General features: G+C 37.7%; 3 protein-coding genes, 1 long non-coding RNA gene and 2 pseudogenes across 5 annotated transcripts; 1 reads left to right on the top strand and 5 right to left on the bottom strand.

The window, feature by feature from the left end:
- Nucleotides 1–10634: 10634 nt before the first annotated feature.
- On the bottom strand, nt 10635–13316 carry LOC137011354 (leucine-rich repeat-containing protein 15-like). 2 transcript variants are annotated; one of them, XM_067374132.1, is made up of 3 exons: nt 13201–13316; nt 12681–12720; nt 10635–12557 (listed from the first exon to the last, which is right to left on the bottom strand). In XM_067374132.1, exon 3 carries the CDS (start codon nt 12116–12118, stop codon nt 10871–10873), a length of 1248 nt encoding a protein of 415 aa, XP_067230233.1. In that variant the 5' UTR covers nt 12119–12557; nt 12681–12720; nt 13201–13316; the 3' UTR covers nt 10635–10870. The 2 variants fall into 2 exon arrangements, with proteins under 2 accessions (XP_067230233.1, XP_067230234.1); XM_067374133.1 differs by having other exon boundaries at nt 13205–13273.
- Nucleotides 13317–13407: 91 nt separating this feature from the next.
- Nucleotides 13408–19049, top strand: LOC137011365 (uncharacterized). Its single transcript, XR_010893472.1, has 3 exons — nt 13408–13486; nt 14116–14484; nt 17577–19049. It is a non-coding gene; the product is annotated as an uncharacterized lncRNA (long non-coding RNA).
- A 4871-nt stretch (nt 19050–23920) lies between these two features.
- On the bottom strand, nt 23921–29266 carry LOC137011135 (carboxypeptidase N subunit 2-like). Its single transcript, XM_067373768.1, has 2 exons — nt 29196–29266; nt 23921–28545 (listed from the first exon to the last, which is right to left on the bottom strand). Exons 1-2 carry the CDS (start codon nt 29201–29203, stop codon nt 26112–26114), a joined length of 2442 nt encoding a protein of 813 aa, XP_067229869.1. The 5' UTR covers nt 29204–29266; the 3' UTR covers nt 23921–26111.
- Nucleotides 29267–30079: 813 nt separating this feature from the next.
- Nucleotides 30080–32477, bottom strand: LOC137010543 (leucine-rich repeat-containing protein 15-like; annotated as a pseudogene).
- Nucleotides 32478–60668: 28191 nt separating this feature from the next.
- Nucleotides 60669–63538, bottom strand: LOC137010812 (leucine-rich repeat-containing protein 15-like; annotated as a pseudogene).
- A 151-nt stretch (nt 63539–63689) lies between these two features.
- On the bottom strand, nt 63690–67404 carry lrrc15 (leucine rich repeat containing 15). Its single transcript, XM_067373159.1, has 2 exons — nt 67223–67404; nt 63690–65696 (listed from the first exon to the last, which is right to left on the bottom strand). The coding sequence occupies exon 2, from the start codon at nt 65688–65690 to the stop codon at nt 64032–64034; it is 1659 nt and encodes a 552-aa protein (XP_067229260.1). The 5' UTR covers nt 65691–65696; nt 67223–67404; the 3' UTR covers nt 63690–64031.
- Between the last annotated feature and the right edge of the window lie 4685 nt (nt 67405–72089).

The following is a 72089-nucleotide window of genomic DNA, read 5'->3' as shown; positions in this document are numbered from 1 at the left end:
CTTTCTTCACTGACGTTCTTAGTTGTTCAAAGCATTTCTAAGGATACTGATTTTCAGAAGGCAGCTGTCTGACTCTGAGGTGGCGATCAGGAACATGGTTTGTGTAACATTAGTGTTATGATCACCGTCTGTTCCTGTCAGTTCCCGGACTACATTACCCATAATCCTCTCTGCCAATCACCTGCACTCACTCCATCAATCACTATCACTAATCACCACACCCAGCTGCAGTATATTAACAGGACTATAAAGGACTCACACTCACACCACCAGTTTGCGAAGTCTTGATTTCCCAGTGTGTCATTTCTGAGCGTTTCTTTGTTTCCTGTCTGCCCGTGTTTGATCTTGCCTGTTCCTGTTTATTGACCCGTTGCTGCCTGCCCTGATCTTTGCCTGTCCATTGACTACGACTCTGCCTGTTCCTCACTGTTCCTGTTTGTTGCTGTTTTGACCCTGCCTGTACGACCACTCTCACTTGTAAATAAATGCTGCACTTGGATCTCCTGCCTGAGTCCCCATTCGTTACAATTAGCAACATATTATTAGCAGCAGTTTGATAACGTAGTCAAGAAAGCTCTGAGCTCGTGCGAGCGAGTGGAGGCGGGGCTAGTTTGCATATTCACAGATCCATGTATACTCAATAAAGCAAGGGTGTAGAGTTACATTCAAGCTAATTTAAAGCATGAATATTTTTTTTTTTTTTTTTCACAGGAATTTTTTTAAAATATGTAATTTTGGTGATCAAAAGATGAGTTTAAAGGGATAAACTTATTGACTACAAGGGGACACTTATGAAATATTCTCTGAAAAATAGCCAGCTGAGATGAAATTAAGTTTTAGGAATGCATTTTTTAATCAATGTACAGCATAGATGTTATGAACGCAACAATGGTTGAAGTTGTATCTGACTTCAGTGACACAAATATACGACATGGATCATGAATGCTGACACCATTAAGATGCAAATTTTTAAAGCATTAGGCTAAATATTTTCTAAGTAAACGAGCGTAAACATTACAGTCATCGCTTCTTTCCTACTTTAAAAGATGCACACATGATGTGTTGTAAAATTCTGAAAGACAGCGTGTATGCAAAAGCCTTCTGTTTTAGTATAAAGCATCTGTCACAGAACACACATAACTCTATGCTTCCCTCTAAACTGTGTCTATGAATCCATTTAAAAGGCTTTAATTTGCAATTTAAAGTAAATGAAATCCAGTCGTACAGCGCGTATGCCACCAGATCAACACAAGCGTCTTTCTCTGTACATATCTGCCCACATCATTCCATATCCTGCCAGTTTCTTTCAAGCACAACAAAGCTAAAATAATGATAAGCACCTGGATCTCCACAGGCTCCCTGTTAAGACCAATTGGTGGTAACTGATAAATTAGGGTGGGATCTAAACTGGTCATGACACTCAATGATTCCTTTCACGTTGACGTCAGCGACATGAAGTGACTCTTTATGTGCAGCACGTCCTGTGGCTGGAATGTACCGCAATAAAGAGGCAGAGAAGCGTCTGAGTGAAGGAGAAAGAAAGAAGCAGTGACAGCCTCCCTCCCAAACACCCCGTGAGAATTCACTCCTACATGTCTGGGCTTTGCATGTGCCCTGTTTACAATCACACAAACCATGTGGTGCACTTCCAAGGCCACAGACGACTCAAAACCATCGAGAGCATTCTGAAAGACTTCAAATCACCTTGCTTGATAAATGTGGACATAAATCTCCCCCAACCAGCCTGTGAACTTTTGCCATTCTGTGCTCCGCTTTAAAACTACAATCTGCGGTGTACATCACAGTGTGATTTAACTGCTTTTGAAAAGCTACACTGGAAAGGCTTTTGAAAACTTTTTTTCTGAATGACAAAAAATAAGATAAAAAAAAAAACTGTATCCTTTTTCACAAAGGGAGCCATGGGAACAGGCTTTCTTCGCCATAGATTATATCCGTTGAGCAGGGCATAGAAGGAACCACAGATGTTGACACTGATGTGGTAGGTTAAGATGGACTCTAAAGCCCATTGTTTCCCTTCACTTTCTTTCGTTATTGTATTTTTTTCTCCCTCTCTTGCTTTCTGCCTTGCCCCCTCCACTGTGGTACTTGGCCCTGGCCAGCCGGACCGTGCTGAAAGGCCTTTAGATGGTGACTAGAGCTCCAGGGGGTCTTTCTGCCAACCATGGCCTGGGGAAAGGGCTGTATTGTTGGGATCAGCAGGCAGCTCCGGCTGCCCCACTGGCCTCCGTCCAACAAGAATAATGTGAGCGCCAGGGTTAAGGGTCACCCCACTTCTGCAGTCCCCCACTGGGCTTTCACCATACCTGCCCTATCCCTTTCAGTGCATCTGGTCAAGAGGAGACGAGAACTAGAGAAACATCATCAAGAAAAGAGGCTCTTAACACTAAGTGGAATTTGTCCAGAAAGACTAATTCCATTCAATTGTCCAATTTGGCCTTTTCAACATGTCCAAAACAAAACAACTCATGGGGTATCTGCATAGATTCATGAATGAGTCTAAAGAACAAGTGAAAAGTGGATTTAATGTTGCCAAAAATTACATTTGCCAGAACCGTCTTTGTAGAAACACAAACAAACAAAAAAATATTCATTAAAAAGGTTTAAACAAAGAAATGAATAGCACAAATGTTTAAAAACTGCCTAACATGAAGTGGGCACCTCAAATAAGGGTGACCATGTTGAGATCACACTGGATATCTTTATGATATGAAAGATTCGTAAATATTTAATGTTTTGTGGGTGTAAAAATGTAATAATGCTAACGTTACCAATACATCCGTATGTTTCAGCATCTATCCAACTGTAAAAAAAAGTATGTTTTGTGTCTTTGAAAGTTACATATTAAAACCTATGTATTAACAATGAGACCAGGCTGCGCATAAACAGCTGGCAATCGAGTCTTGCAAGAGCGAGTTAAAGAGTTAGTTCACCCCAAAATGAAAATTCTGTCATTAATTACTCACCCTCATGTCGTTCCAAACCTTTGTTCATCTTCAGAACACAAATGAAGGTCTTTCTGATGACAGAATTCTGTCAGATTTCCTTTCATTGACTGCCTTTGCAACTGAAACTTTTGACGCTTCATAAAGAGATCATAAAACTAATCCATGAATTAAAGGATTAGTTCACTTTCAAATAAACTTTTCCTGATAATTTACTCACCCCCATGTCATCCAAGATGTTCATGTCTGTCTTTCTTCAGTTGAAAAGAAATTAAGGTTTTTGATGAAAACATTCCAGGATTATTCTCCTTATAGTGGACTTCAATGGCCTCCAGACGGTTGAAGGTCAAAATTACAGTTTCAGTGCAGCTTCAAAGGGCTTTAAACAATACCAGACGAGGAATAAGGGTCTTATCTAGTCTTATCTAGAAAAGATCAGTCATTTTCGAAAAAAAAAAAAAACTGTATATGCTTTATAAACACAAATGATCGCTTTGCATGTGCTTCTGCTTTCCGTATTCTTCAAAAAGCTTACGCTGTGTGTCTTACGCCTTCCCTTTTCAACTTATGGAACGAACGCGTTGCCTGTTCTGTTTTTTTTTCCCGTAAGAAAGACATGAACATCTTGGATGACATGGGGTTGAGTAAATTATCAGGAAAAGTTTATTTGAAAGTGAACTAATCCTTTAAGCGGTTTAGTCCAAATTTTCTGAAGAGACTCGCTTTTTATAATGAACATTTAATTTAGGATTTTACTCGCATATAACATTGATCAGCGAACATAAAGCTCAACCTAACCTGAATGACGCACAAGAACAAACCTCTTCCGGATGCTCAAACGTGCTGTGTAAAACACAAGAATGAACCTCATTGGTTACGCAGCACTTAAGTACAAAAGCGATCAAGTCTCTTCAGAAAATGTTGACTAAACCGCTCGATTCATATGGATTCGTTTTACGATCTCTTTATGAACTTTTTGAAGTGTCAAAGTTTCAGTTGCGAAGGCAGTCCATGGAAGGAAATCTGACAGCATTCTGTCATCAAAAAGATCTTAATTTGTACTCCGAAGATGAAAAAAAGTCTTTTGGGTTTGGAACGACATGAGGGTGAGTAATTAATGACAGAATTTTCATTTTGGGGTGAACTAACCCTTTAATATTATCCATTCCTTTCTGTCCCAACAAATGTTTTGTGCCGTTTCACATGTTCTGTTTGTAGTAATACAAAAAAAAAAGAGAGAGAGATCACTGTGCATTAAGTTGACAGTGCATTTTTCTACTCACTATTCAAGTAATATTAGATGTATAAACCTTTAAAATAAAAATAAAATAAAAACTAGGGCTGCCAATGGAATAATCATGATTTTATGATGTTTGAACAGTCTTGAACAGCGTAAATGGATCTGTTAGTTAATTATAATAGCTTTTAAGTTAAAAGTATTTTATTAGTTGTTTGAAGTTATTAGCTAACAACTTTTTTAAGTACTTTACATTATGAATCGTTTATAGCTTGACAAGCTACAGTTTTAAAGTACCTTCCTCCACACTGCTGACAATGAACAGGACAATCCACTGTGACATTACTGCTATTTTTTCCCCCACTCCTGCAGTTTTGAATAATGTGTGAAAGGGCCGCCTGTGTGTGCACTGCACATGTATGCCGTTTCATCATGGGACTGGATGCCTGAAGACAGAGTATGTCAAACATTCAGTCATGCTTTAAGCCAGATCTCTCCTTCACCTTCTTATCTTGACATCTCGTTTTAGCACCGGGAGTTCCAAACTTCATGCCCACATGGCTCATCAGCCAGCAGAACATAAACATCTCAGTGAAAGCCAGGGAATGAACCACACAGCTTAACTTTGGCTGAATAATCAGTATCGCACATGTCTATAAGGGAGTATAAATTGTCAGCGCCAATTCTGCGAAGTAATCATAAAGCCACGTATTTACCCCTCATTTGACTCATGGCTAACCGATATTTTTATATCCTCTATAATATAAAATAAAAGAGACATATAATTACAAGTCTGCCAGTGTCATATTCCAAATGACCGTCTTCTTCTAGTCCACGAAATCATTCTGACCACAAATTTTATGATCTGACCCCAGGGTTACAATACAATAGACTTCAAAACAAGACTTCTTACCCCAGATCAGAGCCTTCAGCTTCAGTCATGGCTCTGAGGGGCTGTCATTGGTGATGTACTGCCGTGAAGCCTGCACCCTGACCCCACATAACAAGTACATTAACCTCTTCAGAGATGCACCACTCCAGCCCTAAAAACTCTGACCCTAAAGCCCCTCTCGTGGCCACAGGAGGTCCCTCAATTCCCTTCAACACTCCCTATGATCACTGCATTGTCTGCCCCTGTTCTTTGTGTACGTTGCCAAATAACGTTCCTCTATCTCTCTATGATGCTACTACCCCCCTTCCAGTCGAGACACAGGGAGAGAGCGCTCTGTTGTGCCCAGCGTGAGTGCTCTCCCAGCAGGATGGTGAGGGCAGCTCGACTGGGGTCTGCAGGTACTTTTCATCCCACATGGCAGGCGAGACCCAGCGCCCTGCTGCTGAAATTAGGCGTCGAATGGCCTCTCTTTCTGCTGGTGTCAGACATGGGGCCCTTATGAGAGATTTGTTGATATAATAACTTGATTAGGCCTCAGGCAAGGTGGCAGAGAACGAGAGAGACTCTATTCTCACTCCTTAACCTCTCCTCGGGAGACTGCAATTAGGCCTGGTAATTGGTTAATTGGGCAGTCTGTCCGAAATGCATTTCTTTTTTTCTTTTGGTCTTGGGACACATAAGCCATATTTAAATGTTAACTATTCTGTCCGTTCAATTATATATTCATGCAACGTGCTGAAATTGTGTTATGTTCTGAATACTGTTTGTTTTGTTTTTTTTTCAGTTGGTCAAGATTCTCTTAGTCAAGAGATAATATGAATTAAATTCTTAATTTTCCTAAATTAAAAAAAGAACACAAACATCTGCAAACAAATTAAAAATGTCCTTAAAATCCTAGTTATCACAAGGTTCCGTCCTGATTATTCAAAATTCCTTCTGAGAGCTTCATTCCTTTCCTTCAAATTTAAACCTCTGAAATAATTCAATTAATCAATTTATGTTTTGCATCTGAAATGCTTCTTTGTCAATGTGATTTGCATCATAAAAAAACTAAACTGTGATGCAGCTGAGACTCTAAAGCTTTTTTTTCCCTTTTCATTTTATTTCACCATGGCTAGATAAAATATATGCATTATATAGCCATCACCATGGCTGCAAAATACCACCATACATCACCATGGCAATTCTATATGGTCTCTCTGGGACTGGAACAGCATCACTGAATGTAACGTTGTTCCCTTCAATCTATGACAACTCATGACACCTTTAAGTGTCAAACGCCATCCCAGACTATTCATTTGCACAATATGAAACTATTATTTTGATTGTGTGCATCATGGAGAAGCCACAAAATTAATCTACCTATTTAAGGTTGGCCTACTTAAACCACCAAAAACAAGCCATGTATCACCATTTAAATAGTCCATTCAAGTATAGATAGAACAGTACAAAGATCATATTCATTATGAATATCCATGAATCACTGAAAACCCCATATTGAGCAACCACTATTCTTTAAAATATAGGCCTATATTTGAGGTTTCAAACAATATTTATTTCCATTTTTTTTTTATTTTACTTTAACATATTTGTTTCCATATTTTATTAACAAAGTTGTTATGAAATTAATGTCCAGTTGTTTTATCAGTGACCTTGCTGTTAATCTTAATATTTCTGACCCAAGGCAGTTTCACTGGCTGAACATATGACACATTCATAGTCATGCTGCATGTAATAATTGTATTGGAACAACTACTCACCCGTCTAAAGTCCAGAGAATCACTTTTCTATACTTCAAAAATTCAGTCATTTAGGTGTAGAAACAAAGTGTTGAGCTGTTTGTTTGTTTGTTTTGTAAAAAATGATGGCATATGTATTTCGTTTTCTTAGTTCTATTTACCTAAACATTGTCTATAATTTGAGTACATTTTAACTTAAAGTAAATGAATGAATGAAACGAATAAAAGAAGTAATATCATTCGTAGTGCTGAGCCTTTAGTTAATGGCCGAGCATTTATATCCACTGTTTACCTGCAAATGGACATTTGGTCACATCGCCATCTAGTGGTGCGTTTAAAAACGTATTATAGGAAAATGGCACATGTTTATATGCTTCTGTTTTCTTTACATAAAGTTTTAATTTCTCTCTTACTCAAGGATTACATAAAGATGATGATGATGATGATGATGATGATGATGAAAACGTTTTGTCCTTACACTGAGGATGTTTTTTTCTTCTTTTTTTACAAATAAGACAACATGAGACACTATATTTTTTTTTAAAGAGGCCACACATTATAGAGCAAAGCAGTATAAATGCGGAAACACTGATCCCTAGTGGTTGACAATGGGAAGCACTTATTCTGTTTTGAATAAAAGCATTTCACTTCTTGCCTGAAAACTCGTCCCAGAAAATACTTTAATACTAATTTGTAGAATTTAACGAGTTCGTTTGCCCATATAGTCTTTAAGATATTAGTTTAAACTTATTTGGCTTGCTGTCCACTGATGAGGAGCTCGATGAAGTAGCTTCAACGCGAGCTCTGAATGATATACCCCCACAGTGACTAAATAAAGGACATGATTACAAAGGGCAAGGTACCTAAGATAAAGGTGGAGTTTGGGGTGGAGGGATGCCGAAACAAAGACTGGAAAGAGGTAAGCAGCTGCTTAAAGGGTTAGTTCACCCAAAAATGAAAATAATGTCATTTATTACTCACCCTCATGTCATTCTACACCCGTGAGACTTTCGTTCATCTTTGGAACACGATTTAAGATATTGTTGATGAAATCCAATGGCTCAGTGAGGCTCTCAAGCAGTGATGTTCACGAGTCTTTTATCTGGAGTCCGAGTCAAGTCTGGAGTCTTGTCAGTTGTCACGAGTTCGAGTCGAGTTTCGACTCATTTACCAAAAAAAAAAAAAAAAAAAAAAAAACTCATACTCAAATCCTTTTTTTAAATCCTAGTTGTATTATATAGACAAAAATATGACCTTTCTATCATCTGTTTTGTTAGAAATTAAGGTCCTATGGTGTAAGCCAAGGGATAACATCCAGCTTGTTACCTTACAATCCATTACAATGTACAAAACAATCGTCCTGTCAACACGTAGCTAAGCGGACACAAGATGGCGCCAGTGAGTCACGGTTTGTTATACAGCAGTTTGTTATTGACGACAGTCATTATCAGAAAATATCAAACCTCGACATTTTTAAGTCAATAGAAAACTACTGATTGCGATACGTTAAAATATGAGCTTTAAGTAATAAATGGGTTAACATCTCTTTCTATCTCTCACACATTAAGAAAGAGAAAAGCTGCATATACTATGAAAAGATTGAAACGTAGTGGTAGGTTTAAAGGCTAGATTTTATATATATATATATATATATATATATATATATATATATATATATATATATATATATATATATATATATATATATATATATATATATATATATATATATATATATATATATATATATAAACAGGCTGGCTATCCAAATGAGCCAGGCAGCTAACCTTTGTGGATGAGATGTCTCATAAAATTTGATATTATCGTTCCGGTGTCTCTAATTGTTTTCCCACATTCCGTGCATGCATCTAGCCGATCTGACATGTTAATAAACCCAAACGAATAAACATGCATAGTGGCTCCCGTAATGTTTCATGGGACTCATATTCATAAGAGTCCGATATCCTCCTGAGACCCATTTTTTTCACGTCATTATATTGTTTAGAGCATAAGAAACAATACTTATGCTTAGGAAACAAAGGTTTGGCAAAACCAATACAAATTTCATGTTTACCCCTGTGCGTTGTTTGTTTATTTATTTATTTATTTATTTATTTATTATTTTTTTGCCTTCACATTGTGCACCAAAATCAAGTACACCTAGCTATGTATTATCTCTTATGGTATTCAGTTATATAGGTAAAGAAATGCAACACTGGACACATATAAGACATAATCTTGTACCATCAAAACACAATATAACTTACAATATATTACGTATAGTACATATAAAAACAGTAAATTTAATCTTAAAAAATACACACACATAAACGCTTTGCCTTAATGTACTGTGAAGTCCAAACATCTGAAACCAAAAAATAATCTGGCATATTTTTAACACTGACCATGTGACTCTCTTTTCTGAAAAGTCAGATGTTCCAAATATATAACATTCTCAAATCATGCTGGTATAACTTGATCATGTGGAATTCATTGTCAAATAAGAAGAATTTTGAAATGCAAACTCTTCACTTAAATTATGCTCATGGTAACACTTTATAATAACTTAGTTAAGCGTTAGTAAATAGTTTAAAAAGTCCTTTATAAAGCATTAATAGTCATTAGTAAGCAGTTTAAAAATACACCTATAAATGCTTTGTTCTTGATTTACAAGCATATCTATAATGTGTTTAATAATTGTATTTTCATACTTTATTAATTATCAATTTTTCATTTGTAAATTATGTATTACATGATTTACAAACCAGTTATTTAGAAGCTGTCAGTGGCTCATAATATAATTTATAAAGTGTAGTAAATGATTAATAAACAATTTAAATGTACATTTATGTATGTATAGACATAGCTACTAAAATCTTTGTTAACACATATTCCTACTGTATTATTCATGATTATTCCAGGTAGATATAAAACATTTAGTAGTTGTCAGTTAACTATTTGGTAACACATTATAATAACTGCACACTATGAAGCATTAGTTAAGCATTAGTAAATAGTCAATTCATCATTTATAAAGCATTAATAGACATGTATAAGCAGTTTATAAATACAGATATAAATGCTTTGTTCTTGATTTATAAGCATAAATTAAGCATACATTATTTTACAAACCAGTTATTTAGTAGTTGTCAGTGGTTCATATGATCATTTAAGAAGTAAATGATTAATAAGCTATTCAAACATCCATTTATACATCTTATTATTTAGACATAGTAATAGTTACTTTGTGTGTTAATAAATGCTTTATTAACACATATTCCTACTGTAATTCATAATGAATTCAGGTAGTTATAACATTTCGTACTGGTCAGTTAACTATTTTTGTGAGCTCAAGTGAGGACTATTTATGCCTTGTAAAGCTTTAAAAAGGAGATTTAAATGTAGAAAAGGCGAAAATTGTATTACACCGTCCATTTTTTCCCTGAACAATGATGTGAGCACCTGTTGCATTCTCAATTCAGCATAAATGACCTACATGGTGACATTTTTCACAATCATGACAGAAAATCAAATTACTGCCCTAACTTCATTAGCAGAAAGACAGTGCGATATAAACAAACTAGAACTGAACACGGCGTAATGAGCCCGATCACACGAAAATGCATAATAATACGAGTGTGCAATGTCGTGGAATGTATATGCCAAAATGAGTTTAATGCTTATAAATCAAGAACAAAGCATTTAAAGCTGTATTTATAAACTGCTTAGACATGTCTATTAATACTTTATAAATGATGAATTGACTGTTTACTAATGCGTAACTAATGCTTCATAGTGTGCAGTTATTATAAAGTGTTATGAAAGCAGTAAAAGAAATTAATCTTGTTTTCAGTCTCAATGATAGATGCTTTTTAGAAATTCATTGCTACTCAAAGATCAAGAGAAAGAAAAGAAAATCACAGAGCTACGGTCTCTTCAACTGGTCTGAGTATAATAGACTTAATATTGGAGAAGTGAGTCAGGTTGACCTGGGTGTGCAGTGTCTCCCTTTGCTCCAGAGAACAATATAGTGAATAAGTTAATTTGGCCAGCACAAGAGTACAGCAGATTTCCACCAGCAGCATTGTAGTATCATTGGTTCCTTGCATGATGACTTCTTGTGGGTAGGAAAAGGACTTGAGAGAATAGGCTGAGGAGAGCTGGTACAGATGAAACTACTATGTGTGCTGAGAAAAGGTTCTGTAGTCAGAGGGGCAGTTGTTGGTTGAAGCGTAGTTGTTGATGCTGTGGTGGGGACTGATGGTTCAGTTGTTGTTGTAGGCACTGCTGTTGTTGAGGTTGTTGTTGAGACAACTGTGGTGTGCAGTGTGGTCATGGGAACAGTACTTGTACAGACAGGGATGGTACTTGGTAAAGTTGTGAGGCATATTAATTGTTCTTCTGTTAAAGAGGATATTGGTTGATTTTCCAGGTTTTTTGGGGACTCACAAACTTCTGAAGGTTTTGATTTAATCTTGTCTTTATTGTTCGTTATCCATTCAAAGAATTCCAACAGGTTACAGTCACACTGCCACGGGTTCTTGTAAAGATATAGTTTATTGAGTTTTGGAAGAGCATCAAAAACATCTCCAGGAAGGCTTTGTAGTTTATTATTTCCCAGTCTAAGTGTTGTAAGAGACTGAAGTTTTTCAAAGTCCTCTTTTTTTAATGACTTTATATTGTTATTTTTAAGATTCAGATCAGACAATTTCTCAAGACCTTCAAAAAAGTCTTTAGATATCATTGAAAACTGGTTTGATGAAAGGTCTAACTTCTTGAGCTTCTTAAGTGGGCTGAAAACTCCAGTTGGTAAGTCAGTGAGATTGTTATGGCTTAGACTCAATTCAGTCATTTTAGGCATTTCTCCAAAAAGGACAGTGGGAAGACGGATGAGTTGATTGTTATGCAGAGTAAGAGTCTTTAATGAAGAGAAACCAACAAAAAGATCTTGCTGCAGTTCAGTTAAAAGATTGTGGTCCAAAAAGAGTTTGACTAAATTACTTTTGTGTGGAAACAAATCTGGTTTTATAAATGAGATTTTGTTGCTTTGCAAAGCTATCTCTGTCAGATCAGGGAGATGATCAAAAATCCCATCAGGCATAGAGGTCAGCTGGTTCTCATAAAGCCTGAAAATGCACAAGTTCTTAAGTTTGGAAAAAAGAGATGTCGATATAGAACTAATTTTGTTTTTTGCAAGATGAAGTAGTTTAAGATTCTCTAAACTATCAAATGTCCCCTCCTCAATAGAGCTAATCTCATTCATATGTAGACTTAGATCTTGAAGCATTTTTAAATCATCAAATAACCCATTTTCCAGGCTTCGGATTCTGTTACTTTGTAAAACAAGTTTTTTCAAGGTTGATGAGATCCTCAAAAACACCCACGGTTAATGATGTCACATTTGTGCCAGATATCTCAATGGTTGTGATATCAGGTAAACCCTCAAAGGCTCCGACCTCTATGGACGTAGTTGAAGTCCCGAGAAATTCGGTTTTCTTTATTTGAGGGTTTTTAGAAAAAGCTCCTTTTTGTATGACAGAAATCTTACTGTGTACAAAAATATTTCAGTGGCTCCATCTTTCAGTTTTTCAGGTATTGCTGTCACAGTTTTGTCATACACATCTTTATTTTTGCAGTCTTCACCTGAACATATATCTTCAGTGCAGCTCCAGTGCAAGTGCAAAAGTATGTAAAAGAATACTAGTGCACTTTTTAAATGTATTTGCCTGTTGAAGAATAACACATTAACAGCAAATTATGACACAATAAAGACAAATTATGTTCTCATGACTTACTAGTATTAAAAGTCAAAGTGGTAGTTCACCTTAAAATTTTCCTTATTTACTTACCCTCAAGTTGTACCAAACTTGTATTAGTTTCTTTCTTGTGCTGAACACAAAAGAAGATATTTGGAAGAATGAAAATAACCCTCAAATTGTTCTAAACACAAATGAAGTTTGTTCTTCTATTGAACACTAAGAAAGAAATTATGAATAATTAAGCAAACAGTTTATGGTCCCCACTGACTTCCATACTATAAAAAAAGAGAGAGAAAAAATACTATGGAAGTCAGTGGGGAGTCAGAAACTGTTTGCTTAATTCTTCATAATTTCTTTTTTGTGTTCAATGTTCAACAGAAGAAAAAACGTCATGTGTGTTTAGAACAACTTGAGGGTGAGTAAATAATAATCATTTTCATTTTTGGGTGAACTATACCTTTTCAATCAATCAATCAATCAATCAATCAATCAATCAATCAATCAATCAATCAATCAATCAATCAATCAATCAATCAATCAATCAGCAAGCAGTTTTTGTTATATTCCTGACCTGCATTTGTCTCATTAAATAGAAAATAATTACACTTACCCACTCATTTCTGTTGTAGCTGAATGACTTTTCAGAATGTGTTCCCAGAAGCAAATATAAACATATGTAGTGCTCTGCTCTTATCTACATTTCTCAAGTGTTTACTGCATGGCTATAAGGCAGCAGAAAGGGTGTGGACAGTTTGTTTTCTGTTTGAAGAGATAAGAGAGTGGAACCATCAAATTCACTTTCAAAACGAATCTCAAAGTACAATAATTTAGAGATACTTCTCAGTTTATTTAATTCTCTTCTGTCATCTTTTTTATCTTCATTTCATATCCATTTTGTGAGTACTTTTAGACTATTTGTTTTCTTATTGCCTTATATATTCAAGTGTGAATGTGTTTCTTCAAAGCTGAAATATAGATAAAGGTCCCCATTTTAAAGAGCTAAACTAATTATTGGTCTCATAATATATTGTTAATGTCTGCATCATATACATAGAATGGGAAAACAAATTTGGTAAAACAGATGTAGTCATGTGAAGAAAAGAGAAACATGGTGTTTGATTTCACTCAGAAAGTGAAATTTTGAAGTAGAAAGACAGAAAACGCATTTTCTTGTAAAAATGTGTTTCAATAATCTTTGTTTTATTTAAAACTTTGAAAAATCATTTTTTGCTATGAGAAAGAAAAAAAACATACAGAACTGCAGAAAGTGTGTATCCATGGACAGCGACAAGAAAGGAAATACAGTAGTTCATGACCACTCGTGAGGGTTATGATGAGTGAAGCTGAGAGTGAGGGAGAAGAGATAGCACCACTGAAACGAGTAAATCCAAAACTGTAGGCTAAGCACAAGGACGAAGCAGGTTTCATCAATGATAAACCATACACTGCGTTACAGAAAACAAAAACAAAACAAAAACGGTCTATGGAAAGACAACAATAATTTACATGGACACGTCTTCCTCAGGGCTACGTTGACTCGCCTGCTGTGTTCTCTGCGATCGTGCACCTCAGCAACATCAAGCTCCCACTGACTACATGTTTACCACAGTATGCAAATGACCTGCTCATCTCAGCCACAACAGCAGAGGACTGTGAACAGGCCTCCATCATTGTCTGCAATGTGCTGGCAGAGGCAGGGTTTAAAGCTTTAAGAAAGAAAGTGCAGTGGGTGAGACCACAAGTCTCTTATCTGGGACACATTATCTCAGAAGGACAAAAAAGGATCTCTCCTGACAGAGTGGAGCTGGTAAAGAGCAGTGCTGCTGCACTGATGGTACGAGATGCTGAAAAAACTGTCCTCTCACATCCACTGACGTTACACACCTCACACCAGGTAAATGCAATTTTACATAATCTTAACACGCAGCACATGACGGCACAGCGTCGTTCAGGTTATGAGGCAGCGTTGTTAGCGTCTACAAATTTAACGATTAAGCAAACATCTGTGCCACACAATGCTGTCATTGCTTTGAGAGAATTGCTCGGTATGCCGACCAAACCACTGACAGCAATGATGAGGTACATGATTGTTTGAAAACAATTGAAATTGAAACTGCTTGTAGGACCGATCTGTTAGATACGGCCCTACAAGAGTGGGATAGTCTATATGTTGATGGTTCATGTTCTAAACCAACAGATGGTGTATATTTATGTGGCTATGCAGTTGTTAGACTCCCTGATGAAGTGGTAGAAGCAGAATCATTACCATACACATCAGCACAGGCAGCGGAACTAGTGGCACTAACGAGAGCTTGTGAACTTAAAGGGTTACTTCAGGATTTAGCATTAAGCTTTGTATTAGTAGAATACCACTAGTATTTTCGAATTAGCGTGCTTTCCCCCTTCATATCAGCCCGAGATGAGAGATTTATGCATTTTTATTCTGTAAAAAAGCCTCCGATGATGCAAAAATCGTCATTTTGCGTCATCGGAGGCTTTTTTGGCCAGAGGCTTAAAACTACAGCCAGTAATAGCAGGTAGTTCCGCATTTTTTCACCACGCCCATACTAGGGCTGGCCGATATATCGAATGCTTTTGTCACGCGCATTTCGTCAGTAAAGCCGGTTCACTGATTACCGCTAAATCGCCATCACCTGCTTTCAAATGAAGCGGCATTTAATAGACAGAGCCGTAGTTCACTAATAAGCCAAGCAATATCGCGTTCAATATCGATATGCATCGCCATCGATATTGAACGCGATATTGCGTGGCTTATCAGGTACAAAGTCAACTTATATGCGCGTGACAAAAGCATTCGATATATTGCCCAGCCCTAGCCCATACATATGCGCGTTTGAGATTACTCACGGACATAGATCAAAGATTTGATCAAAAATGGGTGTCAATTATATTTTTAAGCTTACAGTAACTTTATTTTGTCTGCACTACATCAGTGGTTCATCCCGCAAATTCATCGGCCTCTGCAGTCATCTAATACAATACAGCAACAGGCTTTTGTGGTAACGTTAGCATAAATAGATAAATAGACTAACTCAGTTTTACCGAACATTGGCTTTACTTTGATAAGTCAACTTATATGTAATTGTCTATCTAACGTTACTTTGCAAAGTTTGCAGTTTTACTGCTACCTACAACACTACATATAGGCTACTGTGTTATCAGTCTAGTATCAGCGAGTCTTACCTCTAGGCGAATACGCTTAGTGCCAGATGCCCAGGCTGTTCGTCCTCTGGGAAAGTTAATATTGATGGTATCGCGGTGTCCTTCAGAATGGTTCTCTTCATTGCAAGGATATTTGGTTCGTAGTCCTCGTGCTTGAAGTGGAGGCTACATATTCTGTGTTTTTTTAGGTTTTCTATAACAGTGTCATCTCCAAACTTCAGGTGTTTGATGGCCCGCAGCCACTGTTTACATCTTTAACTTAATCGGAAAATGATGGAAACTTACTTGTCCTTTCCTGGTTTTGGGTGTACATCCAGGTACAAAGCAATTTAGCACCATTTCGCTGTAAATGTATGAACTAACTTTTGAACTAAATTTTCCTGAATGCCGCCTGTAACCGATAGCCGTGGCCTCGCAAGGGCAGCAAAACAAGTGCATTCTAGGAGTTGTTGTCTTTCATCCACATTAGTCAAAAATACATTTTCTGCCTTTTCTCAGTATAGAAAGCTCCAAATTCAAAAATAATTTCACTTTTTTTTTTTTTACTACATAAATGAACAATTTTAAATACACATTCTTCTTTCCAGGGGTGAAGTACCCCTTTAAAAAAAGATAAAATTGTCACAATTTATACTGATTCTAAGTATGCGTACAGTGCAGTCCATGACTTTGCATTTGCAACACATGGAAACAATGAAATTTTAAGACAGCAAATGGAAAACCAATAGTGCATTCTCGTTTGATAGGCGATTTAATTAATGCAGTGCAGTTGCCGAACAAAGTGGCCATAGTCAAGGTGAGGGGACATGCAGCAGGAGATTCAGAGGAAATAAGAGGCAATACAGCTGCTAAAGAGGCCGCTAAAATAAAACATGCAAAAAGGCAATTGAATTTGGGGAAGTTGCTATGATGGCACACGTAACTAATTTGCCTGATATTGATGTCAAAATATACAGAGCCAACCTACAGAGGCTGACTTACAATACTGGGCCTCAAAAGGCTGTCAGCCAGACAAATAGAGAATTATTAGATACTCTGAAAGGAAAGTGGCCTTGCCAAAGTCAACACTTGTGCTGCTTATACGTCACTATCATGGTCTCTCTCACACAAGTGCTGCAAAGACAGCTCAGGCAATTAATGCTTTGTATTGCATTGCAGATGTACACGAGACAACCAAATTGGTGTTAGATTTGTGCTTTATCTGTGAAAAAACTAACATCCATCGACCTGCAATAGCTTTTACACATGCCACCTGTTCAAAATTGTAAATATTTGCTTGTGATTGTTGACAGATTCACAAAGTGGCCAGAAGCTTTCAAATGTGCGAGGGAGAATGCAAAAACGGTGGTTAAGATTTTGTGTAAAGAAATTATACCCAGATTTGGGATACCAAGTGTAATCGAAAGTGATAATGGAACACCTTTTGCATCAAAGGTGACACAATTATTGGCTAAATCTTTAGCTATTGATTGGCATTTTAACATACTGTACAATCCAAGATTATCTGCAGTTGTTGAAAGATTTAACAGAACAATCAAAGATCGATTAACTAAAGCGTGTATAGAGACGGAAAAAAATTGGATGACTGTATTGCCAGCTGTTTTAGCTGAAATACGAATGACACCATCCTCCACTACTAAAATGTCTGTCTCCTTTTGAAATTCTGATGGGTAAGCCTTTCCCGACACCATGGGTCAAAGGCCGCGCTGGCGTTTCTTCTTTAGGTGAAATGGAGGTGATCCTGGGCGACTATGTTGAATTCTATTAATGGTGATGTTTCACTAACTCTTCCTCTCCCCTCAGAGAAACCAACACACAAGTTTGTGCCCAACCAGCAGGTGCTGATAAGGAGTCTGAAGCCAGTCAAGATCAGAGAGCCAAAATATCTGGGGCCGGCCACGGTGATTGCAGTGACGAGGACAGGAGTGTTGACTGACCTACAGCCGCAGTGGATACACGCGAGTAGACTGAAGGCTGCCCCGTGCCAAGGGGGACGTTCAGATTAATGTTGATTAGTTAATCTGGACCAACATAACAACAACGATTACTACAACAATATTTTTGACTTGATAAATCACATGAAAACCATAATTGTTGATCCACCTGAAGCATATGACTGGGGTTAAGGGATGAGACAATGGTTCTCTAACTGGGCGACATACTTTAATTTGTTGTTTCCGGTTCTATTGATGATTTTACTGCTTTTTTATATGTTTGGCTCCATGCATATTACAATCCTTACAGGGAATGATTAAGACAAGTCTTGGAATTGTCTATAAATCACAGTATTAGATTATGATTATGTGTTTAGATTTTGCTTGCTATTATTTGAAAAACAGATTGATCAATTTCCTTTAAAGGGAAGCAATAAATCATAAATAATTTAAAGTGGCCATTGTTAAATAATTTCTTATTTCTTGGGCTTCACTTTTTGACTTTCTCTGTGTCTTGGGATTTTTCCATTGTGCAGCTCATGTACCTAGTACCTAGACAAAACAAGAAATGAAAGCGCATGTGTAAGTTCTACCAGAAAGACTCTAATGCCACAACATTAATTTGTAATCTGGTGTAGTCAATCACAGCTCGACATCGAATATAAATAGACTGATCTTACCATACTACTTTGCTGCCTGTAGGTGTCGTAGTGAAGTTCGCTCGTCGAGGGTTTTTATTTAATTTTTATTTTGTTTTATTTATTTCATCTGATCTTGTACCAAATAAATCATAAATTTTTTGCTAATAAATTTTCCCTCGTCCCGAAGCTCCGTACTCGAAACACTAAAATTCCCTTTTTTTGAGTTAGGCGTGCCCCTTTCAAACGAGAAAACTATGGGTCCTTCAACCTCACTCAAATTCCTTGGTATCGCTCTCGATTTCATTCAGATGCAAGCTTCTCTTCCTAACGATAAACTTCTCAGAATAAGGTCGTTCTTAGATTCTTTTCTCGTAGCTCCTACAGTTTCTAAACGGGACATGCTCTCTCTACTCGGTCATCTCAATTTCGCTATGCGAATTATCCCTCAAGGTCGCTCCTTCATTTCTCATCTGCTTACACTGGCCCATTCCATCAATAGCCTGATTGACTCAATTCACTTAGATGACGGGTGTTGATCAGACCTTAGGTTCTGGTCGCTCCTGCTTAACAACTGGAATGGCATTTCTTTTTTTTACAACGCCGTTTTTGAATAATCAGCTGCACTCGAGTTATTTACTGATGCAGCCCCTTCCATTGGTTTTGGGGGTTTCTTTCAAGGGCAATGGTTCGCAGAGAAATAGTCGGACGAGTTTACTTCCTTTGCAAGTTCCTTCTCAACGGCTCTTTACGAGCCGTTTACGAGCCGTTATTTATTTCATCTGATCTTGTACCAAATAAATCATTCATATTTAAATTCTCCCTCTGAGTCTTTTTGGTAGAAGTAGTAGTCCTTGGACACACCGACACTCTCACACACAACCAGAAGTTGAAGACACACACACATTTACGCACATACATTTCTTATTTGTTATTTTATTTCTTGAAATGCCATACATGCACTGTACAAAAAAATCCCAGTAAAATTTACGGTAAAAAAACGGCAGCTGTGGTTGCCAGAACTTTACCATAAAAAATGCAGTAGCAACGTAAAAAAAATATGTTAAATTTACGGTAAAATAACGTATTTCATTAACTGATATAATGTTAATTTACCAACCTAATGAAGTACTAATATCTGTTTTGTACCTTTATAATACACTGACAGTCACCAAACACAGTGGTGATAAGAGTCACATGATGAATCAAAGTTCATCACAAGCAGATTTTCCACAAGCTGAGGACAACACTAACATATAGAAGGTGCACACAGTGTCATTCACACACACACACTAAACACCATCATGGTAACATGCATGAAATTTAAAAAATGCAATAAACATTAATTTAACAACATTAGATGTAACATAAAACCCTAATGTACATAACTGATTAGAAAAAAATGAGAAAAACTAAGAAGAAACAGAGTTATTTCAACGAAAATATATCAAATGTGAAGTGTCACGCAGGGAATTGTGGGAATGTCAATTTATGGTTTTTCACTGTGAATTTTACAATGAATTGTTATTTTTCACTTCCAAAAACTGTAATTAATTTAACGGTATTTTACCGTAAAATTACATTAAATGTACCGTTAGATCTATTACATTTATTCACCGTATATAGTAAGGAAACTTTCTGTAAACCGATCAACAGTTTTTCACCGCAGCATTTTTACAGTCTTTTACTGTTAAAATCACGGTCATTTTTTACAGTGTGGTAAGGTTTGATTCTTAAAGGTCCCGTTGTTCGTGTTTTTTTTGAAGCTTTGATTGTGTTTATAGTGTGCAATATAACATGTGTTCATGTTTCGCGTGTAAAAAAACACAGTATTTTTCACATAATATACTTATCTGTAACCGCTGTTTCCACTGTCATAAAAACGGGCTGATGACTTCCTTGTTCTATGAAGTCCCTCCTTCAGAAATACGTAACGAGTTCTGATTGTGCCAGCGGTTCCTGTGTTGTGATTCGACAGCATCTTAGCGCTCCTTGCCCGGAAAGGTCACGCCTCTTACCATAACGTGTGCTGCACATAGTTTTACATGTGGATTATTGTGGTGTTGTGCCGAATGAACACAAAAGACAATAATTCCCGAGAGACTGAACTCTTTAATCTCCACAAGCAGCGACAGAAAATGTACAACGTTAGCACTAAGAGTAAGAGTACCTCATACGGAAAACAGCCATATACATAAACATAGTCCCCTCTTGTGGCCATTATGTGCACTGCAGTCCAACATTAACTATTGCAGTAAGGATACCACAATTATAATTTTCGGGAACCGAGTTAAACATAAATTGTAACCATTGATCTCTAAGTACAGCGTCCCTGGGAAGGCCAAACAAAGGTGATTGGACTGCGGGATGAAAATAACACCATTTCGACGACATGCGACAAACACACTCTACAAACGCAACTCTTGTGTATTCCTGTGGGCTGAGGTTAGTCAAAAAACAGTTTTAGTGACGTCATTAAAGAAGGAAGTAGAGGGATGTAGTCCAAACTGGCCGTTCGATGTAGGCGACTTCTGTTAAATAAAATATCTTGCTTGGCTTGAACTTTGAGCTTTAAAATTTTACAGATTTTATTTATACTCTAACAGCAACATTACACACTAACTAAAGTTTGAAACATGGGATCACGAAGAACGGGACCTTTAAGTCGTATGATTGGATGCTCAAGCCATCCTGGAGATTGTTGTTTGACCTATGTCTATAAATATGACCCTTCTTCCCGAATAAATCGGAGAATGCTTTGTACCACACTTGATCTGTGTCTACTTGGTCATTCTCCCGAGGCCTCGCACTGCTGCTGCCACACATCACAGTTTCTTAACTGATGACTGGGATTACAAATATTCTACCTATTACTGAGATTTTGATCTAACAATTATTAAATCATATCTAATCTGCACTGAAAGTTAGTAAGCACATCCTTAGTTTTTTTTTTTTTTTTTTTTTTTTTAATCATTATATATCAAGAAAGAAAAAGAGAAAATAACAAAACATAACATAACAAATCTTTGTTAACATTTCTTTGCCTATTAAAAGAAAACATTTATCCTCCATTGACGAGTTTGTTTGCCCATATAATCTTTAGGGTATTAGTTTAGCTAATTTGGCTTGCTGTCCACTGAGGAGGGGCTCGATGAAGCATCTTCAACTCGAGCTCTGATACACCCCTCAGTGAATAAATATAGGATGTGATTACATAGGGCAAGGTACCTGAAATGAAGGTGGAGTTTGGGGAGGTGGAGGGATGCTGAAACAGCTGAGACTGAAGAGAGGTAAGCAGCTGCTTATATCCTCTGGCTGTTGATTGGTAGATTAGATGGTGTCACAATCACCGTCTGCCCCTGTCTAGTTCCAGACTCCATTTCCCATCATTCCCCTCGCCAGTCACATGCTCACTCTACACCAATCACCTGTCACCACATACAGCCATGCACACACTCCTCACTAATCACCACACCCAGCTGCAGCTTGTTACCTGGACTATAAAGGACTTCCACTCACACCACCTCACCGCGAAGTCTTGTTTCCCCAGTGTACAATTCCGAGCGTTTATTTCTTGTCTGCCTTTCTGTTACCGTTGCTGCCTGTTCCTGTTTCTTGACCCGTTGCTGCCTGTTCCTGTTTCTTGACCCGTTGCTGCCTGTCCCGACCCTTGCCTGATATACCGTTCTGTGTATGATATCCGCCTGCCTCGATCTACTGCCTGTTCCCTGACTACGATTCTGCCTGTTCCTTACTGTTCCTGGTTGTTCCTGTTTTGACCCTGCCTGTACGACCACTCTACTTTAATAAAATGCTGCATATGGATCCCTGCCTGAGCTCCCATTCGTTACAGAAGACTTCGCCACCACCACGATCCAGCAGCTTTCCCGGAGAGCATATGAACGGTATGGACATTGCTCAATTATTGTTGTGGAGTACGCAGGGTACACGTTCTCTGGAGGAATATATTGGTGAATATCTGGACATTGCTTACTATTCTGATCTGCCTGACTGTGCATTAATAGACTTTTTCTGTGATGGCGTTAACCAGCCACTCCAGAACAAACTACGTCAAGGAGGACCGCGTTCATCATTCAATAACTTTATGGATTTTGCTTTATTGACTATTGGCTCCTCCGTTTACTGTGGGTGTCGCGGAGGAATGCGACTCCTCGTCTGGTCGTGTAATGGCCGCCGCGCCAGATGACACTCACAAAATGGCGGTCACCACAATAACAACACCAAGTCAAGTCAGCACTGATCGCCTAGAGCAACGTCACGTCTCCGCTGATCGCCCAGCGCAACGTCACGCCTTCGCTGATCGTCCAGAGCAACGTCACGCCTTCGCTGATCGCCCAGAGCAACGTCACGCCTTTGCTGATCACCCAGAGTCACGTCACGCCTTCGCTGATCACCCAGAGCAACGTCACGCCTTCGCTGATCGCCCAGAGCAACGTCACGCCTTCGCTGATCTCCCAGAGCAACGTCACGCCTTCGCTGATCGCCCAGAGCAAAGTCACGTCGCCGCTGATCGCCCAGAGTCACGTCAGGTCTCTAGATCAGTCCGGGAGCGGAGAGGGTTGCGTTCCAGTGTGACTGATCCACCGCTGATTTCAGCACGAGCGGCTGGCATTCCTAAACCTCCGCCGGCTGCTACACTCTCAAGTCAACTGGTCGCTTCGCACACAAACCAGCCGGTCGCTTGGCACTCAAGCCAGCCGGTCGCTTCGCACTCAAGCCTGCCGGACGCTTCGCACGCAAGTTCACCGGTGGCAACGCTCTCAAGTTCGCCGGTGGCAACACTCTCAAGCTCGCCTGGTGCAACGCTCTCAAGCTCGCCTGGTGCAACGCTCTCAAGCTCTCCTGTTGCAACGCTCCCAAGATCGCCTGTTGCAACGCTCTCAAGCTCACCGGTTGCCATGGACTCAAGCGCCCTGGATGCTATGGACAATATGGCTGCTTTGCCAGTGCCCACGGGCAAGATGGCCGCCCCCTCGGTACGTAAGGATGCAGGGGGCGTTCCAGCCACTGAGTCCGCTCCAATATCCGCCCCAACCAGTGAACCATCGCCTCATCCTCATAAGAGGAGGAGGAGGAGGAGGAGGAAGGCGTCCTCCTCTTCTCAAGACACAGACGCCCTTCAAGAGACCGCTGTGGGTCTGGAGACCATTCCAGTGGTCTCTCCTGCGCCGCCCAAGCGCCTTGCCCTGCCAGCGCCACCGGTGCTCCTTGCCCTGCCAGCGCCACCGGTGCTCCTTGCCCTGCCGTCGCCACATGTACTCCTTGCCCTGCCGGCGCCACCGGTGCTCCTCGCCCTGCCGGCGCCAACTGTGCTCCTCGCCCTGCCGGCGCCACCTGTGCTCCTCGCCCTGCCGGCGCCACCCGAGCTCCTCGTCCTGCCGGCGCCACCCGAGCTCCTCGCCCTGCCGGCGCCACCCAAGCTCCTCGCTCTGCCGGCGCCACCCGAGCTCCTCGTCCTGCCGGCGCCACCCGAGCTCCTCGTCCTGCCGGCGCCACCCCACCACTTTGCTCTGCCACCGTCATCCAAGCTCCTTGCCCATCAACCCGCTATGTACTCCGTTGATTTCCCCAAGAACTTTTTGGGGGGGGGGGGTAGTATACCTAGGGGTGGGGATCTTGTGGGTGGGGACCCTGCCTCGTTACTGCCGTCATCGGCCTTCGAACTGTTATGGCCATTTATGGACTCTGACCCATCGTGGTCATTTACAGACTCTGACCTGCTGTGGCTGACCAAGCCACCTGACCTGCCGTGGCTGCCCGAACCACCTGACCTGCCGTGGCTGCCTGAGCCACCTGACCCATCGTGGTTGCCCGAGCCACCTGACCTGCTGTGGTTGCCCGAACCACCTGACCCGCCATGGCTTTCTGACACTCCTGACCCGCCATGGCTACCCGTGGCACCTGACCCACCGTGGCTGCCTGAATTCCTGGGGCTGCATTGGAGACCCTGTTCCATCTGCCTACATCTCCAATGCACCCACCCCCCCTCCCTTATTGGTGTCCTCTACGGCGCGAGGACGCGCCTTCCGGGAGGGGGGCGCTATGTCACGATCACCGTCTGCCCCTGTCTAGTTCCGGACTCCATTTCCCATCATTCCCCTCGCCAGTCACATGCTCACTCTACACCAATCACCTGTCGCCACATACAGCCATGCACACACTCCTCACTAATCACCACACCCAGCTGCAGCTTGTTACCTGGACTATAAAGGACTTCCACTCACACCACCTCACCGCGAAGTCTTGTTTCCCCAGTGTACAATTCCGAGCGTTTATTTCTTGTCTGCCTTTCTGTTACCGTTGCTGCCTGTTCCTGTTTCTTGACCCGTTGCTGCCTGTCCCGACCCTTGCCTGGTATACCGTTCTGTGTATGATATCTGCCTGCCTCGATCTACTGCCTGTTCCCTGACTACAATTCTGCCTGTTCCTTACTGTTCCTGGTTGTTCCTGTTTTGACCCTGCCTGTACGACCACTCTACTTTAATAAAATGCTGCATATGGATCCCTGCCTGAGCTCCCATTCGTTACAGATGGGCTCGCTCCTCCCTAAATTACGTTTAGGAACTTCACTAAATCCACTGTAGACAGTTAAAAGGTTAAAAGAGTAATTTGAAACACAATGAACAGCTTAGTTTACAAAATTTTACGTAATGATAGATAGATAAAGTATAATATTATCAACTTTAGACAAAGAGTTTAGACACTATATGCAGGTTTTTTTTTTTTTTTTTTTTTTTTTTAACGGTTTGTGAATCACTGTTTAAAGAGGCCACAAATTATATAGCAAAGCAGAATAAATACGGAAACACTGATCCCCAGTGGTTGACAATGGGAAGCGCTTATTCTGTTTTGAATAAGAGCATTTCACTTCTTGCCTGAAAACCCAGAAAATACTTTCATGCTAATTTGTGGAATTTAACAAGTTCGTTTGCCCATATATTGTTTAAGATATTAGTTTAAACTTATTTGGCTTGCTGTCCACTGATGAGGAGCTCGATGAAGTAGCTTCAACGTGAGCTCTGATATATCCCTACAGTGACCAAATATAGGACATGATTACAAAGGGAAAGGTACCTAAGATAAAGGTGGAGTTTGGGGTGGAGGGATGCTGAAACAGATACTGGAAAGAGGTAAGCAGCTGCTTAATGTGCTTATATACTCTGGCTGTTTAAAAGAGAAATTAAAAGAGATTGGCTCACTCATCCCTAACTTAAGTTTAAGAACTTCATTTTTTTGCCTTCTGAAGTGATTTTATTCTAAATCAGTAACCTTGTGCTCAGTTCCATTTGCATGCATGTTCTCAAAACATTTAAAAGTCCAATTAAAATGTAATTCACTAAATGCCTAAAATGACATATACAACTGAAAAGTATACATCTAGACAGATATTTGTATTTTATGTATTTATTTTATTTTTATGTATTTGCATTCAGCCAATGAGGCCTATGCCTCATTGTAACTCTTCTTATTTAGCGTCTTGCTTTTATGCCGCCAATCTGGCATATTTTTAACACTGACCATGTGACTCTCTTGTCTGAAAAGTCAGATGTTCCAAAGATATAACATTCAACAAATAATTTATTAAATAGACAACATTAAATAGAAGTAGAAGATTCAGGTTTGTGGACCCTACTGTACACGGTCATGAAATGAAAGCAGTAAAATAAATTAATCTTGTCTCTAATCTCAATAGATGCTTTTTAGAAATTCATTGCTACTCAATGTTCAAGAGAAAGAAAAGAAAATCACAGAGCTGCAGTCTCTTCGACTGGTCTGAGTATAATAGACTTAGTATAGGAGAAGTGAGTCAGGTTGACCTGGGTGTGCAGTGTCTCCCTTTGCTCCAGAGAACAATATAGTGAATAAGTTATTTTGGCCAGCACAAGAGTACAGCAGATTTCCACCAGCAGCATTGTAGTATAATATATCATCAGTTCCTTGCATGATGAGTTCTTGTGGGTAGGAGTAGGACTTGAGAGAATAGGCTGAGGAGAGCTGGTACAGATGAAACTACTATGTGTGCTGAGAAAAGGTTCTGTAGTCCTTGTAGTTGTGCTGGGTGGTAAACTGGTGGCTGTTGTTTTTTGACTTGTAATAGTGGTGGGGATTAATATAATTGTAGTCGCTGAAGTCGTCGCAATTGTTGTTTGAACTGTCGTTGTTGATGTGGTGGGAATCAATGTAGTCGTCATATGGGCAATTGTTGATGGTAATGTGGTTGTAGATGTGGTGGTAAGGACTGATGTTGGTTGAAGAGTAGTTGTTGATGCTGTGGTAGGGACTGATGTAGTTGTCAGGGGGGCAGTTGTTGGTTGAAGAGTAGTTGTTGATGCTGTGGTGGGGACTGATGTAGTTGTCAGAGGGGCAGTTGTTGGTTGAAGAGTAGTTGTTGATGCTGTGGTGGGGACTGATGTAGTTGTCAGGGGGGCAGTTGTTGGTTGAAGAGTAGTTGTTGATGCTGTGGTAGGGACTGATGTAGTTGTCAGGGGGGCAGTTGTTGGTTGAAGCGTAGTTGTTGATGCTGTGGTGGGGACTGATGTAGTTGACAGAGCTGTAGTCGTAGCAGTGGTGGTGGGTGGTGTGGTTGTGGTTGGAAGCAAAGTTGTGAGTTGAGTAGTTGGTGTTGTAGTAGTAATGACTTGTGTGGTTGTCTGTGTTGTAGTTGTTTGAGTTGTTACTGGTATTGTTGTTGGAGCAGGTGTGGTTGTTGTCTGTAAAGTAGTAGTTGTTGTAGGCACTGCTGTTGTTGAGGTTGTTGTTGAGACAACTGTGGTGTGCAGTGTGGTCATGGGAACAGTACTTGTACGGACAGGGGTGGTACTTGGTAAAGTTGTGAGGCATATTAATTGTTCTTCTGTTAAAGAGGATATTGTTTGATTTTCCAGGTTTTTTGGGGACTCACAAACTTCTGAAGGTTTTGATTTAATCTTGTCTTTATTGTTCGTTATCCATTCAAAGAATTCCAATAGGTTACAGTCACACTGCCACGGGTTCTTGTAAAGATATAGTTTATTGAGTTTTGGAAGAGCATCAAAAACATCTCCAGGAAGGCTTTGTAGTTTATTATTTCCCAGTCTAAGTGTTGTAAGAGACTGAAGTTTTTCAAAGTCCTCTTTTTTTAATGACTTTATATTGTTACTTTGAAGATTCAGATCAGACAATTTCTCAATACCTTCAAAAAAGTCTTTAGATATCATTGAAAACTGGTTTGATGAAAGGTCTAACTTCTTGAGCTTCTTAAGTGGGCTGAAAACTCCAGTTGGTAAGTCAGTGAGATTGTTATGGCTTAGACTCAATTCAGTCATTTTAGGCATTTCTCCAAAAAGGACAGTAGGAAGACGGATGAGTTGATTGTTATGCAGAGTAAGAGTCTTTAATGAAGAGAAACCAACAAAAAGATCTTGCTGCAGTTCAGTTAAAAGATTGTGGTCCAAAAAGAGTTTGACTAAATTACTTTTGTGTGGAAACAAATCTGGTTTTATAAATGAGATTTTGTTGCCTTGCAAAGCTATCTCTGTCAGATCAGGGAGATGATCAAAAATCCCATCAGGCATAGAGGTCAGCTGGTTCTCATAAAGCCTGAAAATGCGCAAGTTCTTAAGTTTGGAAAAAAGAGATGTCGATATAGAACTAATTTTGTTTTTTGCAAGATGAAGTAGTTTAAGATTCTCTAAACTATCAAATATCCCCTCCTCAATAGAGCTAATCTCATTTATATGTAGACTTAGATCTTGAAGCATTTTTAAATCATCAAATAACCCATTTTCCAGGCTTCGGATTCTGTTACTTTTTAAAACAAGTTTGTCAAGGTTGATGAGATCCTCAAAAACACCCACGGGTAATGATGTCACATTTGTGCCAGATATCTCAATGGTTGTGATATCAGGTAAACCCTCAAAGGCTCCGACCTCTATGGACGTAGTTGAAGTCCCGAGAAATTCGATTTTCTTTATTTGAGGGTTTTTAGAAAAAGCTCCTTTTGGTATGACAGAAATCTTACTGTGTACAAAAAATATTTCAGTGGCTCCATCTTTCAGTTTTTCAGGTATTGCTGTCACAGTTTTGTCATACACATCTTTATTTTTGCAGTCTTCACCTGAACATATATCTTCAGTGCAGCTCCAGTGCAAGTGCAAAAGTATGTAAAAGAATACTAGTGCACTTTTTAAATGTATTTGCCTGTTGAATAATAAAATATCAACAGCAAATTGAATTTTTAGGTTAAAGCTATGCAAAGCAACTTGTATAGCATAAAATCTAAAATAACTAAGACTAATTATGTTCTCATGACTTACCAGTATTAAAAGTAAAGGGATAGTTCACCCAAAAATTGTCATTATTTACTTAACCTCAAGTTGTATCAAACTTGTATTAGTTTCTTTCTTGTGCTGAACACGAAAGAAGATATTTGGAAGAATGTGGGAAAGCAAACAGTTTCTGGTCCCCAGTGACTTCCACAGTATTTTTTTTTCTTTCTTTTTTTATATAGTATGGAAGTCAGTGGGGACCAGCAACTGCTTAATTCTTCATAATTTCTTTCTTTGTATTCAACAGAAGAAAAAAATTAATGTGTGTTTAGAACAACTTGAGAGTGAGTAAATAATAATAATTTTTGGGTGAACTATCCCTTTTTTAATCAATCAATCAATCAATCAATCAATCAATCAATCAATCAATCAATCAATCAATCAATCAATCAATCAATCAATCAATCAATCAATCAATCAATCAATCAATCAATCAATCAATCAATCAACCAACTAGCAAGCAGTTTTTATTATATTCCTGACCTGCATTTGTCTCGTTAAATTGAAAATAATTACACTTACCCACTCATTTCTGTTGTAGCTGAATGACTTTTCAGAATGTGTTCCCAGAAGCAAATATAAACATATGTAGTGCTCTGCTCTTATCTACATTTCTCCAGTGTTTACTGCATGGCTATAAGGCAGCAGAAAGGGTGTGGACAGTTTGTTTTCTGTTTGAAGAGATAAGAGAGTGGAACCATCAAACTCACTTTCAAAACGAATCTCAAAGTACAATAATTTAGAGATACTTCTCAGTTTATTTAAATCTCTTCTATCATCTTTTTTTATGTTCATTTTATATCCATTTTGTGAGTACTTTTAGACTGTTTGTTTTCTTATTGCCTTATATATTGAAGTGTGAATATGTTTCTGCAAAGCTGAAATATAGATAATGGTCCCCATTTTAAAGAACTAATTATTGGTCTCATAATATCATATTAATGGCTGCATCATATACATAGAATGGGAAACAATATTGGTAAAACAGATGTAGTCATGTGAAGAAAAAAGAAACATGGTGTTTGGTTTCACTCAGAAATTGCTAGTAAATATCACAATTAACTACAAATAAATGTCAAGTAACACAAATAAAATCTGAAATTTTGAAGTAGAAAGAATGAAAAAGCATTTTGTTGTAAAATGTGTTTTAATAATCTTTGTTTTATTTACAGCTTTTGAAAAATAATTTTTTGCTATGAGAAAAAAAAAAACATACAGAACTGCAGAGAGCGTGTAACCATGGACAGCGACAAGAAAGGAAATACAGTACTTCATGTGTGACCACTTGTGAGGGTTATGATCATTAAATCATTCTGTATCTAATCTGCAATTAAAGTTAGTAAGCACAACTTTGTAGGTTTTTTTAATATATCAAGAAAGAAATAAAGAAAATATCCATAAAAAAAATTAAAAGGTTAAAAGAGGAATTTGAAACACAATGAACAGCTTAGTTTACAGAAACTTTCATTTAATGTTAGATCACCAAGTTGGTCTTTCTTCGAAGGTCCAGGTCTTGACTGCCTCGCTTGTTCCTCTTCCATAACACACAGGCAATGAGACTGACAATGACGACAGTGCAGACGATGACTACAATGATAATGATTTTGTCTTTGGACAGACCTTGACCCACAGATCCACATCCAATTGTGTCCTCTATCTCTTCTGAGACTGTTGTGGAGTCTAATGCTGGTGCAGAGGTACTTCTTATCATCCTCCTTCAGCTTTCCTATATTTCTACCATTCAGGGATGGAGGCGTATCACACACACAGAAGTAAAGTTTTTCACTTTCTCTGGATACTGTCCAAGCCAATCCCGAAAAGGTATTATGTCATGGTCACACCTCCAGGGATTTTGAGAAAGTATAATATTATCAACTTTAGACAAAGAGTTTAGAAATTCTTTTTGCAAGTTTGGTAGAGAATTGTTTTGAAGCTCCAGAAGTTTTAACCGGGACACACCATCCAAGAGTTTTATGGGTATGTGCTGTATTTGATTATTCTCTATAGATATGTTAGCTAACTTGGGAAGGTCTTTGAATATCCCAGCCTCAATACTGTTTAATCGATTAGTATGAAGAGAAATTTCCTCTAGCTTCATCAAGCCGTTGAAAGCACCAGGGGAGATGTGCTGGATCCGGTTCCTACTAAGCACCAAAAGTCGAATCTCAGTTAAGTTGCTGAACACATTCTCCTCAAGGTGGGTTAACATGTTGTCGTACAGCCAGAGCTCCTGGAGGGCGATTGGACCAAAAGTCCCAGGCATTAAACTACTGAGTTGGTTCTCGTACAGTGATATATGAGTAAGGTTATGAAGATTAAAAAAGATTGCACTGGTAAGCAATGACAACTGATTGTTGGAGAGGTAGAGTTTCTTCAGCTTCTGCAAATTTGAGAAAAGATTTGCTGGTAGCTGTGTGATTTTGTTGTCTTGAAGATGCAATATCTCGAGGTTTACCAGGTCATCAAAGATGCCTGCTGGTATATCTGTTAAATGATTTGGTAACACTTTACAATACGGTTCATTTGTTAAACATTAGTTAATGGATTAACTAACATGAACTAACAATGAGCAATACATTTGTTACTGTATTTACTAATCTTCGTTAGTGTTAGTTAATGAGAATACAGTTGTTCATTGTTTGTTCATGTTAGTTCACAGTGCGTTAACATTAGTTAATGCACTGTGAACTAACAAGCTTTTAATAATGTATTAGTAAATGTTGAAATTAACATTAACAAAGATTAATAAATGCTGTATAAGTGCAGTTCATTATTAGTTCATGTTAACTAATGTAGTTAACTAATGTTAACTAATGAACCGTATTGTAAAGTGTTACCAATGATTTTGCTGGAGGAACAGGGATCTGAGATTATTGAGTCCTCGAAAAGTACTGCTGGAAAGCTTTCTGATTGAGTTTCTCTGTAACATGAGCTGTTCCAGCTTTTCTAAACGCTGAAAAGCATCTTCTGGCAGAGAGGTTAGACGGTTACTGCTTAAGTCTAATATTTTCAGAACTACAAGAGGGGTGAAAAGAGATGGTTGCAGATCTTCTATTTTGTTGTTACTGAGCGTTAACATTGATAATGCTTATAGATTCTGAAACAGATCTTTTGGCAGAGAGGTTAGCATTGTCCCACTGAAACCTAAGACAAAGAGATTGTGGGTTTGCTTAAATGTATGAGGTTCCACCATGGCTATTTTTGAATCCTTGGCTGCAAACACAGGGTCTCAGCAAAAGTCTCAAAATCAGCTGGTTTTAATGATTGTATGCTGGTGTTGGTGATTAAGAGGGTATTGGTGTTTGGGGGGATGGATTTTGGAAATTCCTTTATTGAAAAGCCTTGACCACAGATTTTGTTCAGCTCACACTGGCAGTTCTCTGGACATGAAGAAGTGGACGGTTGGCTATTTGTGACAAAGCCTCTTGGGAAACCTTCCTGTTGAGACAAATCATTCCTCCACCCATATAGCTTTCGGTTCCATAAAAGACATATAGTGGTTAGATTGCAACCACACTTATTCTTTACTCATATTTAACCCCTAGCAAATTCTACAGGTTGTGTATGTTATTTAAATGCTTATTTTGGGACATCCAGGATATTCACTAAGGACAAATACTGTTTAAATATGAAGGAATTTTCTGTATTGTTTTTATTATTATAATAATTATTATTATATTATTTATTTTTTTATTATTATTATTTTGAATGCATTGCATTTAGGTTGTGTTTTAAAGGTTAACATACATTTCTGTAAAATTACTGGATAATGTCCTGGTAGAAAATTGCCAGTACATTTTCCATTTTTATTTTTTACAGTGTATATAATAAATCAAATTCTAAAGTGAAGATTGTGGTAACCTACTAGCAATGACTCAAGTATTACGAAATCCTTCAAAAGGAATTACTAATTATTTGGAGCATTCTAAAGTGAAAAGCATGGGGTAAGTTATTGTAAGTCAATGAGGTTTTTGTATAGTAATTCCTTATGATGGATTTGGTAACACGAGTCATTACTAGTGGGTTACCATGAGCTTCACTTTAGAATTACTTCTACATTGTGCATTATTCACATTAATTATGAACCTGTATATAGTCATTCTTAATAATCCTCTGGGAGGTATGCAAAAAAAGTTGTAGTTAATGATTAGTGAATAGCGAACAACCTCATTCAACTGAGTGTTATTACTTACTAATTCGTTATTCAGAGTTTCTCGTTAGTTAATAGCGGTTACTAGAATGTTAATATTGCATTACTCATTTGTGTAGTTATTCATTAATGATAGAACAGTATTCTAAAGTGCACCTTATCAACAATGATGTTTCTCTCCTTTCTTTCAATAAACTGGATCCCATATTTGCAGTGTTCTCAACATTGGACAAAATAGACTGAATAAATGCTCTTTTTAAAATATTGAAACAGATATTTTTTTAATATAAAAACAGATATTTAAAAGAAACAATTATATATGCAAGCATGCAATTTTATAGGTCAGGACAAATTTGAAAAGCACATGGAAAAAGTTAAGACTGCATAATCTGTTCCAGTAAAACCAAACCACAGTCTGTGAGAGCTGGAACATTTAACTGTGTATCCTTTCAAATACTTCCAGCTATTATTTGCTGTAACGTTTTTGTCTAATTGTCATTGAAGACTATTTTTGAGAAAAAATGAAATCAGGCTTTCAATAAACATTTGTTTCTGTTTTGAAGTGTCACGGAAGAACAAAGCAAACAGGTAGATCCAAGTGCAGCAATAGGTGTTTATTTAGGGCAAATCCAGAAGGCGTAATCCAGGGTACAGGCAAGGGTCATAATCCGTAAACAGCAGTCCAATCATAAAACACGAAACAAGAAACACGAAACACGAAACAAGAAACAAGAAACAAGAAACACGAAACACGAAACACGAAACACGAAACACGAAAACTACAAACCAAAAACAGGAGAACATGAAAACCAGGGATCAGACACAAGGGTGACATCAAACAACGAACCACAAACACAGACAGAAACACCTCAGTATAAATACACAAACACTAATGAAATGATGCCAAACAGGTGAGTGCAATGATAATGAGATAATGAGTCCGGGGAGTGCGTGATGGGATATGTAGTCCTTGGGGTGAAAACAGTCCAGGATGGAGTGCCCTCAAGTGGCTAATTCGGGCACTCTCACTGACGGTCGTGACAGAACGTTTATGTTTTAGTAAAATTTGTAGTTTTTATAGAGTGTTAATTTCAATTTGTGTAAGTACATTCATTATTAATATTTAAGAATGAACAACAATATTTAATACACTAACTGTAATCTGCAATTATCTTACCTTTGAACTTGAAGATTTGTCAGAGATATTGATGCTTGATGCGAGAGAGAGAGAGAGAGAGAGAGAGAGAGAGAGAGAGAGAGAGAGAGAGAGAGAGAGAGAGAGAGAGAAAATAGCTCTTCTAGAGTTGGAGCTGTCAGAATTAAAACAGCTCATTCTTAGCCGCCCAAATGAACTTATACTATCAAAAATCTTCAGGCCGAAATAAAGGATTTGCACAACATCAACATGAAGATTACGGCTGAAATGTCAAAAATGAAAGAGGAGTCAATACAGAGAGAAAGAAAGTTAGAGAGAAACATCCAAGAGTTAAAAGAAAAGCTGGAAGAACAGACTGTGATGTGTTTACAACTTAAAAACAAGGAAAGTGAATCTCCCAACAACAACATCAGCACTGAATGTGATTCACAACCCGATCGAGAAGTGACGTCACACGGCTCTTCACCTCCAGACACAGTGAATGTCCATGTGAAGGACCACACTCACACACAGCCACTCTCCCACAGAACACCAGTGGTTCTTCTGATGGACTCGATTGGGAAAAACATCGAACCAGAGAAACTGTTCCCCAGGCAGCGAGTTCTAGCGCTCCACTGCAGAAACACAGAACGTGCTCATGAACTGCTCACTAAAGAGGAACTCGGCAGTCCGCAATGCATCATCATCCATTCAGGCACGAACGACCTCCACAGTCTACATGAAGGCACAGCCAATGCTATGTATGAGATGGCAAAGAAAGCCTCACAGACATTCCCCGCTACACGTGTGCTGGTCTCCACTCTGCTCCCACGGCTTGACGTCCCTCCCTCTGTGATTGATCAGATCAATGATGAGGTCCGTCACACCTGTTCCTGCCTGCCCAACGTGCACTTAGTCCATCATAGTTCTATAAGACCATGGCACCTGCATGACGGTCTTCACCTGAATCAGGATGGAGTCAGGATTTTTGCCAAAGCTATCAAGGATGTTGCCCTTGGACGCTTCCCAACTGGCTATAGAGGAACAAAAAGAAATCAGATGAGAATGCAGCCGTTTGATCCATCTGGACCTTCACCTCACTCAAGACCACCACAAGACCTCCAGAGACGACCCACGACTTCACGATGGTCTCACAGACAACTAGAGAGACAACCCCACGCTGAAGCCCCACCCCAGCGCCATCCACCCGGGCCGCCCCAGCAGACACGGACCTACGCCCAGGTAGTGTCACGACATCAGCCGCCCTCATCCTCCGCTCATGAACTCTCCTCCAGTGATGTGGGGGAAATTAAAGGACTGCTAAGTCTCCTGTGCAACAAAATGTTAAACTGAATCGCACAAGATCTATTTAAACCACAGCTGATGAAATAATATTTAGAATTGTTTAATTATCATTCACAACACAATGATTATTATTATTCTATTTGTTTATTTAAATAATTATTCGCAAAGATTTATTTTCAACTTAACCGGTTTTACTACTGTTATAAATACTTTAATATTACTATTACTTATTTTCTTTTTTTTTTTTTTTTAAATATTTAAATATACTCATTAACACTCACCACACAATGGTTAAAACAATAAAAAAAATAAAAATATTATTATTGTTTATTTTATTTATTATTCATATTTAATATTTATTTTAAACTTAATCGTTAATAACTTAACTGTTATGCCTGCTCTACTGTTACTATTACTTAATTTCCTTATTTATTTTATTTTATTTTATTTTATTTTATTTTATTTTATTTTATTTTATTTTATTTTATTTTATAGGTTCTTGGTTTTGCCTTCAGATAAACAGCAGTATTTTAATCTCTGATCATATAAAATGTTAAACATTAGCTTTTGGAATATTCAGGGTTTGTGCTCTAAAACATTTGGATTAAAAAGCACAAACACAGATTTCTTGAATAGCATCAAAAGACGTTGACATATTAATTCTAATTGAAACATGGTGTAGATCAGATGTGTCCACTCAGTGTCCTGAAGGTTACTCTGAAATCATAGTGCCCTCATGGAAACTCAACTCAATACATCGTGGCAGAGATTCTGGAGGTTTAGTTATATGGATAAAAAATTATCTTGCTCCTTTTACATCACCAGTACAGCAAGGCAAAAATCACATATGGTTAAAATTGGATAAAAACTTTGGAATTCTGGATAAAGACCTTTTTATCTGTGGAATTTATATTCCTCCATCAGAATCTCCATACTACGACGATTAAATATTTCACACTTTACAGGGAGAAATTTGTCAATATCAAAATCAGGGGAAAATTTTACTATGTGGAGATTTAAATGCTCGAACTGGTTTAGAACCAGATTACATTGAGAATTCAGGAGATAAACATCTGTTCACACAAATACCCCAAGACCTCTTTAAAACCCTACCTAGAAGAAATAACCAGGATACTGGAGGTAATAGACATGGGAAGGAGATAGCTCACCTTTATCAAACTTTAGGTCTTTATATCCTAAATGGTAGAATCAAAGAAGATTCCTGTGGACACTTTACCTATGGCTCAAATCTTGGGAACAGTGTTGTAGATTATGCCATATCAAATATAATCCCCTCTTATTTCCGTACATTTACCATCAAAGCTCAGTCACCCTTGTCTGATCACAGCCAGATCATTGTTTCCATTAAGGGTGAAAACATCAAACCAAGAGAAATACATAAAAAGCCAATTCATCTATATAAACTTAACACATCATATACATGGACTCATAGCACTGCTGAAACATATATCAGAGTGTTAAACTCAGATGAAATAGTCAATTCCATAACATTGTTTAGCAATTCAACATTTGATATTAATCGGAAGGGAATTGACTTAGCAATTAAACATATTAATGACATTTTTGAAAATATAGCAAAAAAAGCTCATTTAAATAAAATGACACCATGTAAACACAAAAAAAGCACTAAACAAAAACCTTCTGAAAAATGGTTTGACCATGACTGTAAAACAATTAGACAAGAGCTACGATTCATTTCAAATCAAAACCACAAAGATCCAGTTAACACCGAGTTGCGCTTAAAACACTCAGAACTTCTGAAACAATACAAAAACACACTGAGACAGAAGAAACTGGATTATTATAACAACACGCTTCAAAAGATTGAAAACACAATTGATCAGGGCCAGTTCTGGAGCATGTGGAACAGTTTGAACACCACAAAGCCAGAAGAACCAGCCATACAAGATGGTCAAATTTGGAAAGATTATTTCGAGAACCTCTATAGCCATCAAACTGACCCTTTAAGTAATCCCAACCAATTAAAAGTCCTTGAAAAATTGAACGCTCTTGAGTCATGCATCAAAAACAACCAAAATCCACTAGATTATCCAATAATCCAACAAGAACTTAGTGGAAAACTGAAATCTCTCAAATCTAATAAATCCTGTGGCCCTGAAAAAATTAAAAATGAGATGCTAAAAAACAGCTCTCCTGAACTTCAGAATGCATTGCTCAAACTCTTTAACTTGATTCTAAGTTCAGGTGTTTTTCCCGAGGTCTGGAATACAGGGCTCATTTCTCCCATCTTTAAAAGTGGAGACAAAACAGACCCTAATAACTACAGAGGAATCTGTGTAACCAGTAATTTGGGAAAAGTATTTTGTTCTATAATTAACTCTCGGATTTCATTTTTCTTAAAGCAGCACAATGTCATCAGCAAATCTCACAGTGGTTTCCTCCCTAAACATCGAACCACTGATCATATTCACACACTACACACATTAATAAACAAACATGTGCACCCAAAGAAAGAAGGAAAAATATTTGCATGCTTTGTAGATTTCAAGAAAGCTTTTGACTCCATTTGGCATAAAGGATTGTTTTATAAAATCATTCAAAGTGGTATTGGGGGCAAAATATATGACTTAATTAAAAACATGTATAACCAAAATAAATGTGCAGTAAAAATAGGTCAACAGAGAACAGAATATTTTTCCCAAGAGCGAGGGGTCAGACAAGGCTGCTGCCTCAGCCCAACTTTATTTAACATTTATATTAATGAATTGGCAGATCTACTGGACCAATCAGAGAGTCCAGGACTACAACTATTTGACACAGAAGTCAAATATTTACTGTATGCAGACGACTTACTAATTCTATCTAAAACGGCGGAAGGTCTCCAGAACCACCTAGACATTTTAACTAAATACTGCCATGACTGGGCCTTAGAAGTCAACATCCAGAAAACTAAGATTATGATATTTCAGAAAAAACCCAGAAATCTGGAACATAAACATGCATTTACTGTAAACAACACCACTCTTCAGCACTCTTTACAATATAATTATCTTGGTTTGGTTTTAACACCCATTGGAAATTTCAATTTGGCTATTAAAACATTACTTATAAAAGCCCGCAGAGCAATGCATGCCATACGAACTAAATTATTCAAAATAAACATTCCAATCAGAATTTGGACAAAGATCTTTGATAGTGTGATACTGCCCATTGCCTCATATGGAAGTGAGGTCTGGGGTCCAGCGAATAACTACAGCCATAAGGTTTGGGACAAACATCCTATAGAAGGTCTACATGTAGAGTTCTGTAGAAGCATCCTTCATGTCCACAGAAACACACCTAATAACGCCTGTAGGGCGGAACTAGGCCGTCTTCCCCTCAATTTAATGATTAAAAAAAGAGCTTTAAAGTTCTGGATACACTTAAAATCTAGTCCTGAAGACACACTTCATTTTAAAGCACTAAAAACACAAGAACTGAGTGCTCAGAAAAGTCATCTTTGTGCAATGGTGTCAGAAATGACAAACAAAGCGTTCAAAATCACTGTCCCTGAAAATCATGCAAGAATTAAAGAAATTATGAGTAAAGAGAAAAAAGCATACATGCAGCACTGGAAAGAGCAAACGAAAGAGCAAAGTCGTCTCCAGTGTTATCTCAGTTTAAACAGAGAATACAGTTTGGCCGAATATCTCACCTCTGTCAGAAATACAACACACAGGAATTTATTAACCAAGTACAGACTTAGTGACCACCAGCTGGCCATAGAAAGAGGGCAACACAAGAAGACATGGTTACCCAAAGAAGATCGAGTCTGTAATGAATGCAGATCAGGGGCAGTTGAGACGGAGGCACACTTCCTCCTCCACTGTGATAAATACACAACCTTAAGAGAGTCACTGTACTGTCAAATGCAACATATCATCCCGGAGTTCCAGTCACTCCAAGAAACTGACAAACTGAAAATATTACTTGGTGAAGGACCTTCTTCCACTTTAATAGCACAAAATATTTATAATTGCCACAAACTAAGAGGTACTGAGTGAACACATCCATATTATACTACTATCAATATGTGTATAGATATATATGTATATATATGTGTATATACGAATGCATTTTATATATGTTCTTGTTTGTATGATTTTGTTTTGCTTTATGCAATGCTTTGGCAATATGTACCTAAATATGTCATGCCAATTAAGCAATTTGAATTTGAATTTGAGAGAGAGAGAGAGAGAGAGAGAGAGAGAGAGAGAGAGAGAGAGAGAGAGAGAGAGAGAGAGAGAGAGAGAGAGAGAGAGAGAAAGAGAAAGAGAAAGAGAGAGAGAGAGAAATTTGAAATTTTACACAAACTTTATTAAACAGTTATAAAAAAACAACAATCATCAAATAATTAAACTCAAATTAAATCAACACACTCTTGAAGATTAAATTATTCTCTACAACAGAGCAGAGCACATCTTTATAACACCATATATTGGAAAACTTTTCCAAATCATTCATCAAATTGTAATAATTAAAATCTATTTTTAAGTGAGCCTTCAACATTTTGACAAAAACAAAAACATCATCATCATCTGCAGAACCTTCTATCTTATTTCGTCTACTCATATATACAGCCATCTTTGCTCTTCCCAAAATAAAATTAAAGAGTTGACACTGCTCCCTCTTTTTTTGGGAATACCTATAACCCAGAATAAACAATTGTCTAGAAAAAACTAGACCAAACAATTTAAAAAGATCTTCCAACATAGAAAACAGTGGCAAGAGACGACAACAATCCATAAAACAGTGAAAAACTGTCTCACGAAGAGTACAAAAAGGACAGTCATGATTAATGTCAGAGTTCAAAACAGAAATAAAAGCATTAACAGCCACGGCTGTATGTAAAACCCTCCATTGCAAATCAGCAACTTTCTTCAACAATGGTGGTTTGTACAACGCCCTCCATTCAGGTCCAACATCATTATTCAAACCTAAGTGAGCTCTCCATGGAGTGTCAATTTTACCATTTAATTTATCTTTATTCAAAATTTTAACAATCAATCTGTATAATAATTTCTTATCAGCATCATGGACAGATACACAAGAATTATTAGTTTCTAAAAAAAAACCTGAACAGTCCTTAAAATGTGGGAGAACCTTCAGCAAAGGAAAAACATCATCAACACTTGGTTGGACAGATCCATCACAATAGGATTGCAACAAAGTAAGTTCAGAATCTGTTAAAGCTTCTTTCCATTTTTTAAGCAACAAGGAAATTATACGAACAGAGTGAACCTTCAAATGAGAGGCAAGGAGAAGAGCATTGTCCAAGTTTGCACCTGTAAACTTAATTACATGTCCCAAAGTCACTACATTAGTCGTACAGAACTGTTTGAGAAAATTGGGACTTATTTGCCAGGTTGCACTCAACCGTGTTCCATACACGACTGGCTCTTGAAGAAGCCAATACAGTGAACTATGATGTTCTGCCCTCTCCACTTTAAACAAATTCCAGACTTTGAACAGCCCACGATAAAAACTTGGTAGTCCACTAGTGTTGAATTGTTTTAAATCTATCAGAAACAATGTTCTGTCCAGACCAAGACCACCTAATCGGTTCAAAATGGTACAAGCCAGTGGTCTCCACACCAAGTCTGTTGGACCACACAGAAACCTCTGCACAAACTGGAAACGAAAAGTTGCCCCTCTACTGTTCAGATGGATTAAGCCTTGTCCTCCTTCATCCTTTGGCAAAAACAATACACTTTGGGGAGTCCAATGCAAGCGGTCCCAAAAGAAATCCACAGTAAGTGCCTGAATCTTTGACAGCAAATCTGAAGGAGGATCAACACATAAAAGGCGATGCCACAAAGTGGATAAAATAAGATTGTTAATAACAAGAACTCTGCCTCTGTAAGACATTTTTGGTAGAATACACTTCCATTTAGCAATACGACCTTTAATTTTCTCAAGAACATTATCCCAGTTTTTAAGGACAAAAGGTTCATCACCCAAAAACACACCTAAGTATTTTAAACCCCCATCTGTCTTACAATTCAAACCCACAGGCAATTTAAAATCTTTTTCAAACATTCCCCCTATACTGAGAGCTTCACTCTTACTCCAATTTACTCTGGCTGAAGAAATTATACCATACTGAACTATAACATTTGTTAACATGTCAATATCTTGCTGATTATCAACTATCAAAATTAAATCATCTGCATACGCAGACAACTTTAAAAGTACATTGCACCCTGGTAAAATCACACCTTGTAAAACGGTTCTAAGTTTATGTAATAAAGGTTCAAATGCCAGAGAATATAACATTCCAGACAGGGCACAGCCCTGTCTAATTCCACGTTGGACCTGAAAAGGAGCACTCAAAACACCATTGATTTTCAAAACACTCTGAACATCACAATACAAAGTCTTGATTTTATTGATAAAACCAGGAGTAAAACCAAAAGCAATCATTGTTTGCCATAAATATTTATGTTCAACACGATCAAAAGCTTTTTCCTGATCAATAGAAACAATTCCCATTTTGAGGCCAAAAAGCTTAGAGATTTCTAACAAGTCTCGAATGAGAACAATATTATCAGAAATCAGCCTACCAGGAACACAATAGGTCTGATCAGGATAAATAACTTGTTCCATCACTTTACTAAGTCTACTTGCCAATACTTTGGAAAGGAGCTTATAGTCAGTACAAAGCAGGGACACGGGTCTCCAGTTTTTTATGAGCTGCAGGTCACCCTTTTTAGGCAGAAGGGTAAGAACTGCCCTTCTGCAACTTAAAGGCAAACGTTCACTGATTATGCTATCATTCAGCACTGCCAAAAGGTCTTCTCCAATTACAGACCAAAAGAATTTGTAAAAATCAACAGGCAGGCCATCTAACCCAGGAGATTTTCTACTCTGCATGCTTTGCAAAGCTGCATACAGTTCACCCAGGGAAATATCTGCTTCCAACACAGCATTACTCTCTTGTTTAACCTGGGGAAGACCAGTATAAAAACTTTGGGCTATTACCTGCTCTTCTTGGTGCTCACATTTATACAAATTTCTGTAAAAGTTAACAGCATGTTTGCGAATATCAGCATGATCAGACAGCACATGTCCTGAGTCAGACTTTATACTATGAATCAATATTTTTTGACCATTTTTTCGCTCCAATCCAAAAAAAAAGTGTGATGGAACATCCATTTCCACTACATTTTTAAAGCGGGACCTAATCAGAGCCCCTTGTGCTGAAACCCCAAGCAAATTAGTCAACACAGATTTTTTAACTTCAAGAGCTTCCAAATAGCGTTGATCTTTTGTAGCTTCAACTAAACCCTGGAGTTCTTCCACTTCAGACTCCAAGTCTTTTACAGACTTCATCAAAACTTTGGTAACATTACAATGATATTGTTGACACAACTGCTTTACTTTAACTTTTCCGAAGTCCCACCACTGTTGTAAGGACATAAAATCATTTTTTGTATTTTGATGATTTTTCCAAAAAGATACAAAAATGTCTTTAAAATTTTTATCTTCTAGTAAAGCTGTATTAAAGTGCCAATAGGCACTACTAGGCTTTACACATTTCAAAAATACACAAATCACAACAAGTGAGTGATCAGAAAACCCAACAGGGCTAATAAAGCAATTTTTAACAACATTAAAATGATATTTAAAACAATAAAAACGATCAAGTCTGGCCATGGACAATAAATAATCTTTACAATGAGTCCAGGTATATTGACTCTGATTACCATGTAACCCTCTCCACACATCAAATAACTCATGGGTCTCTAATAATTGAATCAGACAAGTGCGAGAGGCAGGATGAGGCTCTACATGATTTCTATCAAGTCTGTTTTCAGTGCAATTCCAGTCTCCACGTATAAATAAAAATTCTTTATCATTACAATCTCTAATAACATCATTCACAGCCTCCAAAAAAGTCAATCTCTCTAAACCAACAGCTGGAGCGTATACAGTGATAAACACAAATTGCAAATTTTCATGTATTACTCTAACTTTTAAAAATCGACCTTTAATAACTTCTTCACATTCAACAGATTGAGGATTAAAACTTTTAGAAAAAAGAACACCCACTCCACAACTATTACTTGTTTTGTGACTTAAAAAAACATCACCCTCCCATTCTCTCTTCCAGTCAACTTCGTTATCAGCAGTACTATGAATCTCTTGTAGGGCTGGGCGATGTATCGAATGCTTTTGTCACGCGCATTTCTTCAGTAAAGCCGGTTCCCTGATTACCGCTAAATCGCCATCACCTGCTTTCAAATGAAGCGGCATTTAATAAACAGAACCGTAGTTCACTGATAAGACACGCAATATCGCGTTCAATATCGATATGTATCGCCGTCGATATTGAGCGCGATATTGCGTGTCTTATCAGTGAACTACGGTTCTGTCTATTAAATGCCGCTTCATTTGAAAGCAGGTGATGCCGATTTAGCGGTAATCAGGGAACCGGCTTTACTGAAGAAATGCGCGTGACAAAAGCATTCGATACATCGCCCAGCCCTAATCTCTTGTACAAAGATAACGTCCAATTTTTTAAGGGAGCACAGTCTAAAAAATGAAGCTCTTTTTCTTTCATCTCTGGCTCCATTTAAATTTAGACTGCCTATTTTTAACTCACTCATAAAACAAAAAACAAAACAAAAGAAAAACAAATTAGAAGATCTACTAAACATATTCACCATCTTCTAATTGTCTTTTGGCTTTCAAAACAAGTTTTTTTAAGCGGTAAATCTCTTGGTCAGTGAAAACTTTCTCTCCTGCACTTTCAAAACTTTTTTGAAAGGTCTTAACTGAATCAATGAAAAGTTGTAAATCAGGAAACACACTCTCAATTTTCACATTCCTGGCTCCTTTAGTACTCTTAAGAAACTTCTTGATACTCAACATAGAGTAGCCACTATTTTTCAGGGGCAAGGACTGTGAAGAAGCTAAAGAATCAACATCAGAGTCCACCTCAACATCACTATCAAAAGTCTGAGAACAATCACGCAGAGGAACATTTTTCATTTTATCAGGAAGTTGATAAACATCTCCAATTTTTCTTTTCCTATCATTAGAGTTGTCATCCACAACCATCTCACTTTCTTCATCCAAAGAACCTTCTACTTCCTCCGCTTCCTTCTGCAAACTACTACTGGCCTCTTCTTCGAAATCAATATCACAGTGTTGACTGTTCTCAACAGAGTTCTCTCGAACAACTGAATCTGGCCTTTGAACTCTGTGTGATTGTTTCGGTTTTAATCTGTCTGTTTCATTCTGTTTTTGTCCTTGAGATTCATTTAATCCATTTTGCTTTTGCCTCTGAGATTCATTTAGTTCAAACTGCTTTTGTTCTTGTGACTCATTTAAATCAAACTGATTTTGTCCCTGAGAATCATTTAGTTCATTCAGCTTTTGTCTTTGAGATTTATTTGAATCATCCAATTCATGTATCCGAGTTTCATTTGATTCACTCTGTTTTTGACTCTGAGATTAATTTAATTCATTTTGTTTTTGCTCTTGAGATTTGACTGTTTTATCCGATTCCCATCCCTGTGGTTCATTTGATCCATTTTTCTTTTGTTTCTGATATTTATTTGACTCACCCTGTTCAACAGTTTCAATATTAATCTCAGCAGCAGTTTTTCTGGGCAAGAACGAATGAGATGGCCCTCCACTCCACATCCAAAACATTTAATTTTTTCTGAGGTTACATAAACGTTGTAGTCATAATCATCCACTCTGAATTTAAACACTAAGTTTAGTTCCTCATTGTTATTTTTTAAGATCATAAAGACTTGTCTTCTAAAAGAAACAACATGTCTCAATTGTGGAGATTTACAGCCGAGAGAAATCGATCTAATCGGCGACATTAGCTGTCCGTGTCGTGAAAGTTCTCTTTCTAACATCTCATTACTAATGAACGGAGGGACTTGCGACAAAATGATCTTTTTTGCCGGATTAACAAGCGGCACCGCTTGAACGAGGACATCTTTAATTATTACGCCTTGTTCAACAATTGTTGCAACTTTATCAAAACTATCCAAAAAAATCACAACACCATTGTTCATTCTAGACGCGGATTTAACGCTGTCATAACCGACAATCCTTCCGACTGCCAAAGCGCAATCTTCTACAGAACAATCTATAGTCGGACAAAGTTTAAAAGCATGTCGGCGTGTGAGCGTTTCCAGACCCACACTGCCAACTCCGCGAACCGGCATAATAGACCGGGTTTTTGGCTTCCGGAATGAGCCACGCAGTGTAAAAGATTTTCTGGTTACAGTGATACATAGCCTCGATCAGAACCAGTTCGGGAATCAAAGTCGTTTTACGAATTAAATGTCTTGAAAATGTTTGAACGGTCTTGGTGAATTATTGGTGAGACTACAGAGCTCGCATTAAGAGCTAAATTTAATAAATAATTTGAAGTGATGGCGGTTAAAATGGTTATATTCTTCGTGTATGTTTGGCGCGGCTGTGCATTATCACGCTCCATGTGCTGTAAAGACAGTGTCTGTGTCTAAACGTGCATACTATGTGACATTATTAATATTCAGTACTATTTAGGGTGGATAGTATGCACATAATGAGATGTATAGAGTGTTTTTAGCGACGTGCTGGGGAAATGATCGACTGGTAGATCCCTTATCACACAAGCCTGATCCTCTGATTCGTGAAGCAGGACTGCTCGCACCATGATATTTCTGGATATAAACACTTCAGTCATCTCTCACTCATTTTCCTGTCATCATCATCTTAAAGTGTGTATTATGCGCAGCATTGTTGTGCTATTGCAACATGCAAAGACTGATAGTTGTGTACAGTGTGGTTTTGGAAATTATGTCTTAGTTTAATCATTTTAATCGATCAGGATTAATTATAACATATGCTTGCAATGTGGGATGTGATGCCATGAGACATGCTATATATTTTTTTAAAACGTAGCTATTAAACTCACGACAATATTATGTATCTCACGACTTTATATCCCACATTAAAGTATATATTGGGAGTTAATTTTTTTAATTAATAAATTATATAAATGTTCGTAGTACGTAATACGATCTGGGAAATTGCTGAATGCGTAGCTGCGTAGCCTTTGCAGTATGACAGCTGGTGATATAAATCCATCTTCCGGTAAATTCGATCAACGGTCTGAGTGGCTGTATAAGCTACAAACAAGTAGAAAATAATTGATTTGTAGATTATACAAAAGCTATTTGGAAAACAGACAAAACAGAAAAGGTAAGAAGCGATATTTGAGAAAAGAGCATATCAATGTAATAGCCGTAGACGCATAGCGGAACTAACTTTACCCTGCGTCACGTGATTTCCGATTCTTGTGAAAAAGGTCTATTCCCGGTTACACGGGCTGTCACTACCACCAAAACACTAAACCACTTAAACTATACCACTAACAATAAACAAAACTCTTAAATAAACCTAAAAAAACATAAGAAAAAAGACTCACTCAAAACCATGCTCCCAGTCTCGCATCCACTCGCTCAACTTCCGCTGAGAGAGAGAGAGAGAGAGAGAGAGAGAGAGAGAGAGAGAGAGAGAGAGACTTTTTTTTAACTTTTAGTTTTTCTTTATTTTAACAATTATAACATTACCAATAAAACAGTATTTACAAAATACATAAATTTACATCAATATACAAAAAATCTCATACATTCATGTGTAAATTTCCATCTTCTAAATCACATAAAACAGCATTCAAAGCCCAAGTTTGTTTAAAAGCATCAAGATCTCCAACCATTTTATAGTATGTGAACTCAACAGTAAGCCGGGCAGATATCAGTCCTTTTAAAGTCATGTTAACATCAGTAGAAACACCCCCATTCATCCTTTCTTTCCTTGTTAGCCATATAGCTAACTTTGCTTGACCATATAAAAAATTAATTAAGACATCAGTTTTTCTATTTTGATATTTATACTTCGGGCCATAAATAAACCCGTTTAAAGTAAATTCAAAATTCAAATTCTTACTCCAATCTTCCAACAATAAAAACATTGGCTTCAATCTTTCACACTGCAAAAATAAATGATACATATCTTCATGTTCAAAACAAAAAGGACATTCATCCCTTACAGTTGGATCAATATGTGCCCTGTGTCTATTAGTAGCTATTATCCCGTGTATTATACGCCACTGTAGATCACCGGTTCTCTTATCAATAGGACGTTTATATAGAGTCCTCCAACTACCTTTAGGTGATCCATCTAACCCATCTATCCCTTGCCATTTAGAGTCTAAAACATCTTTTAAAGACTCATAATGCATTACTTTTACACAAGTATAATACATCGCTCTCTTTCCTATATCAGCAAACAAATTAAGCTCTGGAGTTTTAAAACTCAACAGCTTTCCTTCATCTCCTGCCCTTGTCTCCACAGCTGCACTTACCCCTAAATTTGGAAATTCAACCATCTCATTAATATATTGTGGTTTTGTTTCCTCGTCTTTCAATAACTCTGTAAATGTTGATGGTATTACAGATAAGAATTCAGTCCTTAATCTTTCAGCAACACGAAGTGATTTAATGCCAAGCTTTGCTGCCATATCCTTTGAACACATCCATTCACTCTTAGTCCACAGATGAGAAACTTTTATGAACTGGGCCTTCACCATAGCAGCTTGCATTGAATGAGAGTTCAAGATGTTTATAGGTAAAGCAGGATTATAAAGAAGAGGTTCTTCTTTAATCCATGATCCTCTTACAATTCCTTCTTCTCGTACAACTTTCAAAGCATTCCATGATTTTAGAACGGACTTATAAAAAGGAGTTATTTCAACTAATACAGTATCATTTAAATTTATTAAAAACAATTGTCGGTCTAAACCCAGTTGTCCTCCTCTCCTCAAAAGACCACAAGCCACATGAGCCCAGCTAACGTCTTTCCCATACAGAAGTCTCTGGGCAGCTTGTAGTCTAAAAGCAGCAATCCTACAGCCAATATCAATTAATCCTTGCCCCCCTTCATTCAGAGGTAGGTAGAGTACAGCAGGTCTCAGCCAGTGCTGACCGGTCCAAAAGAAGTCAACAAGACATTTCTGAATGTCCTTTATGACAGCAGCAGGGGGGTCCAATACAGCCATTTTATGCCACAATGTTGAGGCAACAAGATTATTGACTATCAGGACCCTTCCCCTGTAGGAGAGCTGAGGAATTAACCATTTCCAATTGGATAACCGGAGACGCACTTTTTCCAGTAATCCTTCCCAGTTCTTTTCCTTATAAACCTTAGAACCTAAAAACACTCCTAAAAACTTAAAACCATCTTTTCCCCAAGTGACATTATTTGGCAGCTGTGGGACATTAGATCTTTCTGAACCACACCATAAGGCTTCACTTTTTGTCCAATTTATTTTTGCCGATGATGCTCTTCCATAACATTTAAGATTTTCTAAAACTATTTTAATATCTTCACTGTTTCTAATTATTACAGTTATGTCATCAGCATAAGCGGATAATTTCACATTATTTAAAATATTTGACCCCTCAATGTGTAAACCTGTCAACTGTTCTCTCAATTTACACAATAGTGGTTCAATTACAAGGCTATAGAGTTGCCCTGAAAGAGGGCACCCTTGCCTTATTCCTCTTTTTACTTTAATAGGAACACTCAATCCACCATCAATTTTGACCATACATTCAGCTTCATTATACAATAAATTAACCCATGATATAAAACCATTTCCAAAACCATAAGCCTTAAGTAAATCAAACAAATAAGCATGTTCAACTCTGTCGAACGCCTTCTCTTGATCAAGAGATATTAAACCCAAATCATAATCCTTGTACATTGCATAATCTATTACATCTCTCATTAAAAAAAGGTTATCTTTAATACATCGCCCCTTTACACAATATGATTGTTCTTTCATGATTAATACACTCATATAATTATTTAATCTATTGGCAATACATTTCGAAAAGATTTTATAATCTATACACATTAATGCAACAGGTCTCCAATTCTTCAAACAATACAAATCACCTTTCTTCGGTAACAAAGACAACACTGCCCTGTTACAACTCTTAGGTAAAGACCCAGTCTGTATTGAACTTAAAAGCATTTCAAAATAATCTTTTCCAATCACATTCCAGAAATGTTTATAAAATTCAGATGGAAACCCATCAAGACCTGGAGCTTTCTCAGATGATAAATCATGTACAGCTTTTGTCACTTCTTGAAAAGTAACTGGTAAATCAATAACCTCCTGTTGTTCAGGCGTCAACTTTTTAAGGTATGAAAATAATTCATCTCTACAATTAGAATCTGTGACATTATCGGCATATAAATCAGAGTAGAAATCAACAGCAATTCTTCTCATTTCATAAGAATCATAAGTAACAACACCATCATCTTTTTTTAAACCAACCATCAATTTTCCTTGATTATTCTTTCGTTCTAAATTGAAGAAGTATTTTGTAGGTCCATCAATGTCCTTCTTTTGGATAAAACGTGCCCTAACAAGGGCAGCTTTCACTTTATCATACAATAAATTATTCAACTGAAGCTTTTTCTCAGAAAGGGCAGTTTCCAATTGAAGTCCATTCCTCGCCATCATTTTTTCTTCTATGTCAGAAATCTCATTCTCCAAGTCTTGTATTCTGATCTTTAATGTCCTTTTTGAATAAGATGAATATTGCTGACAGAAAACTCTAATTTGCACTTTTCCAATGTCCCACCATTGTTTAATATCACTATAATTTCCTTTTTGCTTTCGCCATATTTCCCAAAACAATTTAAAATTCTCACAAAAAACATTATCTTGTAAAAACTTATTATTAAAATACCAATACAAACTCCTTTTACTTTCTTTCAACATGACAAAGTCCATTGTTATCATTTTGTGATCTGAAATTATATTTGGAATATTAACATTACCCACTCGATTTCTTGAATCGCGAGAAATATAAAAACGATCCAATCTAGCAGCATGAACTCTACCATCTGTGACTTTTACCCAAGTGTATTGTTTAAGCATTGGGTTTTTTATTCTCCAAATATCTTCAAGATTTAAATTTTTTACCATATTAGATAATACACAGGCTGATTTCTGGTGAGGTTCTTCAGCATTTCTATCTATATTAAAATTCAAGGTGCAGTTCCAGTCTCCTGCCATTATAATTATATCTCCTAAACTAAGAGTTTTTAAAACACGACCTAATTTCTCGAATAAAAGAACCCTTTCTGTTCCCCCATTAGGAGCATATATATTAACAAAAAGAAAATGAAAATTTTGTATTTCAACTCTTACTAAAAGTAGTCTTCCAGGTTCTATATCATATGTAGATACAATTTTTATTTTTAAAGTTGGATTAAAAAGAATCGCAACTCCTGCACTAACATTAGAGCCGTGACTTAAAACATATTCTCCCTTCCACCACAAACCCCATTCAGACTCGTTACTCACATTACTATGGGTTTCTTGAAGAAAACCTACTGCAATATTCTTAATATTAAAGTATTCTGAAACTAAAGCCTGCTTTTTCCTATCCCTCAAACCATTCACATTAAGAGAACCTATTTTGAGATACTCCATGAAAAAGAAAGAATAGAAAGAAAAGCAGGAAAGAAGAAAAAACACACACAAAAGCATGTATAAAGCCATACTGTCTATTTAGCTTTACCTCGAACTCTTCTTTCATTCACATTCTTTCTATCCTGTCTAATCGTCGTTATGTACTTCTTAAGCCTATAGCGTTTCTGTTGGGATAACACAGTATGATTGTACGTTTTACGTGCCCACACTACAGAAGCAACAAACTTTTCCTTATCAGGGAAGAAATCTCCTATCTCTACCCTTTTCCCTTTAGTCTCATCCAAGAAAGCATTTATCTGTTCCACAGAGTACAAATCATCATCAGCTTTATAGAGATCTAACAAATCTGACAAGCTCTCATCATCCTTCATATCATCCTGACTCTGCATCATGACTTCAACATCCTCCTCCTCCTCCTCTATACTCGCAGACAGCTGCCCACTGACGTGTAAGCCTACATCACTATCTACGAACTTCTCTTTTACATGTGCAGTACCATTTACACTGCTACAACTCGGCTTTTCATTGTCAGCGTGCTTTAGGTTACTCACAACGCTCTCACTCACCTCCAATCCATTGTCTTTATTCGTCTCAGCCACAGCCACAGGACCCTCTTCCGAGCCTGATGTTTCCTCTCCTGGCTTCTGATTCACCTCCACATCTTTACACACCAATGTTTCTTCCGTCTCACTTGTCCTAGCTTGGTCCAAAATTTTCTTTTGAGGACACGAGTCTCTTTTGTGGCCGTATTCCCGGCACTCAAAACAGCGTAAACTCTCCGTACTTGCAAAAATCATGTACGAGCTATCACCATCTTTCACCCTAAACGATACATCCAATAATTTATCCGGAGAAATCAGAAACATGAACACGTGTCTCCTAAAAGATATTACATGTTTGAGCGCAAGATTTTTACATCCTAAAGAAACCGCTTTGACCTCACTTACAACTTTTCCGAATCTCGCAAGTTCTCTCACTATGACTTCGTTTTCAATGAACGGAGGGACGTTTGATATAATCACTTTTGTTGCTGGTGCAAACAGCGGAGTGACGGTAATAAAAATTTCTTTCACCCACAGACCATTTTCAATTACCTTATTAACCAACGATTCCGTTTTAAGAAACACAACTACGGCTTTATTCATTCTCGAAGCCGAAACTATATTTTCATAACCTATCTGCTCACCGACCGCCAACAGTACATCCTCAACTGTAGCGTTAGACTCTGGCACACACCTGAAACCATGACGCAGAGATAATGGCGTTCTTCCACCTGTGGACGCCATTCCTAGGCGGACCGTGCAAAAGCAGGGCACGCTACTAAATTTAACCCAATATTAAATTTTACACACAGCTAAATGTACAAAGCAAAAAGAAAAAAGAAAAAACACATACAGAAAAAAGAAGATAGAAAACACGCACGACAGCAAACCGCTCTCAAACACAAACCCTTCCCAACATCCACTCCAACAGGGGGGGGGGGGGGGGGGGGGAAGAGAGAGAGAGAGAGAGAGAGAGAGAATTTGAATTTTAAAACACCATTTTATTACAAAAAAGTGACATAAGACTATATTCTCTACCAAGCAGAGAGACCCTCACAGCAAACTGTTAAAAATCAAAACATCATCAATAATATTACAAAGAACATTTTTTACACACCATCTTTGTTCAAAATACATCATATTTTTTGTTGCTTTATAATAGCGGAAGTCAATTAAAATTCTTGACTTCACCAAGATTGAAAAAATCGTTGTAACATCTGTATCGAAACTTCCCTCCATTTTTCTTTTTCTACTCACATAAATTGCCATTTTCGCTTTACCCAACAAAAAATTAAATAATTGACATTCAAAGGAACGTCTTCTGCAATACTTAAAACCACAAATAAAAATCTCCATAGAAAACACTTCACCAAACCTTTTAAACAGATCTTGTAACAAAGAAAACAAAGGTCTTAATCTATTACAATACATGAAGGCATGAAACACTGTTTCTCTTTGTGAACAAAAAAGACATTCTCGATTTACTTCACAATTAATTATTGAAACAAAAGCATTAACCGCTATAATTCCATGCAAAACTCTCCATTGTAAATCCCCTGTTTTTTTACTAAGTGGTGACTTATAAAGTGCCCCCATTCAGGTCTTACATTTTCACTCAAGTGTAGAACATTACGCCAAGGTGTGTCTATTTTTCCATCAAGACTTCTTTTGTTAAAAACTTTAACACAACATCTATACATGGCTTTACCAGATACCTTCCCATTCCCTGACAAAACTAAATTACTATATCTTAAAAGAAACCCATTACACATTTCTAAATCAGGTATCAAACACAACTTCGGGAAAGAATCACCATCCTCAGGCTGTATCCGCTCTTCTGCAAAGTCTTTCAACATTTCAAATTCCTTTTCAGTAATGTTTTCTTTCCACTTGGTCATCAGCTGAGTTATTACTCGTATTGACTTCAGACCCAACTTTTCCGCCATTGCTTTGGTATTAGAAAGTTCAGAACCAGTTATATGAATTAGCCTCCCAAGAGTAGTGACATGAGATTTGATAAGTAAGTCCGTCAAAACAGGAAAAAAATTCTCATTCGACACATCCAAACGTGAACCAAAAATCAGAGGTTCTTGTAACGTCCAATACAAAGAATCAATATTTTCACATCTCAAAACTTTAAAAAGTGACCACACTTTAAATAAATTACAATAATAAATTGGTAATTTAGATACAGACATTTTCTTAGGGTTCATCAAAAACAAGGTCTTGTCCAGGCCCAAACCTTCAAATTTTTTTAAAATAATAGAAGCAGCCAAACTCCAATTTTCATTTACAGGAGTATCAATGAACCTTTGTACAAATTTTATCCTAAAAGCTGCCGCTCTACTTTGCAAATGAATCAGACCTTGTCCCCCTTCATCTTTAGGCAAAAATAAAACACTTTGTGGAACCCAATGTAAACTGTCCCAAAAGAAATTAACTAAAATAGATTGAACTTTTTTTAATAAAAGCAGTGGTGGATCAATGCAAGTTAACCAATGCCAAAGAGTAGAGGCTGCCAAATTATTGATAATTAAAACCCGTCCTCTATAAGACATATTAGAAAGTAAAAACTTCCATTTATTCAAACGCCCCATTATTTTTTCTTCTACGCCTTCAAAATTTTTTTTAACAGTCATATCATCTCCCAGATATACACCCAGGTATTTAAACCCTTCTTTGCTCAATTTCAAACCCACAGGAAGAGAAGGTTGTCCATTTGGCCATTTACCAAATAAGATAGCCTCACTTTTATTCCAATTTACTCTAGCCGAAGATACAGTCATAAAATCACATAAAATTTCTGTCATTTTTTCCACATCTCTTTGTTCTTTGAAGAGAATGACAATATCATCAGCATATGCTGATAATTTAAAAACATTTTTACAATTGGGAATGCTTACACCTTTTAATTCTGCTCTAAACTTTCTCAACAAAGGTTCAATTGCCAAACTATATAACATACCAGATAGAGCACACCCTTGTCTAATACCTCTAAAAACTCTAAAGGGGGCACATAAGTCACCATTCACCTTCAGCAAGCTTTCAACATCACAATATAAGACTTTTAACTTATCAATAAAAACTTTATTAAAACCAAAACCTTTTAGAACATCCCATAAATAACCATGTTCCACTCTATCAAAAGCTTTTTCTTGATCTATTGATATTAAACCAAAATCAATGCCCAAGAGCTTACCAATATCAAGAAAATCTCTAAGAAATGAAATATTATCAAAAATTTGTCTACCTGGAACACAATAAGTCTGATCAGAGTGAATAATTTCTTCTAAAACCTTACTTAATCTATTTGCTAAAGTTTTAGATAGAATTTTATAATCACAGCATAGCAAAGAGACAGGCCTCCAGTTTTTAATGTTACTCAGGTCTCCTTTCTTTGGCAGTAGAGTAAGGACCGCTCTGCGACAGCTCAGTGGTAATCTTCCACTACTCAGACTTTCATTGATGACTTCAAGCAGATCTGCACCAATCTCAGGCCAAAAAGACTTATAAAAGTCTACAGATAGGCCATCTATTCCCGGTGCTCTGCCACATTCCATGCTTTGAAGAGCTTTCTGTAACTCTTCCAAAGTCAACACTCTACAAAGCTCGCCATTGGCATCATCCGATACCTGAGGAAGACCCTTAATAAACACACTGTCTGACCTGTGTGTAAGCTCACTGCTATACAGTTCTTCATAAAATTCCACTGCCCTCTTACGAATCTCTGTATGATTCAACAAGAGTGCACCGTCCTTAGAGCGTAAGCCATATATACATCTTTTTTGACCATTTTTTTTCTCCAAATTAAAAAAAAAATTTGACGGTATATCCATCCACTCTATATTCTGGAAACGGGACCTGATCAGAGCCCCTTGTGCCTTCAGGTTTAAAAGTTCAGCCAATTCCTTCTTTTTTTCATTTAAAATTTTAATAAGCTCTTGATTTTGTTCAGTAACAATAGATTCTTGAAGTTTCTTTATATCTTTCTCTAAATTTGCCATTAAATTAGTTAGGTCTTTGGTGATGTTGCAAGCATACTGTTGACTCAATTGTCTAATTTGTATTTTACCGAAATCCCACCATTGCTGCAATGATTGGAAATCAGACTTTCTGGTTCTAAAGTCATTCCAAAAAACTTAAAAATATCTCTAAATTCCAAATCAGTTAATAAACTGTTATTAAAATGCCACAATGCGCTCTTAGGTTTTATAGATCCCAAAGTTAAAGAACACAACACTAAACTATGATCTGAAAAACCGACTGGAATAATAGAACAATCTCTGAAAATATTAAGTTGATGACTAAAACCATAAAATCTGTCCAACCTTGCCAAAGACAACATATTATTGTATGAATGAAGCCAAGTGTACTGTCTCTGTGTCTTATGAAAATTTCTCCATATATCAGTTAAATCATGCATTTCTATTAATTGAACAAGTCTTTTTCGAGAAGCCATATGGGGCTCAACATGATTTCTATCAGAGGCATTTTCTGTACAGTTAAAGTCCCCTCCTATCAAAAACAAATCTTCAGTATTACAATCACTTATTGCTTTACATAATATATCTAAAATCCCCATTCTTTCAGTTGTATTGGTGGGAACATAAATACATAAAAAGACATAAAACTGATTTTCAAATTGAGCTCTTATCTTTAAAAGTCTTCCCTTAACAATTTCTTCAACTTGGTATGAAACTGGAATAAAATTTTTTGAGAACAGGATAGCAACACCCCCACTTAAAGATGTATTATGACTACAAATGGATAACCCATCAAATTCACTTGCCCAATCAGCTTCATTAAAAGCATCACTATGTGTTTCTTGTGCAAACAAAACATCTATTCTTTTAATCTTGATTAACTCAAATAGTTCAAACCTTTTCTTCCCTTCTCGTGCTCCATTCAAATTAAGAGAAGCAATATGGAAATCCTTCATCAAAGAGAAGAAAAGGATACACAAGAAACACCAATAGAAACTCATCTCAAATAAGTATTATTCTAATGTTTTTCATTACCAGCATTATTCCCTAATTGTACATTAACTTTGGTGAGAATTTTTTTCAACCTGTAAATCTCTTGATCAGAAAAGAGACCTTCACTCCTGAAAATTTTTGCCTTCTCAGCAAATTGCTCTAAATCAGGAAAGTATTCAGTGATGCGTACATTTCTTACATTCTTAGTTACTCTTAAAAAGAGTTTAATATCATCTACATTGTAGGAATGATTTGGTAACTCATCTTGAGATTGATCAAAGGAGATGCTACATTCAGAAAGTTCAGTTTCACTCTCAGTATCAGTTTGACTTGAAACAACTTTATCTATTTTTTTTGATTTACTGTAATGATGTTGCTTCATTCTTCTCTTTTGTGGTGTTTTAAAAACACACTCATCCTGTTCTTCCAATAAACAAAGATCTCCTAACAGTTCAACATCTTGATTTTTGTCAGAACTCTGCTTATCACCTGAACCATTAGCTGACTGCATCTGATCAGATACAGAAACTTCTTCCATCTCAACCACAGTTTGTTCTTCATCAACCGTTTGCATCACAACTGCTGCATCACTTGATAAAGCTATTAGGCTTGCATCTTTGGTTTGCGTTTTGTTTTCTCCAACTACATTAGCGGTTGTAGGCAGCTCCTCTCTAACAGTTTGTACTGCCTCCTTATCTTCAACAGCCTTTTCAACCGAGACCGACAAAACATTTTGTTTGGATTTTTCTTCCTTTTTCGGGCAAACTCTCACAAGGTGTCCTATTTCACCGCAACGAAGGCACCTCATGTTATTGGTTGTAGCATAAATCACATAGTTGAACTCATCATGTTTAAAGTTAAACGTTAAGTCCAACTCTTCTCTGTTATCTTTTAACACCATGAACACGAAGCGTCTAAACGACACTACGTGTTTTAATAATGGCGATTTACAACCGATCTGAATCATTTTTATTGGGGAAACCAATTTGCCGTATCGCTCTAACATTTGTACAAGCAACTCATTTTTAATGAAAGGCGGTACATTTGAAAGGATCACCTTCTTTGATGGCGTGGACAACGGTAGCACAGCAACAAACGCGTTGTCAATTACAACTCCAGTTTCAACCACAACGTTCGCCAACTCAACAGTTTTCATAAAAACAACAACCGCGTTGTTCATTCTTGAAGCTGACACAACATTCTCACAACCAACTACCTCTCCCACCGCTAAACTACAGTCCTCAATACTAGCCTTCGAGTCTATTTTCACGCCATGACGCCGTGTGAGGAAATCGAAGCTCCCCACACCTGTAGTCATTCTGCCAGTAAAAAAATACTGGCAGATTGACAACCTTCACAGACTCGACACTACAAAAAAACCCACAACTTAAATAAAAACAAAAAATAAACTGAAATAAACTTTGTTTGGCACAGCGGCCACAACAAAAGTAAACTCACGCACTCACCGCACTCTGTTCACACACTCAACAAACGCTCACAACCACGCATGCGCAGAGAGAGAGAGAGAGAGAGATGTTGTGTTTACCACTGTGCGTTGAGTGTTTTTATTTATTTTCAGCCTCTACATTGTGTATTAAAATCATGTACACCTAGCCATAGATTAAACATACTGTAAAATATTTATTAATAAAGCATTGTGGGTTTGTCAGGGAGAAACACAGATTCAATTGCAGGTAACAGAAAAGCTTTATTTTGCCCTCACTGAGCACAAGGAGAAAGAAAATAGGAACACAAAATGGAGTCCAAAACAAGGTCCTAGCGTCACTTGTGACGCAGCGTGGAAGTCACTCTGCCTAGAGTGCTGTCTGTGACGCAGCGTTGAAATCTCACCCAATCTCCAGGTGAGAGCGTTGAGTTTGCAGAAAGGGACTGGAGCAATGCATCCAAGTCTCAACCGACACAAGGATAGTCAGGGCAGGGAGAAGAACAAAAAGGTCTGGCAGAATTACAAAGAACTGATTAAAATGAAAGAAAAAGCCTAAAAAAACACGACACGACACGACACGACACGACACGACACGACACGACACGACACGACACGCAAGAGTATAAGGTCAAGAGCGAAGCGTTAGCTCAAAACATACAACAACGGTCTGACAAAAGACTGGGAACAAGAGGATCTAATATATGGGAAAGCTAATGAGGAAGAAGTGGCAACAGGTGTGACAGAGAAAACAACTGAAGATAAGATAACGAGTGGGAGGGGAAAACGCCACACTGACAGCAGAGCACATGGAGAGCTGTCAAAACAAAACTGATGAGCAAGAAGACAGAGCAGAGACAAGACAACAAAACTTGGCAAATCAGACAGAAGTCATGACAGGGTTGTCCTTTTGCCAAAGGTAATCGGTTATACAGGTAAAGAAATGCAACACTGGACACATAAGACACTGCCATAACATTGTACCATCATAACACATATAACTTACTTTATATTACATATAAAAAAAAAACAGTAAATTTAATGTTAAAAATACATACACACACACACACACACACACACACACACACACACACACACACACAAAAAAACCTCAAAAGTGCCTTAATGTACTGTGGAGTCCAAACATTTGGCACCTAAAAATAATCTAGCATATTTTTAACACTGACCATGTGACTTTCTTGTCTGAAATGTCAGATGTTCCAAAGATATAACATTCTCCAAATCAAGCTGAATAACTTGATCATGTGGAATTCATTGTCAAATAATATAAGAATAAGAATTTTGAAATGCAAACTCTTCACTACACAAATTGTTATGCTCATAATATAATCATTATATCATATAAAAGTATTATATATAAAAAGTATTTTTTTTAAATAGACAAACATTAAATAGAAGTAGTAGATTCAGGCTTGTGGACCCTACTGTACTACATTAGGGCTGGGTATTGACACAATTTTTGCGATTCGATTACTATTCACATGCTTTTGATTCAATTCGATTACGATTTCGATTCGATCCAATATATATTTATTATTTTGGATGTAGTATATCAGTTACAGTGCATGGCAAATTTTCTAGAGGGAAAAAAATCTCTCAACTAATGCTATAAACTACACATGGGAGTCAGTTGGTAGCTACTACTATAAAAAATGAAGGTTAAATTAACGTATTTATATACAAACAAACACTTAAATTACACTCAATAATGTTTTTACTATAAATAAAGTTTAGAATTACATAATCATATTTCTACTCCAATTCGTTTTTTTTTTTTTTTAATATAAACATTTAAATCACGGCTGTCATTCTGATTTATTTAAACATGCATTAAATATTGAAGAACATTAAAAATTATGCTGAAAATGTAACGGTGAATCAGAATATTGCTTTCTAGAGTACACTTTTCTACCTGACTAACGAGTTTATGGTCACTGAATATGTTTTTCTGAGGTAAATGTGATGTTACTTGACATTGTTTACAAGCTGTTTTATTGACGTCTTTCCGAGGTTGAAACACTGATTGAGCGATTACACGAGACATGATATGGATTTTGGTAAGTTGTACTGTATATTTTAACATACCTTCAGATGTTTAGTCGTGTTTATTTCGCGCTGTAACTGGTATTAAAGCGGAGGAGAGGATGTTCACATGTGCTCCGTGCTGCCGCTTCTCTTTAACTGAGGCACTACAGCGATCTGTCACGTCAAATTAAACAGCGCCAAAACGGTATTTATTTTTTGAATCTCATAATAAGATGGACGTCATTTGAAATCTGAAACTTTGCTTCATATAAAAAGTAACAAAGCACAAAGATTATTGCAATTTATTGGATGGGAGGTGCTACATATTCTGCTAATTCATCAAAAGAAAACAGACTAGACTAATCGATTCTTGGGATTTAAGAATCAATATCGTTTCGAATAGATTAAAATCGAGAAATCAATATTTTTTTACCCAGCCCTACGTACATGGTTATGAAACGAAAGCAGTAAAAGAAATTCATCTTGTTTCCAGTCTCAATGATAGATACTTTTTAGAAATTTATTGCTACCCAATGTTCAAGAGAAAGAAAATAAAAAAATATATCATCAGTTCCTTGCATGATGAGTTCTTGTGGGTAGGAGTAGGACATGAGAGAATAGGCTGAGGAGAGCTGGTACAGATGAAACTACTATGTGTGCTGAGAAAAGGTTCTGTAGTCCTTGTAGTTGTGCTGGGTGGTAAACTGGTGGCTGTTGTTGTTTTTTGACTTGTAATAGTTGAGCGTTGTTGTTGATGCTGTGGTGGGGACTGATGTAGTTGTCAGGGGGGCAGTTGTTGGTTGAAGAGTAGTTGTTGATGCTGTGGTAGGGACTGATGTAGTTGTCAGGGGGCAGTTGTTGGTTGAAGAGTAGTTGTTGATGCTGTGGTGGGGACTGATGTAGTTGTCAGGGGGCAGTTGTTGGTTGAAGAGTAGTTGTTGATGCTGTGGTAGGGACTGATGTAGTTGTCAGGGGGGCAGTTGTTGGTTGAAGAGTAGTTGTTGATGCTGTGGTAGGGACTGATGTAGTTGTCAGGGGGGCAGTTGTTGGTTGAAGCGTAGTTGTTGATGCTGTGGTGGGGACTGATGTAGTTGATAGGGTTGTAGTCGTAGCAGTGGTGGTGGGTGGTTGTGAGTTGAGTTGAGAATATGGTGTTGTAGTAGTAATGACTTGTGTGGATGTCTGTGTTGTAGTTGATTGAGTTGTTACTGGTATTGTTGTTGGAGCAGGTGTGGTTGTTGAGGTTGTTGTTGAGACAACTGTGGTGTGCAGTGTGGTCATGGGAACAGTACTTGTACGGACGGGGTGGCACTTGGTAAATTTATGAGGCATATTAATTGTTCAACTGTTAAAGAGGATACTGTTTGATTTTCCAGGTTTTTTGGGGACTCACAAACTTCTGAAGGTTTTGATTTAATCTTGTCTTCATTGTTTTTTATCCATTCAAACAAATCCAACAGGTTACAGTCACACTGCCACGGGTTCTTGTAAAGATATAATTTATTGAGTTTTGGAAGAGCGTCAAAAACATCTCCAGGAAGGCTTTGTAGTTTATTATTTCCCAGTCTAAGTGTTGTAAGAGACTGAAGTTTTACAAAGTCCTCTTGTTTTAATGACTTTATATTGTTATTTTGAAGATTCAGTTCAGACAATTTCTCAAGACCTTCAAAAAAGTCTTTAGATATCATTGAAAACTGGTTTGATGAAAGGTCTAACTTATTGAGCTCCTTAAGTGGGCTGAAAACTCCAGTTGGTAAGTCAGTGAGATTGTTATGGCTTAGACTCAATTCAGTCATTTTTGGCATTTCTCCAAAAAGAACAGTAGGAAGACGTATGAGTTGATTGTTATGCAGAGTAAGAGTCTTTAATGAGGAGAAACCAACAAAAAGATCTTGCTGCAGTTCAGTTAAAAGATTGTGGTCCAAAGTGAGTTTGTCTAAATTATTTTTGTGTGGAAACAAATCTGGTTTTATAAATAAGATTTTGTTGCCATGCAAAGCTATCTCTGTCAGATCAGGGAGATGATCAAAAATCCCATCAGGCATAGAGGTCAGCTGGTTGTCATTAAGCCTGAAAATGCGCAAGTTCTTAAGTTTGGAAAAAAGAGATGTCGATACAGAACTAATTTTGTTTTTTGCAAGATGAAGAAGTGTGAGATTCTCTAAACTATCAAATGTCCCCTCCTCAATAGAGCTAATCTCATTCATATGTAGACTTAGTTCTTGAAGCATTTTTAAATCATCAAATAACCCATTTTTAAGGCTTCGGATTTTGTTACTTTGTAAAACAAGTTTTTCAAGGTTGATGAGATCCTCAAAAACACCCACGGGTAATGATGTCACATTTGTGCCAGATATCCCAATGGTTGTGATATCAGGTAAACCCTCAAAGGCTCCGACCTCTATGGACGTAGTTGAAGTCCAGATAAATCCGATTTTCTTTATTTGAGGGTTTTTGGAAAAAGCTCCTTTTGGTATGATAGGAATCTTGCTGGTTAAAAAAGATACTTCAATGGTTCCATTTCTCAGTTTTTCAGGTATTCCTCTCATAGTGGCGTCATATATATATTTACTGCAGTCTTCATCTGGTTGACATACACGTTCAGTGCAGCTCCAGTGCAAGTGCACAAGTATGTAAATGAATACTAGTGCACTTTTTAATTGCATATGCCTGTTGAAGAATAAAACATTAACAGCAAATAGAATTTTTAGGTTAAAGCCATTTAAAGCAACTTATATAGCATAGACATCTAAAATAACTAAGACATATTACGTTCTCAAGACTTACTACTATTAAAAGACAAAGAGATAGTTCACCCAAAGATTGTCATTATTTGCTTACCCTCAAGTTGTGCCAAACTTGTATTAGTTTCTTTCTTGTGCTGAACACAAAAGAAAATAGTTTGAAGAATGTGAGTAAGCAAACAGTTTCTGGTCCCCAGTGACTTCCATAGTATTTTTTTCTATAGTATGGAAGTCAGTGGGGACCAGAAACTGTTTGTTTAATTCTTCTTTATGTTCAACAGAAGAAAAAAAATTCATGTGTGTTTAGAAAAACTTGAGGGTGAGTAAATAATTTTCATTTTTGGGTGAACTATCCCTTTAAAATCAATCAATCAAATCAATCAATCAATACATTTGCAAGCAGTTTTTATGTTATATTCCTGACTTACATTTGTCTCATTAAATTGAAAATAATTACACTTACCTGCTCATTTCTGTTGTAGCTGAATGACTTTTCAGAATGTGTTCCCAGAAGCAAATATAAACATATGTAGTGCTCTGCTCTTATCTACATTTCTCAAGTGTTTACTGCATGGCTATAAGGCAGCAGAAAGGGTGTGGACAGTTTGTTTTCTGTTTGAAGAGATAAGAGAGTGGAACCATCAAACTCACTTTCAAAACGAATCTCAAAGTACAATAATTTAGAGATACTTCTCAGTTTATTTATTCATAGTTTTCATTTTATATCCATTTTGTGAGTACTTTTAGACTGTTTGTTTTCTTATTGCCTTATATATTGAAGTGTGAATATGTTTCTGCAAAGCTGAAATATAGATAATGGTCCCCATTTTAAAGAACTAAACTAATTATTGGTCTCATAATATATTGTTAATGGCCGCATCATATACATAGAATGCAAAATAATATTGGTAAAACATGTGTTTTTGGTTTGGTGTTTTCAGATGTTTGGTTTCACTCAGAAAGTGCTAGTAAATATCACACAGATATGACAAGTAAACAAAGAAATGACAAGTAACACAAAGAAAATCTGAAATTTTGAAGTAGAAAGACTGAAAAAGCATTTTCTTGTAAAATTTTTCAATAATTTTTGTTTTATTTACAACTTTAAAAAATATTTTTTTTTTTGCTATGAGAAAAAAAAACATACAGAACTGCAGAAAGCACGTAACCATGGACAGTGACAAGAAAGAAAATACAGTACTTCATGTGTGACCACTCGTGAGGGTTATGATCATTAAATCATATCTAATCTGCATTGAAAGTTATACTTTGTAGACAACAACATTGTAGTTTTGTTTTTGTTTTTTAAGAAATATAAGAAAATATCCATAACAAATCTTTGTTAACATTTCTTTGCCTATTAAAAGAAAACATTTATCCTTCATAAATCCACTGAAGACAGTTAAAAGGTTAAAAGAGGAATTTGAAACACAATGAACAGCTTAGTTTACAGAAACTTTCATTTAATGTTAGATCACCGAGTTGGTCTTTCTTCGACGGTCCAGGTCTTGACTGCCTCGCTTGTTCCTCTTCCATAACACACAGGCAATGAGACTGACAATGACGACAGTGCAGACGATGACTACAATGATAATTATTTTGTCTTTGGACAGACCTTGACCCACAGATCCACATCCAATTGTGTCCTCTATCTCTTCTGAGACTGTTGTGGAGTCTAATGCTGGTGCAGAGGTACTTCTGGTTGGGAAAGTGTGCAGTGAATGGTTAATGTCATCCTCCTTCAGCTCTCCTATATTTCTACCATTCAGGGACAGAGGCGTATCACACGTCACAGAAGTAAAGTTTTTCACTTTATCTGGATACTGTCCAAGCCAATCCCGAAAAGGTATTATGTCATGGTCACACCTCCAGGGATTTTGAGAAAGTATAATATTATCAACTTTAGACAAAGAGTTTAGAAATTCTTTTTGCAAGTTTGGTAGAGAATTGTTTTGAAGCTCCAGAAGATTTAACCGGGACACACCATCCAAGAGTTTTATGGGTATGTGCTGTATTTGATTATTCTCTATAGATATGTTAGCTAACTTGGGAAGGTCTTTGAATATCCCCGCCTCAATACTGATTAATCGATTAGTATGAAGAGAAATTTCCTCTAGCTTCATCAAGCCGTTGAAAGCACCAGGGGAGATGTGCTGGATCCGGTTCCTACTAAGCACCAAAAGTCGAATCTCAGTTAAGTTGCTGAACACATTCTCCTCAAGGTGGGTTAACATGTTGTCGTACAGCCAGAGCTCCTGGAGGGCCATTGGACCAAACGTCCCAGGCATTAAACTACTGAGTTGGTTCTCGTACAGTGATATATGAGTAAGGTTATGAAGATTAAAAAAGATTGCACTGGGAAGCAATGATAACCGATTGTTGGAGAGGTAGAGTTTCTTCAGCTTCTGCAAGTTTGAGAAAAGATTTGCTGGTAGCTGTGTGATTTTGTTGTCTTGAAGATACAATATCTCAAGGTTTACCAGGTCATCAAAGATGCCTGCTGGTATATCGGTTAAATGATTTTGCTGGAGGAACAGGGATCTGAGATTATTGAGTCCTCGAAAAGTACTGCTGGAAAGCTTTCTGATTGAGTTTCTCTGCAACATGAGCTGTTCCAGCTTTTCTAAACGCTGAAAAGCATCTTCTGGCAGAGAGGTTAGACGGTTTCTGCTTAGGTCTAATATTTTCAGAACTACAAGAGGGGTGAAAAGAGATGGTTGCAGATCTTCTATTTTGTTGTTACTGAGCCTTAAAGTTGATAATGCTTGTAGATTCTGAAACAGATCTTTTGGCAGAGAGGTTAGCATTGTCCCACTGAAACCTAAGACAAAGAGATTGTGGGTTTGGTTAAATGTATGAGGTTCCACCTTGGCTATTTGTGAATCCTTGGCTGCAAATGCAGTGAGGGTCTCAGCGAAATTCTCAAAATCAGCTGGTTTTAATGATTGTATGCTGGTGTTGGTGATTAAGAGGGTACTGGTGTTTGGGGGGATGGACTGTGGAAATTCCTTTATTGAAAGGCCTTGACAAATGATTATGTCTGGCTTACACTGGCAGTTCTCTGGACATGAAGAAGCAACAGCATTCATGGCACACATGCCAAAAATCATGTACCACACCAGTTCCATTGACTCCTACAAAGAAAGCAAAACATTTATCATCAGAACTAAGAACTAAGAAGTGCAAAGCTTTGTCAAATTCTGGTCTTTTTATTACTTTTACTTTATTACTTTCTTTTCCACTGAAAAAAATGTGCCTATGAAAACTCAAAGCCATACAAAAGCCTAAATCTGTCAAATAGCAGATGACAGAAAAAAAAAAAAAAAGTGGACGGTTGGCTATTTGTCACAAAGCCTCTTGGGAAACCTTCTTGTTGAGACATAAATCATTCCTCCACCCATATAGCTTTCGGTTCCATAAAAGGCATATAGTGGTTAGATTGCAACCACACTTATGCTTTACTCATATTTACCCCCCTAGCAAATTCTACAGGTTGTGTATATTGTTTAAATGTTTATTTTGGGACATCCAGGATATTCACTATGGACAAACAAGGCAGGACAATACACACACATTCAATGACAAGCAATGGCTCAAGTATTACCAAATCCTTCAGAAGGAATTACTAATTATTTGGAACAGTATTCTAAAGTGAAAAACATGGGCTAAGTTATTAAGTCATTTAAGTCAAAGAAGGTTTTATAAGGGTAACACTTGAGTCATTGCTAGTGGGTTACCATGAGCTTCACTTTAGAGAACTGCTTCAAATAATTAGTATGTGGTGATAGGATTTGGTAATACTGTAGCCATTACTAGTAGGTTACCATGATCATTACTTTAGAATTACTTCTACATTGTGCATTATTCACATTAATTATGAACCTGTATATAGTCATTCTTAATAGTCCTCTGGGAGGTATGAAAAAAGTAGTAGTTAATGTTTAGCTAATAGTGAAACGTCCTCATTCAACTGCTTTCGAGTGCTTTTACTTACTAATTCATTAATCAGAGTAGTTTCTTGTTAGTTAATAGCAGTTACTAATGTTAAAATTGCATTGCTCATTGCTCCTTGTTCCTGTGTATTTATTAATTAATGACAGAACAGTATTCTAAAGTATTACTGGAAATGCACCTTATCAATACAATGACTATTATGTATCTTTGACAAAATGTATGAAACCAAAAAAAAAAAAATGCTCTTTTTAAAATATTAAAACAGATATTTAAAAGAAACAAGTATATATGCAAGCATGCAATTTTATAGGTCAGGACAAATTTGAAAAGCACATGGAAAACATTGAGACTGCATAATCTGTTCCAGTAAAACCAAACCACAGTCTGTGAGAGCTGAAACATTTAATGGTGTATTCTTTCAAATACTTCCAGCTATTATTTGCTGTATTTTCCCCCTTTTGTCTAATTGTCTTCGAAGAGTTTATTATTAAGAAAAATAAATAAATAAATGAATCAGGCATTCCATAGCCATTTGTTTCTGTTTTGAAAGTTTATATTTTAGCAAAATATGTTTTCTGTAAGTACATTCATTATTAATATTTAAGAATGAACTACAATATTTAGTACACTGTAACTGTAATATGCAACTCAAAAATTTAGTTTAAAGTAAGAGCCAGAACAAATTAATTAGTACAAAGTATCTTACCTTTGAACTTGAAGAAGATTTGTCAGAGATATTGGTGCTTTGCTCTCCTCGTTGCTCAAAAGCGTTTCCCAGTGCTCTTTTAAATAGCTACAATGTTTTCTTTATCAGATTCCTTTCCGCCTTCTCATGTCTTGCTGGTTATCCTTTTTACGGTCAACTGTTGAGTGCACTGCTTTGTACAAAAGCTCTCATAGACTCACCCACATTATTTAGAAATGAGTCGGTGGGGAAATGCTGGTTTGGAGCCCCACCCTTGTGTTGCTTTTTAAAGGGGCAGGAAGTTTACGCAAACAGGGAGCATTGAAGTTTTGATGGTACAACTTTAAAAAGAAAAAAACTGTTAGACTATTTTTAGCTACATTTTTGAAGTTGGGCACAAAATATGTAGAATATGTTTAATTAGGACCAGATTCAAGACACAAGTTACACTGTGCACTGAAAATAAATGAGGTAAGAGGACACATGCGAGGACAGTAAGAGGACAGATTACACGAGGTGTTCTATTCAGTTTAAGTTCTAGATCATATTAATAGTTATTATTTTGCTAACTATAGTGCCAGTGCAAATTATGGAACAAGGCATGACTTTATCAAAACAAACATAGTAGAAAGTCATCATGATGACTTCAAAAGAATGCTCCTCTGTTGTGTAATAAATTTGGGGCCCACCCAAACTTATTTCCTTTTATTTTGCAAGTTCTACTCATGGATTTTCCTCCATCTATGGTTACCAATTCAAAAACATATGAATCACTGTCTGTGAGCTCATGTTGTCTTATCTCCCATATTTTATGCCAGTGGATTGATTTAATTTCTGTTTTGTGGTCAGTGGGTCTCACACTCTTACAATCGCGTACTAGTGTTTTGCTGGATTCACAATACTACACATATGCACATAAATTGATTGATAAATTGAAGGTGAAACACTTTATTTCAATAGTCCACTTTAGACTTTTTACTAACATTATGTAACTTTGCATCTACATGTAAACCAGTCATTAGAGTATTAGTAGAGTTAATATAGACTTAATATTTGCTTATAGATCTAAACACACTTTATTTTGATGCTCCCCCAACAGACATTCTTTTGCCTAAATATGACTTTGCAAGTACACTCTAAAAAATGCTGGGTTAAAAACAACCCAAGTTGGGTTGAAAATGGACAAACCCAGCAGTTGGGTTAAATGTTTGCCCAACCTACTGGGTAGTTTTACTTAACTCAACTATTGTTTAAAAATTATAGTATTGCTTACTTAAAGGTACAATATGTAAATTTTTTGCAGTAAAATATCAAAACAACCACTAGGCTAGTGTTATATATTTTGTCCAGCTGATTACAAACAATATCTCTAATGTTTTCAACTACTTGTAAATCATGAGAAAATTCCCATTCTAAACAGTGACACGGGGCAGTGCAGTCGCCTGTCAATGACGTCAGTTACCTTTGTTACCGCCTTTACTGACGTAGAAACCACATGACAACAATGCCGTGGACAAATGCGGAAGTAGAGTCTAGCGTCCAGCAAACCACTAGCTTGCTTAAAGTAGTTCCTTATTTACTTCTTGCACGTTTTATGGTGGATTGTGTTACTTATTTATGGAACATAATTACTGTTTACCATCTGCCGCTGGTTCTGTCGACAAGGACAGCTCCCGTAAACTCATGACCGGAAAAGCGGAAGCGGCGCCGGTGACTGTTTCATAATAAAAGTCCCGCTGCTCGTGAGGCGTGTGTTGATCAATCGCTCCAACTCCTCGTTCAGCTCCACAACACTCTGTCCTGCTCTGCTTCATACTACAGTTAACGTTAATAATCGCATCCACGCGATCCCATGAGTTCTTCCAGACTCTAATCCCTATTCTTTTGTACCGTCCGTTGAGTTAGAGACCACATGTCCCAAGTTTCCGCTCTAAAACTTGGCGTCATCAAACTACGCCTTTGTTTTGAATAGGCTTCTAGCGACCTCTAGCGGAAAAAAAATATCACAAATTGTACCTTTAAACTGAATCCAAAATATCTTGAAAATTAACATTTATTAATATGTTTAATAAATGAGCATTTTAATTTCATTTTAGATTCATTTTAAGTCAGCCATATAGTCATTTTCAAACAATAGTTGGGTTAAATAAAACTACCCAGCAGGTTGGGCAAACATTTAACCCAACACTTGGGTTAAAACAACCCAGTCGCTGGGTTTGTCCATTTTCAACCCAACTTGGGTTGTTTTTAACCCAGCATTTTTTAGAGAGTACTTGTCAACTTATTCTACTAAACTTACCCCTAACTTAACTGTCTACTAATGTTCTAACAAGAGTTAGTTGACATTTGTTGCAAACTGATGAGAGTTATTTGATGTAGTTGCAAATATACTTATAGTTAGTAGAGTGTCTAAAGTAGACTATGGAAATAAAGTGTATACGGAATTACTTATACAAATATTGGCTACACAATATCACACTGTGACTTTTACCCTCATTTTAAAGGTTTGGTCACATTAGTGCACAATAAACACAGCTATCCGAAACTACTGGAATGATCTCGAGTGATTACACACATTTAGCTATAAGCATAATAACATGTTTTTCGTAATGTTCTACAACTGATGATTCTGTATGATACTGTGACAACTCATGTCTTTAGTGTGGTTTCCTCCTAGCACTGGCTGGATTACTCCACCCTCATCACATCATCGACACCTGTTGCTGACTTCCTTTTGGGCCTTTAAAAGAAGCAAGACGGATGGCAGACGTGGATAGCCTACTTGATTGGTTTCCTTTTGTTCTTTGTTTGGTTGTGTTTCTTTTTGCACACACCACAATGCCACATTACTTTCCCATGCATTCATTTAGCATCACAGAAATGCCTGACTGCTACATTACACTTATCCTTTGTATAGTTTTCCTTTTATTAATCCACTTTTGGTTTAAAGTTTGGCTTTTTTATGTTCTCCCTTCTATTGCTTAACAGATATACAATGCAAACCAAAAGCATATGAAGTCAGCTTCAAGTAAGACCACAAAGTTTGTTATTGTAACCACTGGATTTAATCATCAAGCCTCTCATTTCTGTCAGCAGTTCTGTTTCAGGTGAAGATTTCCAATTTGCAGGAGGAAGAGAACTCCTCAACTGGATTCAGAATTGAAGAGTAATAGTGGAAGGCACATTATTACAAAATGTGGTGGGTGATTTTCAAACCACTCCTGCACCAGGGTTAAATAATGAAACTGGACATCATCACAAGCTACAAGAAAACTTTTGCTCCATCTGCTTTTCGTCTGTAAAGAGGATGAGGAAGTCTTCTTTAAAAACAAGTCTTGTTATATAGGGCTCCAAGATAGGAAAGCATATACATTAGTAGCCAAATGCAGAGAAGCCATTAAATTATGAAAATATGAGGAAAATATTTTATATGAAGGAAAAACCAAACACTAAATTTGGTTGTTTGTAATCTGACAAAATTATTATACAATTTAGCATGTTTCATTACATTGTCACAGATTGTCACGGTGCACACAAGAACAAGATGGTAGGATCCAGTTGCAGCATTTATTAAAGGGTAATCCAAGGTCAAAATCCAGAGAACAGGCAAGGGTCAAAATACATGAAACAGTCCACAAAAAACAGAAAGCCAGAGGTAACAAAAGGTGCTCGTAACAATACAACAAACCACAACTGAGGACAGAAACAACTGAGATTAAATAGACAGACACTAATGATGAAACACAAAACAGCTGAGTGCAATGAGTGTAATAATGAGTCCAGGGGTGAATATGGGAATTGTAGTCCAAGGGGTGAAAACAAGAGTCCAAGATGCAGTGCCCTCTAGTGGCTGATGGGCACTCTCACAGGTGATCGTGACATTACCCCCCCTCAAAGGAGCGGCTACCAGACGCTCCACCAGACAAAACACAAACACACAAAAAACTCAGGAGGGAGGTGGACAGGAGGAGGATCAGGGGGAGGGATGGTGGGCCAGATCCAGGGTCCCCAACTGATAGCCAGGGCGGTGCTGGAGGAACTGACCAGGCTGGTTCCAGTTTTTTCTGGAGTCCTGGCTGAGTGCCAGGGTGGCGCTGGAGGAACTGACCAGGCTGGTTCCAACGGTTCAGACGGCCTGGGCAGTGGCGGCAGGGCAGAAAGCCTGGGCGGCGGCGGCAGGGCAGAAGGCTTGGATGATGGCGGCAGGACAGAAGATCTGGGCGGTGGCGGCAGGGCAGAAGGCTTGGACGGCGACAGGGCAGTAGGCCAAGGGTGCTTCATGGCCATATCAGGGAGAGCGGGCAGCTCGGTGACGACCTCCGTGGCCGTATCAGGGCGAGCGGGCAGCTCGGTGGTGGCCTCCATGGCCGTATCAGGGGGCTGGGGCTGCTCTGGGACGGCCGTGGGCTCGGGCTGCTCTGGGAAGGCAGCGGGCTCGGGCTGCCCTGAGTCCATCGCAGGACTGACAGGGAAAGCATGCGGGGCTGGAGCGGGCTCACTGGCTGGAGCGGGCTCACTGGCTGGAGCGGGCTCACTGGCTGGAGCGGGCTCACTGGCTGGAGCGGGCTCACTGGCTGGAGCGGGCTCACTGGCTGGAGCGGGCTCACTGGCTGGAGCGGGCTCACTGGCTGGAGCGGGCTCACTGGCTGGAGCGGGCTCACTGGCTGGAGCGGGCTCACTGGCTGGAGCGGGCTCACTGGCTGGAGCGGGCTCACTGGCTGGAGCGGGCTCTGGAGCGGACTCACTGACTGGAGCGGGCTCTGGAGCGGACTCACTGGCTGGAGCGGGCTCTGGAGCGGACTCACTGGCTGGAGCGGACTCACTGACTGGAGTGGGCTCTGGAGCGGACTCACTGACTGGAGCGGGCTCTGGAGCGGACTCACTGGCT

This window comes from Chanodichthys erythropterus, chromosome 21, assembly GCF_024489055.1.
Source record: "Chanodichthys erythropterus isolate Z2021 chromosome 21, ASM2448905v1, whole genome shotgun sequence".
In the NCBI taxonomy this organism is placed as follows: Eukaryota; Metazoa; Chordata; class Actinopteri; order Cypriniformes; family Xenocyprididae; genus Chanodichthys; species Chanodichthys erythropterus.
The sequence above is the reverse complement of the archived record's forward strand: the minus strand, read 5'-3'. Positions and strand labels throughout refer to the sequence as shown.

What these genes read in the sequence shown, in the direction of transcription:
- LOC137011354 (XM_067374132.1), bottom strand. Translation starts at nt 12,118, where the DNA reads ATGCTTCAAGATCTAAGTCTACATATGAATGAGATTAGCTCTATTGAG.
- lrrc15 (XM_067373159.1), bottom strand. Translation starts at nt 65,690, where the DNA reads ATGGAACTGGTGTGGTACATGATTTTTGGCATGTGTGCCATGAATGCT.